We start from the raw sequence: 71,291 nt of genomic DNA, 5'->3' as shown, positions 1-71,291 counted from the left end.
AGTATTGGTCTAGAGTGTAGTGTCAAAAGATCCCAAAAGCTGTTTGAAGACCTAGGAAAAAAATCCATTAGCTTCTTAGTCTTGGTCACAAATAAATTGTAGACAAGAGAATGGTAGGGGGGTAGGAATAAGATCAAAAGTAGAGAGAAATTTCTGGATAAGTAGAGGAATTATGATTTCATTGTTATTTTCATCATTGTCCTCATCAAGAGTATGAGTCTTACAGGGTTAAAATGCTTATTATTTCATTGGTGGAGGTTATGAAAATCCATGCATTATAATAATTTAAAATGATGGTTTCTGAGCCTGAAAGGCACAAATTTTCTTTTTGGCTTTCAAAGTTATATGATATGCCTTTTTATGCTTCTGAGGTGTAAGGTTCCACAGCAAAGATGTCAGCCATCAATTAAACAAACAAACCATTGGTCTGGGGACAGAAATGCTCCTGTCTGGCACAGATCTGTCAATTTAGGAACATTGTTATTGAAGAAACTTTTGCTTTATCGTTGTGTTAATGTTACTTTAGAGAAATTTGAAAAATAAGATGATAGCAACAGCAAGAGCCTCACTCTGATCTAAGCGTTCTATTTGTGTTAACTCATTTAAGCCTCACAACAACTCTTATGAGACGTGTGCTCTCATTCCCATTTTTATAGGTTAAGTATAGGGAAACTTGCCCAGGGGCCCATGACTTGTAAGTAGAGGAGCTGAGATTTGAACCAAGGCAATGTAGTCTTATAGCTCATTCCCTTATCCTCTAGGCTAGCTGGGGGTAAGGTCAGTGTGGCAATTTAAGGGGTTTGGGGCCTGCACAGTCTGGGTAATTGTGGTTGTATAGAACTGGCTTGGGGATACCACTGTCCGTATTTGTTCCCCTCTTTTCCCCTCCCACTCCCACTCCCCGTGTGGCCTTTTCCATCAGGCTGTCTGCTTCAGTAGTCTTTCTCCCTTCCCAGTATGAAGACCACGTGTTTGCCCATGTTTGGCTACAAGCACGTGCTGGCGCTGACTGACCAGGTGAACCGCTTCAATGAGGAGGTGAAGAGGCAGAGTGTGTCACGGAACCGAGACGGCCCAGAGGGTGGCTTTGATGCTATCATGCAGGCTACAGTCTGTGATGTGAGTTTGGAGGGCATGGAGTGCCAGGCGTGGTTAGTGCAGATCAGATGGGGAGGAAGTGGCTCAACTGTGGGGATTTCTGTGTGAAATAAGAGATAGGAACCAAACAGAGCTTCATAGAGTATGAGCAATAAATTGCTCTTGATAAGCAACCTCTGCTTGTATCTGCTCCCTGGCCAGAGCTGGCAGTTTTTTGAGCCACATGGTACCAGATGTTCTCTGGGGAGAGCATCTTCTCATCTCTGGAAGACGTCAAACTGGGTTAACTTAACCTCAGCAAAGCAGAAGGTGTTCAAAAAGGATTTCTTCTAGCCCACCCCAGCTTTGCAGATGCAGGTGGGTTTCTAGATGGGCCATGTGATTATCACTGGAAAAGTTATATTTGGAATTGAATCAAGAGTCTCTCAGCTGCTTGAACTAATCAGCTATGAGGCTGTTTTCCTAAGAGAACCGAAACCCCTAAGTTGGAAAGTTTCAGCTTGTTTTCCAAGGATGGAGACTGAGGCCCTTCATCAAGACAATTTGTTCAGACCTTCAGGTCCTTGGGTCTTTGTTTTCGGCCAGTGACATGGTTAAAGTTGCTTTCTCTCTTTTGCCTTTTTTAAAAAAAACAGGAGAAGATTGGCTGGAGGAATGATGCATCCCACTTGCTGGTGTTTACCACTGATGCCAAGACCCATATAGCACTGGATGGGAGGCTGGCAGGCATTGTCCAGCCCAATGATGGGCAGTGTCACATTAACAGTGACAACCATTACTCTGCCTCCACTACCATGGTGAGGTTCTTGACCCCCTTTGGTCTCTGTTCATTATGGCCCAGGCAGAGTCTTTGTGTGAATATGAAAATGGCAGCATTTCCTCTGGGCAGGGGTCAGAGCTTGTTTCAGCCAGCCCTCACCCCCAATTGGATATCCTCATTCAGGGTACAACATGTACAATCACTAGAAATGGTCCTGTCTGTGATCAGTATCCCCACTGTCTCCACTGCCTCCAGCACCAGCAGTAGCCTCGTAGCATCCAGAATGGCCCCGGAGGACTTTTGCAGGTCCAGCTGGAAAGCAGGCGTTCTCATCGACTGTGCACGGTTACCCCTTCTTGGGATACCATGCTCACTTGTGGTTATTGGAAGGAGATAGAGGAAAAAGAGACAAAAATCATAATGCATGGAGAGCTGGTCCTATGAGGAAAGGTTAAAGGGCTCAGAATCATTTAGCTTGAAAGAAAGAAGGCTAAAGGATGATTTAGCTGAGACGTGAGAAGACTTCTTATAAGTTGTTGTCTATGATCATAGAAGGTTAAATAAGAGGAAAGGCATTTAAATTGAAACAGGAGAAATTGATGTATGCCATAGAGAAAATGTACAGACCTCAGAATGCCGATACTCTGGGTGTCTTGGGGAAAGTGTGAACTCTTTAACTCTTAAAGACAGTATAGCAACTACCTTGTCTAGGTGGCTTAAAGGTACATCTGTGTTAAGGCAGAAACCTGAGCTGGATGATCTCATGAGTTCCCTGCAAAGTCTAGGATCCCAGGGACATGTTCACAATTCACCAGCATACCCACTGTGGCTTGAATTCCTTGGTGTCAGCCATATCCAAGTAGAGTACTACCCAGCAATGGGTGAGTCAGTAACCATTGACATCTAATCTAGGTAAGGTTCCTTACGAGGGGCTGAAGGAGATAAAGAGACTATGTGGAGGTCCTGCCCTTAGGGAGTTTTTGGTTTAGTTGAGGAGATGTGTTCCCAATAACACCAGATGCATGTTTAGTGTTAAATGGGCAGCACAGTCAATAAGGTCTCTAGGTATTCAAAGAAGGAAAGCTCATCATGAGCTGGGATGGTCAAGGAAGGCCTCCTGGAGAAGGTAGGACCTGAACTAGGTCCCTAGGCAGGAGCAGGATTACCAAAAAGGAGGCCAGTTCAGGTGGGAGAAGGAGAATGTGCCAGGTCAGTGGTAAGTGGAAGAGGGAGAGAGGTGAGTGATGATTGGAAAGGAAGGTTGGAAGGACCACATGGTGGAGTATTGCAAATGCCAAGCCAAGGCATTTGCCAGTAGTTGCAAAACAGGAGGAAGCTTCAAAACAACAAGGTCTAACAGTACCTGGCCCGTGGAAGCTGCTCCTTAGTACGAATGCATCATATCTGAGTGGGAAGAAAGAGGTGCTTGGTTTTGACACCACCAGCCTGTACCTTTTCATCTATCCCTGGAGTTCCCAACTGGGTTTGTGCTGCTACTTAACCCAATGCCTCACATTGATCACAGCGTGGAAAGGTTGAAGTACCTCCACGGTCTGGGCCATGGCTCAAGTCAGCCCAGTTCTGATGCTTAGGGTCCATGGACGGATGTGAACAGGCTTCTTAACTAACCTACACATCCTTTCATTTTATAGGATTATCCCTCTCTGGGGCTGATGACCGAGAAGCTATCCCAGAAAAACATTAATCTGATCTTTGCAGTGACTGAAGAGGTGGTTAAGCTCTACAAGGTAACTACACTGTCAGGGCTTCCTGGAATGGGAGTGGGAGTGGGGCCTGTGATGGGTGGGCCTATCTCAGGGAACCAGCATTGACCATGGTCCCCAATCAGGAAAGATCCTCCTACAACCTGTTCCCAGGAGCTAATGATTCCTCTCCAACCTTGAGCCTAGCAGGATGGGTGTGTTGATGTTTGCAGTGGGGTAAGTGGTGTGAGAGGTGTTCTCTAATTTCGCTCAGCTCTGAAATACTGCTGGATTTGTTCCTGGGAGTGACAAGACAAATATCCATTTTTTCCCTTCAATCTTCATTTCAAGACCCTTCATCTGACGAGGGGAGGGCTTTTGGAGACCACCACCTTCATTCAGTCAGCCCTGGATATATTTGTCTTCCTTTCTAGAACTACAGTGAGCTCATCCCAGGGACCACAGTGGGAGTTCTGTCTGCTGATTCCAGCAATGTCCTCCAGCTCATTGTTGATGCTTATGGGGTAAGTGTCTTGCTCTGGGAAAGGGCCTGCTAAGAGTTCACCTCATTTGGCATTTATTCAGGAGGGCTCAGATTTGGGAGTCCTGGCTACTAGGTTACCCTGCAGCCTTCACTGCCTTCCCCTGTTCTTCCTGGGGCCAGGGGATGGCCAATACTGGGAGGAGTTCAGCCCTCTGAGAAAGAAATGGCTCAGAATGAATGCCAGGAGCTTGGGAACAATGAGTGAAGAGCTTAGAGGAGATGGAAGGGAAAAAGAGGATGGGTGTGGGGATGAGAAAGAAGCAGAGCCCTGAAATTAGAGGCAGAGGGAGAGGGAGGGAGAGCTGAGCTCCAATAGAGAGAAAAGAGGAGCTGAGCCACAGGGAAGGTGAGGTTGATTAAAAATTAGGCAGAAATTGCTACTGCCGCGGTGACCAGTATTAGCACTTCCCATTGCACATCCATGAGGTTTAGATTTTATCCAGACTTACCTAGACACAAGTGGGGAAAGAGAGGGGGAACAGGGCCTGGGCTGGAAATACAGTAGGTAACAGGCTCCTCGGAGGGCGCTCTGGTAGCTTCCCGGTGAGCCTCAGCATCTGGCACTGCAGGGTCAGTCTAGGGCCACCTGGTAGATTTTGCTTGGGATGGAACTGGCACCTACCCATTGCCTCTCAGTCCATTTCCTTACCTTCTTTTCCTCAGAAAATCCGCTCTAAAGTGGAGCTGGAGGTGCGTGACCTTCCTGAGGAGTTGTCTCTATCCTTCAACGCCACTTGTCTTAACAACGAGGTCATCCCAGGCCTCAAGTCTTGTGTTGGACTCAAGATTGGAGACACAGTAAGATGGGCTGGGCAGGGACTCACCCTGGCCTGTGCCCTGGAGTGTCTGTGGGCACCCCACCCCTTCCTCCCTGGGCCTTCTCTCTGAGGGTCATTACAGTTTAGGTGCAGTGGAGCTACCAGCTGTTTCCTCTGAGGCTTCTGTTGCCTAAACTTTCTCCGTCTGTTAAGTGAACTTCATTGTCAGGATTTTTTAAAGCTTGAATTTAGGTCACCTGTGTCTGTTTATGCACAGCTGATGGACAATGGAAATATTTCTTACCTTCAGCCCCTAACCAGTCTTCAGCCTCCCCCAAAGCACAGCCTTTCTTTCCTCCACAGTGTAAAATGGCTGTGTCTTCTATAAACATTTGCTGAGCACTGACTTTGTGCCAGGCATTGTCCTAGTTGCTGAAGATTCAATAGCAAACCGAACGGGCAACAATACCCGCCGAGATGGAATTTCAGAATGCAAACGTCCACTTTGCCCCCAGTCCCTCCATGGCTTTCCCTCCATAATGGTTGGTTCTTCTCTGTTTCTGCCTGAGGGGGGAAGGGTTGGTGAAGGGGGTGGAGGAAGGAGAGGGATCTCTCTCTCTCTATATCCAAATTTATATTATTTATATTATCTATATCTGTCTCCACCCATCTGTCCATCTGTCTGTCTATTCTTGGACATGCACATACCTCATTTGGTAGTGGGAAGGCACCCAGCTTGGGTATTTCTGGGCAGGGCAGAGAACAGCTTACTTCCAGGGCTGGAGTGTTAAGAGAGCCCACCTGTGTCTGAGTGTGACCTTTTCCATCCAGGTGAGCTTCAGCATTGAGGCCAAGGTGCGAGGCTGCCCCCAGGAGAAGGAAAAGTCTTTTACCATCAAGCCTGTGGGCTTCAAGGACAGCCTCACCGTCCAAGTCACCTTCAACTGTGACTGTGCCTGCCAGGCCTATGCCGAGCCTTACAGTCGCCACTGCAACAATGGCAACGGGACCTTCGAGTGTGGGGTGTGCCGCTGTGGGCCTGGCTGGCTGGGGTCCCAGTGTGAGTGCTCAGAGGAGGACTACCGCCCCTCCCAGCAGGACGAGTGCAGCCCCCAGGAGGGCCAGCCTGTCTGCAGCCAGCGGGGCGAGTGTCTCTGTGGTCAGTGTGTCTGCCACAGCAGTGACTTTGGCAAGATCACGGGCAAGTACTGCGAGTGCGATGACTTCTCCTGTGTCCGCTACAAGGGGGAGATGTGCTCAGGTGAGTAGAACTGCACACCCCTCCCACCCTGGTACTCACACACGCTCACATGTCGGGGCTCGAGGTGGGCACAGGAAGGCCTGCAGGGCAGGGCCGAGTAGATGGTGTTCCGCTCCAGTGGGGGAAGACAGAAATGGGGCTCTCTTTAGCTCCTCGCAGCTCCCCGTGTCCTTGTTCATGGGGTACAGGGACGTGTGGGAAGGAGTGGGGAAACTTGCAGGCAAAGGTAGGTTTTTCTTTTCTTTCACCTGCCCTTCCCCTAATATTTTAAGTCACTGGTTCCTATTCTTTTTGAGGATATGGGTCAGCTCTTTTTTGAGGAAACAAAAGAAAAAGAAAAATCAGTGACTGATGGTAATTAAATTTTAAGTACTTATAGATTTGGAAAATACCCGATGTTAGAATATATAGTAAAATAAGTAATTGTCTTACATGAATTTGGCTTTTCATCACAAAAAGAGTTGGAAAATAGTAATAAATAGGCAAGACATTGGAGCACATTTAATGAGCATATTTAATTGTACACTTGGAACAATGACTGGAAAATTGTAAGCTCTTATTAAATGTTGGCACTATTTGGTTATCACTATTGGTATTGCTGTTCCTCTTTGGATTCTAGATCTGTGTTGATCAAATGGTAGCCATTAGCCACATGTGGCTATTTAAAAGCAAATTAATCAATTTTAATTAAATTTAATTTAAAATTAGAAATTCAGTTCATCTCTTGCTCAGGAGCCACATGTGGCTGGTGGCTGCCGTGTTGGACAGCACAGATGTATATTGAATAGACTGCCGTAGAGAGTCCCAGCCTACTGATTAGGGATTACGATTTTGAGTCCCTCTACAGGAGACTGAGTTGTTTGTCGTCCTTCTCATTACAAAAATTCAGTATAATCTTGAGGCCCACTAATCATCTCAAACTGGCTTCTCCTGTCCCAAAGACCACTCCTCAGGTGCTTCCCAGCTAGAAGTTGAACTGATGTTAACATAGTCTTTATCTGCACTGACAGCACTCTAGGAGGCAAATCGGCCATCTGAATTGTTCCTGGGGCGCTGGGGATAGGCTTTTACTGGGCTATAACCACTGTGGATTAATCCCTCTTGTGAAAGACAGTTTGAAGACGTTTGCAAATTGATTGGGACTGGTTTATGGGTGTGTTGTGTGGCCAGTCGAACAGAGATAATTGGCTTTTACGGTGATCAAATCCCTGACCCAAGTTGGCTTCGTTTGCATTGGGGTTCTAACCAGCTGAGCTAATCCACCAGATGTTCACTTCAGCATCAGCCTTTAAAGAGGCTTGATTAGGAAGGTAAATTTTGTCATTCTAAAGCCTGTCCAAGTAATATAAAAATGGCTTCTTTTTATTATCAACATTGTTTCCTTTACTCGTGCCAACAAACTATGAGAGAGACATTGGAGAAAGAGGTTGTCAGAGTGATTAGGGGAGAGAGAGATCAGGGACACACACACACGCACACACACGCACGCACACACAGCAGTCTGAATTAAGGGATGAGGCAGGAGTTTAAGTTCATTTTAATATTTAATGCTATTTATATCATATTCAAAGTACCAAAAGGAATAGGAAAGTTGGACATGGGAACTCCTTGTGGGGGAAGGTTGGGGCTGAAGGGGAGGGAGTTGCCGGAGGAGGGGCCTGCAGAGAGCCCACTGTGGGCACTAGGGACAGAGGGAGGTGCCCTAGGCCTCCGTGGGCTGATTGTTCCTGGTCTGGTGTGAGGTGGTGTGGGAGGGATGCCGGCAGAGTGTTTCCTTTGGCTGCCGGCCCACTGAAGCCACGGCACATAGCTGTGAGGGTCAGCAGCCCCGGTCCCTGCCTCCCACCAGCGCAAGAACAGCTTGTCCTCTATCTGCTGCAGCTAGTTCGTGAGCGAACCACAGCGGCCACTGCAGCCTCTCAAGGCTTCCCTCCCCCACTTCCTGCCAGGGCGCTGGGTGCCCACTGGTCTCAGGGCTGCACCCTGTGGTGCCATGATCACATTCCCCAGTGACAGATACTCGGATGGACACAATCATTGAGCGCCTGCCCTGTGCCGGGCACCCAGTCCATAGGGGTGAGCAGGGGTCATGCATGATTCCTGACCTCTCAGAGCTTATAGCCCAGCTCGCCATTGCCCCTCCCCGGAGCTGGTGGCCTGCGGTCTGTTGGTTGCTGCAAGCAGGGGCTCCTGAGGCAGGAGGGCTATGACTTGGCCATTCCTCTAGCCCGGGCCTTCCCTCTGCTCTCATTCCCAAAGGAGGCACTCATGGTCTTCACGGTTGGGAGTGTGTCCTTGACCTCGAGAGACTCTTACACCTGCCACATCCATGAACACAGATTGATCAGGCACCCTCGAGAGCCAGCTTCTGTGCTGTGTGCTGTAGCGATGTGGGAGAGAGAGACATGAAAAAGATGGTTTTGCCCTTCATTAACGTACCTAAAGGTAATTCACAACACGAGGCACAACCTGCCAGATCCCAGAAGAGAGGTGTCCTCAGGGAGTGTTATAGAAGTCCACTGGATAGAGACTCACGGTGGACAGGGGAAGCCTGGGTGGCTTCATGAAGGAGGTGGGATGTCAAAGGAAGGGCTGGCTCATAAAGGAGAGGAGCAGAGTGATAGTGGAGTGAGGCATCAGCTCAGAAGGTCAAGTTGTGTAGAAAGTGATTGGTTTCCTCTGGCCTGAAACACGGGCTCCTCCTTTCCTCTCCTCCTCCCCCAACCCCCCTCGTTGCTTTCCTCTCTACTTTCCTCCTCTTTCTTACACTTTCTCTTATTCCCACCCCCCTCTGACTTTCCAGTGAACCCAGACTCAGCTGCCCGGTTGCTGGAGGGGTGCCAGTCCTGTGACATTACTACACTGTGGCTTCCTTTTACGGGTCGGCCCTGCCAGGGCTTGGGGTCAGCCTGCTGGCTCTGGCCAACCACTTCCACTCCCAAGCTCCCGCCCTGGCTGGCCCAGCAGACCGTCTTCTGAAAGATCACTCTGTTTAGCTTCACAAAGGAAACGCTATGGGACAAGGGTTTCTGAGGAGGCCGAGGCCTCTGAGTGCTGTCGGCCTTCCCGTCTGGGGGTCGTGGCCGAAAGCTGGGTGTAGTGGGCACTGCGGGCCCCGCTCTGCTGGCTGGCACACCCCTCCCCCAGCTGCTGCTGGGCCGCTGGTAGTTGCTCAGAGCTGCCTTTTCTCGGGAGAATTGCCGTCTGCTGACAGGAGCTGTTTCGCCTTTGCCGTTGGTCATTGGCCATCAGACCTGGGCCAGTGACTGATGGATACGGGGTTACACAGGGGCAGATCCTTTGCCTCAAAGGTGGGGCTAGCTCTGGGGAGCCATTCATGCTCCGGGCCCACCGTGGGATCAGGCTGCAGGGAGTCTCCAGCTGAAACCACATTCCTGCCACCCTTTGACTCCTGCCCTGACCTGCTGCCCTCCCTCCCTCCTACTAAGTCACTTGAACGAGAGTTCTCACCACAAGCTGTTCTTGTAGGGACCCCAATCTCTTTCTTCTTTCTCCACCCTCTGCCAGCCCAGCGTCTCTACTCTGCATCTCTATTGGGCAGCTGTGGCAGATGAGCTCGTGTTTCCTATCCTTCCTGGGAAACAGACGTTTCTTTCCAAGGCAGCGAAGGTGTGTGCCCTGCGTGTTGAATGCCTGTGTGGTTACTAAAGGGTGGTGCAAGGGTCACTGGCAGAGGGACCTGTAGTGGCCAAGAGGCATTAGTCAGACCCACTGGGGAGCAGGAGGTGCCAGCTCGCTGCTGTTTGAGCCTGGCCATGCACACGCTCCCCTCCAGCATCACGAGGCCCATCTGTTCTCACAGTGGCATGGTTTGCAGACCCATTCAGGTGACTTCCCCCTTGCTCCCTGCCTTTCCTCTGATTAACAATCAGATTTTTATTATTTATCCACTTCTTTCTGACTCAGAGTCCTAGGGAATGAGTCACCTTTACGCAGGTTTAGGGGCCAAGTTCTAAAGCCTTGTTAAGTGAATATTAGGGGAATATAGCGTTGAGAGTTACTGTCAGCATTCAAGCAGTATAAGCCCCACCCCAGTCTCCGATTCCTACACGCATGTAGTAAAGAGAATAGGTCTTTTCTGCTAGGGCCGATGGCTCTGTATAGTAATAGGATAAGACAACACAGAGCGCACGTTGGTGGTGAATGTGTGTGTGTGTTCCCAAGAATTTAACTAGGATATAACCTCCGTGAGAGGAGGGACCCTGCCTGTCTTACTCACTGCTGAATGTCCAGTGCCCACTAGGTGGTGTGAGCTCAGTAAATATTTGTTGAATGAATGGATAAATTAGCATTAATTGCACGCCTATTCTGTATCAGATATTATGCTAATCATTATTGATGAAAAATTAATATTTGGTGCCAGTTGGGGGAACACTTTGTAAAGTGTACTAACCATTACGCTGTACATCTGACACTAATACAAAATAATATTGAATATAAACTGTAATTGAAGAAAATTAATATATGTGCTCTCCCATCAAGGAGCTCACAATCTAGAAGGAGAAACAGACAGGCAAGCAAAAGGGTTGAATTTAAGGGTTATATATAAGTGCTGGCAGAACACATGGCTGACAGTTGATTTGACCTGGGGAGGTCAGAAAGAGTCACTGAGAGGGAGGAACATCTGAGTTGAGCCTTAAAGGGTGAGTGGGAGTTTAACAGTGGTCACAGGAGGAAAAGGCATCTAGACCAAGGGAACAGCATGAACATAAGCATGGGGATAGCACAGAGGGTGGTGAGTTCAGTGGGGTGGCTGATGTGTGGCCGTGCAGGGTGGGTGCTGAGAGACGAAGCTGGAAAGCAGGCTGGGCCGCCGTCATGGAGTCAGGCCCTGTCCAGCGGCTCTGCCCCCGTGGGCTGTGTGTTTTCAGGCCATGGCCAGTGCAGCTGTGGGGACTGCCTGTGTGACTCCGACTGGACCGGCTACTACTGTAACTGTACCACGCGCACGGACACCTGCATGTCCACGAACGGGCTGCTGTGCAGCGGCCGGGGCAAGTGCGAATGCGGGAGCTGCGTCTGCATCCAGCCGGGCTCCTACGGGAACAACTGTGAGAAGTGTCCCACCTGCCCGGATGCCTGCACCTTTAAGAAGTGAGTGGGCAGAGAAGTGAATTGGCTGCCAGATTTGGGTGGGGGAGGTGGAGAGGGTCCCCCAGACTAGAAGCCCCAACTCTCCAGGTTCAGCCTCTTGCTCGCCAAAGCTTTACGGGGAGGAGCCTGCTCCAGCCACATGGCTAGCTTTCCTCTTTCCCTGAAAACTTTGGGGGAAGTTGGAGGTGGAGCCAACCATGAAGGAGACAAAGTAGTACCAGCTCTACTGCAGTTGGAGAAACCCCTCTTCTAGGGTTCCTCCCTGAGTTGGGAGGAAGCTAAACCAGATAACTCCTGGGGAACGTTCCAGTGCTGACGTTCTGATTCTGTGGGAGATGTGGGGCTGGAGTTATGAAAGACACTATGGAAACCGACATTCACCAGTACAGATGCCACTCATTTGGGGGTCAGACGAAGCTTCTGGCAGCTCAAGCCCGTGGCACTACCATTTCTCCTTCCGCTTAAGAGTGGTAAGAGAAATAGCATCTGTATGGAGTCCCATGCTTAGAAGGGTCCCCTCAGCCCCCCAACTTGGTTTAATGCTCTACTGTCACTGTCTTGAAATTCTTAGTAATTTTTTAAACACAGGATTTGACATTTTCATTTTGCACTGGGTTCCTAAACTATGTGACTGGTTCTGACTTTAAGGCTCCCAGAAGTGGCATAGGATTCACTCTCCTGTCACAGTCTTGGATGGAGAAACTTAATGATGGCCCTCGCCATTGTGGCTCATTTGGTTGAGTGTTGTTCTATGCGCCTAAATGTTACACGTTCAATTCCTGGTCAGGGCACATGCCCAGGTTGTGGGCTCAGTTCCCCAGTCAGGATGCATGCAGGAGGCAGCCGATCGATGTTTCTTTCTCACATTGATGTCTCTCTCTCCCTCTCTCTCTCCCCCCTTCCCTTCCCCTCTCTCTAAAATCAATAAAAACATATTTTGGAGGGGAAAAAAAGAAATTTAATGACATTACCTGGAGGCCTCTGCCCTCCAGACCCTGAACTCCAGACTTGATTTTCTGGGCCCCAGAATTGTCTTACAGATGTTTCTGTTTGTGTATTTTCTGAGCTGGAGCAGCTTCCTGGGTGTGTGGAGGTCAGAGCGAAACTGAAACACTCTCAAGGTTGCTCCTCCCTTGCCTTAATCTTGGTGTCCTCTTTCCTTAGGGAGTGTGTAGAGTGCAAGAAGTTTGACCGGGGAACCCTACACACAGAAAACACCTGCAACCGTTACTGTCGTGATGAGATTGAGTCTGTGAAGGAGCTTAGTAAGTTCAGCACGTTAGTTTTTCTGATATAATCTCAGAAACTTTCCAACTCTTATCTGTAAAATGGGAGAGTAATTTTGACCGCCAAATCCATGTCGTGCAGGCCTGATGCACAGCAGGCACATAATAAAAGCTGACTTGAGAGTCCCCCTCACTTTTACTAATTTGTTCAGCAGACCCTCCCCTTTCAGCTTCCTGGAACCCACAGACTTAGCAAGGTCCTACAAATAACTTTCAAAGTGTTTACAAATCAGGCAATCCTAACTATACCTCCTCAAGGAAAAGGAGAGAAGGCACCCCATTTTAGATGAAGAAACTGAGGCACAGAGCAAAAAAGTAGTTACCCATGACAGTCTTAGCTTAGTAGGCTAGTAAGCATTTGCTAAGAATGCCAAGGCATTCAGCTTTGCTGGTTTGGAGGGGAACCTTCACCCTTATGGATATGTATCCAAAATCATCACCCTGAAGCCTTTTTGGTTCTCTGGAGCCCCTAATGGAATAAACAGATAGAAATACAGTGGGGAGCAATTCTTGCCTGCAGTTATTCTGGTTTATACTTCATCTTAACTTAAAGATCATCTTTGCTTCTGTCAGCACATCTGATATGTTTTTCTGGGCCAGGTAGTATTGGGTGGTGCCGGGGAGATGGAAATCTCTCTGGAGATAGTAATCTCCCACAAAAGCAGGAAACATGTTTTCAGTGAGAGCTACAGAAAGACACAGCCAGCCAGTCAGCTTCTGGGTGGGCGGGTTACGGAAAAGAGATCTCTGGACCCTTTGGCAAATATCAGAAGCAGGGCTGGGTGAGGGTAGTGATTTGGGGACTGAGTTTAAAGAAACAAGTTTTCCTCTGGAGGAGACTGACTGTACTTGCTATGATTAGTTCAAGGAGGAGAGGCTGTTCAGGTGTGAGGTATTTTTATTATCTACACCAGATGAGTATTACAGGTTAGTTGATAAGTATTTCTATGCCCTGCCCCACCATGATAATCATAAAAATAAATGCTTATTTGTATGGAATTTTATAACTTATAAAAGTTATAAAAGTATATTTCCATGCACAATATCTTATGCTTCTCCCAACAACCTAATAAAGTAGAACTTACCTCCATTTTGAGGATGAGGAAACTGAGTCTCAGGAAAGTTAAGTAACTTGCCCAAGCAAATTAGTAGTGAGTTAAGATTAGAACTAAATCCTGAAATATTTACTCTTTCCATGGTACTAGAATACCACTGGTTTACTAAATTAAAGGCTTATTGAGTTAAAGTTTGTAGTCTGTGCTTTGAGACTCACGCTAGTCCTACTACCTCACTTACTTGCTGTGTGACCTTGGCACATTTGCTTAATCTCATCGTGTGTCAGCTTTACCCATCAGTTTCATCAGTGTAGGCCATGGTGCAGCTGGTGGAGGGTAACCCATAGTTTCACTGTCAGAATCACAAGTTTTAGAATGAGAAGGGGTGAAGTCTACAAAATGTGATGGAGTCAGAGAAGAGAGGATGGCTCTGGAAAGCAACAGTGAGTCAGAAGCAGAAATGGAGGAACGCTAAGGGCTGAGTGAACTGTTGAGAATCATTGAGCAAGCAGAGAAGGGAACGAGAGGGAACACCCACTCTTTATGCCATTTAATTCTCACTGCTTGGTAAGGGTATAATTTCCCTTTTATAGATGAAGAAAGAGGGACTCATGGGGTCAAGTAACTTCCTGAAGATCACACAGCTGGAAGGTAGTAGAGCCAAACTTTGAATCATGATTGTGTAATACTATTATATCATGTCTCTTCCAGAGGAAGGAATAAAAACAAAAAAAGGCCTATGAGGGACAAAGTACATCAGTTAGGGTCATTTGGAGGCAAATTGCCAGGCACGACAACCATCTCAAATCTAGGCACCTTGCCTAATGTCAAACATGGGACTTTCTGTTGTATACTTTCACAGAAATTTCATGACTGGGGTTTTGAGGTAGCCCCATCTTCTAGGAATTGACCCTTTTTTTTCATTGGCCCATCTTTCCCCCTCTCCCAGAGGACACTGGCAAAGATGCAGTGAATTGTACCTACAAGAATGAGGATGACTGTGTCATCAGATTCCAGTACTATGAAGACTCCAGTGGAAAGTCCATCCTGTATGTGGTAGAAGAGCCAGGTGAGTGGACCCTGAGGGCCCCTGGCCCTGCCCCCAGGGAGAGGGAGAACCATATTAGGCAGTTATTTCACCTATCATGCTTCTTAAAAGGAACAGCCAGGTTAAGCCTGACCTTATAAGCAGTAAGTTAGGGCCTGCCATCTGGGTGTGGGGAATATTGAAATACAAATATTAGCAAGAAAATTATTTGCTAATTGAGGAGATAGAAAATAAGGTGGGTAAGAAGAGGAAGGTAAATATGGATCCCATGAAGGAATAAAATATATCATAGCATTTTTTTGAGTTGATAATGTTAAGAAGTAAGGAATTTAGGTTCTAGGACTTTTCAGCACAAGGCATCTGCTCTACTGTAAGTTAAATGGTTGCCAAGAGCAACCTGCTTGCTTTAAAAGAAAAAGTCAGAGTCCTGAGCCCTGCGCTATTTCCACAAAACTTTGCCTCTGTGCTCGTTAGTAATGCTCTTAGTAATTATGATGTACCCCAATATTTTGAGGTGATAATGCTTTAGATGCATCACTTCCCCCAATGAGCCTTCTCAGACTCCTCCAGCCTCATTCCACTGATGAGGTTTGGTGTTCCCGTTTGATTCTCATAGCAGCCCTGCTTTCCTTAAGGGACCTTGATCACACTATTAAATTGCTTCTCAATCACCTGTCTTCCTCAGTAGACCATAAGCTCCATGAACACAGGAAAGGTCTGTCTTATTAATTGGTATATCCCCATACTTGGCTCAGTCATCTATACAGAAGATACTTAATAAATGGCTTGTGAATGAATTAATAGGGCTGATTATTCCTAGGAGACAGGCAGGCTTGTATACATCTTGGTATCTATTAGGACAGTTTTGTTTTTGTTTTTTGTTTGTTTGTTTTTTAATCTTCACCCAAGGATATTTTTTCCATTGTTTTTCGGGGGGTGAGAGGTAGAAACAGAAACATCGATGTGAAAGAGACACATTGATTGGTTGCCTCCTGCATATGCCCCGACCGGGGCCGGGGATTGAGCCTGCAACCGAGGTAGATGCCCTTGGCCAGAATTGAATCCGGGACCCGTCAGTACACAGGCTGTCACTCTAACCACTGAGCCAAACCAGCTAGAGCAGGACAATTTGGGCTGCTTGGAGAAGGAAGTAGATGAAGGTGGGCAAAGGGCTGCTACATTAATGTCACCCAGCTTGTTGCTGTCGCTGTGGGTAGGGGAGAGCACGGTAGCCCATATGTGATATTGTTCATCTGCCTCTCCCAGAGCTCTCACCCTTCATAAGGGAAAAGGAAGCGAAAGAAAGGGCATCACTTTAGTTTTATTTAGCAACTCAAGGGAAAGCTGACCCGGGGAAGGGGAGAGGGAAGTCTGGGTGTGTATCTGTGGAGAGCAGATGTGAATTATTTGGACATGACTTTCTCACACTTTTCCATCCACCCGTGTTAACACACTTCACAGATTTTCCACACCCACCTTATCGGTACCTTTGCCCCTTCTCATTTCAGAAGGGTGGGCTGTGCTTGCTTTTGTTCCCAGCTGTTTTCACTAATTTATTTACGTAGCTCCAGGTATATAGTCTTGCAGATCACTTCATCTCTTTGCTACCGTAATCCTTGACGGTACTCCTGCTGTATCAGTTACCAAAATCTTTTGGATGGGTGTTCTGAGACTGGAACCTTCTACTTGGAGTCATGGGGAACAAAGATGATGATAACCTGGGGCGGTACGAATAACCCCTGGCAGGGGGTAACTTTTCTGGCTTACTGACAGTAGGCCCCTCCCTCCACATTAGGAGATGGGACCCAGGCCCGCATTTCCTGTCTTTTATTGCACTGAAATTCCAAGTTCTGCCTCTCTCTCCTCTCACCCCCACCCCAAACCATTTTCAGGGGCTCTGGCTTTGAGTAAGATGTAGCATCTGGGATCCTGGAGTACTGGAGGAGATTATTTCCATTCTCTTCCCTAACATGCCCTTGCAGAGGCTCTCTTTGAAGGGCTGAGCCCCTGCAGGGTAGTCAGGAGAGCACTGCCAAAGGGTTTGGTATTGACTGCCAAAGGGTTTGGTATTGACTCCCTCAGCTGGGTCCTCATGGCTCCTGGATAGGATTACCTAATAAAATACAGTATGTCCATGCAATACTTGGTACATACTTATGCTAAAAAGTTACTCACTGTTATTAATTAAAATTTAATTGGACTTCCTGTACTTTTGTCAAATCTGCTAACCCTACCCAGTCTTCCCGTGGCTTCTCATCCCTGTGGCTGGGAGGGCTCTCCAGAAACTCCCTGCAGAAGCCTGCCATTCACTCATTTTAGGACAGATGTTTAACATATCTACCCCCCTAACCCCACAAAGACCTCCTGGCATTCTACCTGTCCTGCCCATACTGACATGCACAATTGAAGAGATTTCACTTTGGGTTTGGAGGGCCCACCCTACTCAGTCTTCCAGAGAATTCATAATTGCTTTTCCCAGAAGAACTGGGGCCCTTCACTCCTGGGAACTCAGACATTGGAACTTACAGCTTCTCTCCAGGCGCTCCTTTAATTACAGACAGGCTGTAATTTGGTGGCTTTGGAAATTGCCAGCTTGGGTTTGTGGTGGTGGTTGTTTTGGGGTAGTATGTGGTGAGCATAGGGTGTATGTTTAGAGAAGAAGGTGGGAGACAGTGTGGAAAGTGGGTGTGACCTCCTCTCCAGACCCATCAACAGGCATATATACAAACACTTAATTACATAACACCTGAGAAGTTACTGGGGTGAGGTCACCCATCAGACACCTGTGGTTTATGCAAAGCAGAGCTCTGCTGAGCATACTTATCCTGACCCTCAGGAGGATGACTCACCTCTGTCTGTGTTGATTGTTGACTGGAGTTGAAGAGGAAGTCAGCTCTCAATAGGGTTAGGATTTTAGATGACTAAATATTTTGGGAAGGAACCCAAAATATTGTCTTGGTTGGCAGGCCGCCTGGTCTCTAAGTATGCCAAAAAGGTCATTAGATTCCCAGCCCTCAGGGATGTAAATATCTGAACCAGGGTAGCAAACTCAGGTACCTACAAGAGCTAAGTAAATAAATTAGTGAAAACAGCCAGGTATAACAAGAGCACCAGTGATAATGGTAGCTGATATTTATTGTGCACCAACGCGATGCCAGACACTGTTCTGAAGTTCTTTAAATTCCTTAATTATTCCTCATAGCAAGTTTTCAAAGTCTGTGCTGCTAGTTTCTCCATTTTAAAGATGGTAAAACAGGAAACAGACACCCAGAGAGGTTACAAAATTTATCAAAGGTCACATAGCAAAGTAAGTGGTAAACCAGGATTCAAACCCATGCAGTCTGGCTCCAGAGCCCACAGTGGCACAGACTCAGTGACAAGCCACACTTTGCTAGTGGAGAAAAGAGAGAGTGGTGAGGACTGTGGCCAACATGTCCCATCTAAAAGGACAGCTGCTCCTCAGCTCTCGCCAGTTGCTGCCTTGTAAGAATATAGGCTATGTTTCTAGGTCTTTTGATTTTTTTAAAGAATAATAATCTGGTACTTCAAGGGGAGACTCCTGAGTATTCAATATTGCCAATAAAATCACAGTTTTAGTAAGTACTGTGTGAACCCACATCGAGTAGACTAGATTCTGCCTGATTTAAACTGCTCAGGACAGATTATTGCTGTCCTAAAAGTTGCCCCCTCTCCTTTTAAAGAGTAATTGATTTTTTTTTTTTTTATAAGTCCTGTTTCCTTCAGGGAATTTTCCTTCAGATAATTTTTTAGTACTTCATTACTTTGTCAAGAAGATCTAATTTGGCCCTGGCCGTTTAGCTCAGTTGGTTAGAGCATCGTCCCGATACACTAAGGTTTCGGGCTTGATCTCCGGTCAGGGCACATACGAGAAACAATCAATGAATGCATAAATAAGTGGAGCAACAAGTCAATGTTTCTCTCTCTCTCCCCTCCTCTCTCTAAGATCAATAGAAAAAATTAAAAAAAAAAAAATTCTTATTTGTAGCCGGTTCAAGTGATTCCTGCTCCAATCACAACCACCCTGCTCTGTGCTCTCTCCTGACAGAGTGTCCCAAGGGCCCTGACATCCTAGTGGTCCTGCTTTCAGTGATGGGGGCCATTCTGCTCATTGGCCTCGCTACTCTGCTCATCTGGAAGCTCCTCATCACCATCCATGATCGGAAGGAGTTTGCGAAATTTGAGGAAGAGCGAGCCAGAGCAAAATGGGACACGGTGAGAGGCTAGGCTGGGTGGGCCTGGGCGTTTCCCTAAGTCGTTGGTTTGGAGCCCTAAGTGGGCGCAGCAGATGCTTACAGTGTCCAGGTGCAGCCAGCAGTTTTGCAGTTAGCCTCTGATCTGGAAACTGGGAGATGGTCTACCTGTCCCGCTGTCCTTACACTCCTGGAAGCCACCTGATTCTCTCTCTACCGCCAGTGACCAGGGGCCACGTCAGTGAGCACTGACTGAGGACAGATTGGGCCTGACTCTGCTCTGAACACTGTGAAGAGATGAAAAGGAAACAATCTCTAATTGAGGGAGACAAGATAAACTTGAGAATCCTACATGAAGAATATATATACTAACATACTTCATATACTAATGGGGTTTAAAGCGTTAAACACAAACAGAAAAAATGTAGCAATAGCTGACATTTACTGAGGAGTTACCATGTACCAGGAACTGCTCTAAATGCTTTTTACGAATGAACTTATTTCATCCCCATAACAACCCTATGTGACAGGCGACATTATTATACCAATCTATAGCTAAGGCAACTGAGCACAGAGAAGTGGGAGGGTGTTAGGTTATCCCTTTATGGGCCAGCCGCTTAGAAATAGCAGCAGAAAGTCATCCCATCTTACTCTTTTTTCTCAAATGACGAAAGCTTCCAAATCAGACTCCACTTTTGTGCTTCCTGCTGTTTATCTTGATTGAACCCAAACAAGCACTTTTGGGAGAAACTTCTATATACTTAATTTTACTCTATTCTCCTTTGGCTCATCTACATTTCAGCTTTTTTTCCGGATCTTCCAAATGGCCATTTGACTCCTTGACTCTCCAAGTTTAGGCTGTAAGTTTGTTCCCATTTGATGGTGACCTCAGGCCTTTGGTGACCAAGGGTTCCAAGAAACTCAGATGTTTCTGTTCAGACAATGTAGAAATCCCGAGCCTTACACTTCTGGAAACCACCCGATTCTCTCTCTACCACCAGTGACCATGGGCCACAGTGTTCAGAGCAGAGTCGGGCCCACTCTGTGCTCAGTCAGTGCTCACTGACATGGCCCGTGGTCACTGGTGGTAGAGAGAGAATTGGGTGGTTTCCAGGAAGTGTAAGGACTCAGGATTTCTACATTGTCTAAACAGGAGGCACATGAGAATGTGTTGTTTCTTGAAACTACCACTAAGGAGCACCAGACCTTATGGGATTTGTCTCTTTTTATTAAGAAATAATTTGGGAAAGCCGGTAAGGGTCTTTTTCCTGATAACATGACAGCTTGTGGGTAGTGCTCGAAGGGATGAGATGAGAACATATTCGGAATTATTTGAGCAAAAGCTGTCCTCTGTGTTCCAAACACCACCTTGTACATTTCTCTCCCTTGCCCATGTCCCCCAGCACGGTCACAATTAGGGAAGAAATGGGAAAGAGCAAAAGGAAGCGTGTTGGAGAGAGGGAGGAACTGCCCGTTAAAAGCTCTTCTGAAATGCTTGGAATCCAAAAAGGGATGGGATGAATGTAACCCTTGGAAATAGTGGCAGGATGGCATTCCATCTCCTCCTGCCCATTCCCATTTACGAGTGAACGCGCGAGTACGATCAGCATTAAGCTGCTCACTGTCCGCCTGTCCCAGAGCAGGGTGTCATGGCAGTTTTCTCGGATGAAACTAAGCCTGAGGGTAGGGCAGAACTGATTCACGGTCAGACCCTTTTCTGTTCTCTCCGCAGGCCAACAACCCACTGTATAAACAGGCCACGTCCACCTTCACCAACATCACCTACCGGGGCACTTAATCACCGGCAGCCGTCCTCAGATCACTATCAGACTGTCCCGGGATCGGGATCGTGGGCGTCTCTGCCATCGTGTTTACAGGGGACAATGTCTGTGGGGCGGGATCGGGGACTTGGAGTGGGGTGGGGAGGGAGAAGGTCCGTGCGTGGAAGCGTGGGTCTCTGTGCGTGCGTGCGTGCTGTGAATGGGGGAGCGTGTAATTTAAAACTCGAGATGTGTCCCAGATAAGCGGAGCTCCTCGGCCTTTGTCCTCAGAACGCCGCCTTCAGGGATTCTTCCTGCTTAACCCGAGGGTGACCTGTGTAGCTGAGCAGATGTTCTTCGTTACCTCAGAGAGAAGCCAGCTTTCCTTCTCCGGCCATTCACCCTGGAGAGCAGAGCAGGGCCCAGGCCTCTCGTTCCCGAGAAAGGGTCCTGGACTCCATCCGGAGTTTATGGCTCTTGGGCCTGCGTCTCAGCGGCCGTGGCGGGAACTGCGGGGCCTCTGTCTCCCTTTCCCTCCCTCAGGCTGAAGGAGAAATCGGGGGAGCTGAATAATCGGAGCTGCCTATGCCTTCTGCCATCGCCTCGACCCAGCGTGGTTCTCTCGTAAGGGGCGTCCTTGCTACTGAATTCTTCCGTCTGTTGGGAGAGAGGATGGCAGGGCCACGACGGATCATGCATGGCCTGGGGGAATGTGCCAGGGTCCCCCCGTTCAAAATGATGACCTTTCAGATTGGCAGCTCTACCCTAGAGGTTCATTTAGAAGTGTTTCACCCTTGGGCCAGCACTGCCTCTTACCTCCTACTTCCACATTCTCACTGCTGTGGATGTTGGCTACATACTGGGACTTCCATGGCCAAGAGCAGTTTTCCTCCTAGGGAGGGTGCTATGGTTAGAGCCAGAGGTCTGGCCCACCCTTCAGGCCTTCTGCCCCTCGTCCAGGCACCTCCATACACCTACCCTGGGCTTTTATGTGCTACGTCCGTCCACAGGGCTGATTGCATTTATCTACCTCTGGGGTGTCTTGTGAAGGAACATTCCCACGGGTCTCTGAGTCTGCTGGGCGAAAGTGCCAGGGATGGAATGATGGGCCAGTTGTATCAGCGTGTGTGGCCCATTCTCCTGCGGGCTGGGCAACCTCATTTTAACTCAGTCGTTAATCCGAGAGGCCACAAGTGCAATTTTCTTTTCTTTTTCTCATTGGGGCACCTGAAACCACAATGAGGCTTAAACTATAGGAACATGTATATAAACACACTTGTATTATATTTGTAATTTTATTTGATGACAAGGAAGGAGAATTTAAAAAAGCCACAAAGTCTTGGGCTGGATACAGATAGCCCCACGTGGCATCATTCAAAGCAAGTGACTGCCCAGTTGCTAGATCCTGGAAGCCCATGGGGATGGACTCATGGACACGCTGGACCTTTCTTGAGAAGGAGGGAAATGGGCAATAGTAATAGCAGTTGCTCCACTGGTGTTTACATTAACAGCCACCCTCAACCCCCAAGAAAAAGGGGAGGACCTGTAAACAAATGGGCTGATGATCAGAAAATCTGAGTCCTGGCCTCAGCGTTGCAGCTAAAGAATCCTTAACCTTAATTAAGGCCAGTCACTTTCCTCTCCCTGAGGCTCAGTTTTCTAGTTTGAAAAATGTTGGGTTTGGACCAGCCAGTCTAGAAGATCTCGTTCAGTGTCAGCATTCCAAGATGTTGAGATTTACTGTGGACATCAAACACACCGTGAAGATTCTGTGGAATGTGGGTATTGTTTTTTTAGTTGGGAGATCTGAAAGACCTGGCTTTGACAAGAGCAGATGTCATTCCATATCACTTTATTCATTCTATCCTGTCTTAGAGCCCTTTCTTCAACTTTTGTTAGCAGTTACATCTCCTGATGTAGTCCTTAAGCTCCACTTAGTTCCTATTTCTTAGTTCACTGCACACATATGCATCACGTATTAGGGTAGAAGAATCCATAAGAAGTAGCTGAAATGTGTGTTTTGTAGCCAGGTGTTAACCTTGAGAATAAGCCTTGGAATTAGAAATGGGGCAAATGACTGAGCCCTGTCTCCATGGATTACACTTTACTGTAGGGCAGGGGTGGGGAACCTTTTTTTTTTGCCAAGGACCATTTGGATATTGATAACATCATTTGCGGGCCATACAAAATTATCAACTTAAAAATTAGCCTGCTATATTTGGTCAAACATTGAATTAACTCACCCATAATATGATGGCCGGAACTGCTTCTCTTTGGTGAGGTGTTGGCAAGGCCAGGTCAAATTATTTTGAGGGCCATATCATTCCTCACCCCTGCTGTAGGGGATGGTAATGTAGTGAGGGATAAATGGGGGAGCGGGAGGGATGATAAGGAATCCAAGAAGTTTAGAACCTAACTAATCTTCAGCTATGGAGACAAGAGTCCATTAGAGCAGTGGTTGGACATTTTCTTTAGATAAGATGGCTTATATAAAAAAATTATATCAAAGGAGAAAGAATATGTATCCAATGGACTAAAACATCAGTAGGAATCTTGTGTGGGCTTCTGGAATGAGGTTCATAGGCCTTGAAGACCAGCCCTGTTTGTCTACATGTGGGGAGAACCTGTAGCATGTTCAGGAGAGAGCATATAGCAGTGAGTCTGGGCATCATGTAGGGTGAACATCTAAATAGTATTTTGGTATCAGATGACACAGCACACAAAGGTCATTTGTCCTCTGCTCTTTGGAGATAGTTTATGTCCAGTCTCAGGGGCTGTGGACAGTAATGGGAAACTTTAAACATTCCTGACAAGTTGACACATAAGGAGTCAGTTCTTTATCATTCAGATATTCCTACACCATCCATGATTTCAAGATACTTCTTTCTCTTCCATAAGTATTCAAGGTCGAAATGATTTATGTGCTTTCCTGACTTCCTAACCACCTTCTCAGTTTGAGTTGTGCAATAGTGAATTAAATGTTTTCAAAAAAAGAAGTGGCCTAAGGCTGCCCAGTGCTTCCTGTGTTGTTATTTCTGTTTCATTTGGGTGAAAATAATGATTATTTTAGAACAAGCATGTTTCCAAATGCAGCAGAATGATGACTGCTACCGAAACTAAAGTCAGCTTCCGAACCTAGAGCTTTTCTCCAGACTTGAATAACATTTTCAAAATGAGTAGGTTTTTACTGTTCTAAGAATTAGAGCTTTTCCCCCCCTAATTGAGGATTTTTAGGAACTTGTGTAGCCTCAACAGAAAAGTCTGTCAATTTAGTCTAGGTTCTGTTTATAGGAAGCATAAGTTGGTAAAGGCTTAATGGCAAGTTATTTACAGGACCATTTAAATGCCCTTTTATTTTATTTTAAAAAATATATCTTTGTTGATTTCAGAGAGAGAAAGGGAGAGGGAGAGAGAGAGATGGAAACATCAATGATGAGAGAGTCATTGATCAGCTGCCTCCTGCAACCCCCTACTGGGGATCAAGCCCACAACCCGGCCATGTGCCCTGACCAGGAATTGAACTGGGATCTCCTGGAGCATAGGTTGATTCTCAACTGCTGAGCCACGCCTGCCTGGGCTTAAATGCCCTTTTATTGAAGGCAGTGGGTCTCAAAGTGTGGTCCAAGGACCATCAGATCAGTATTACCTGGGAACTTGTTAGGAATGAAAATTGACAGGCCTCACCCCAGAACTACTGAATCAGAAAATCTGGGAGTGGGCCCAGCAGTTTGGGTTTTGATAAGCCCTCCTGGTGACTCTGTTGCATGCTCAAGTTCGAGAATCACTGATTTAAGGGTTCACATACCTATTGTCCTGGCCTAGAAAGAAGTTTCCAATAAGTCAGCTCAGTTACTAAAAGATTAAGAACATACCTTGGCTGCTAGGTTATGAAAACCAAATACCTACTCACAAAATGAAAATCTACTTTCTATCCATTTTCCAAGTTAAATCATCAGAGGCTCTTGGGTTCACTCACAACCACAAATTCCCCAGAAAAACTAAAGGAAGTAATAGATCAGAATCAGAGGGCGGGGAAAACAGCTAATAAGATACTTGGTAGGCATCTAAGAAAACCTTTTATGTGTACCAAGCTGAAGCAAGAAAATACTCTTACAACAAGTACTCACGGGAGATGGGACTAAAATCTTAATTGTTAACATTGTCATCCAATAGGATGCCAGAATAAGACATTAGACTATGTAAATTCACTTTTTGCAATTTAAAATGTATTGAGCGCCAGCAGAGTGGGATTGAAGTATTTTACAGAACACTCATAATCGTTGCCTTTGAGTCTTACATTCCTTACTAATACACATTTTTTGGAACACAATAGTGTGCGTGACTTAAAAAGATTATGTGAACATAGACTGAATCCTTTTATGGTGAAATTTTGTAACACCTATTGTTTTATTTACATTATGGTAACTGATGACTAAATGTCTGGATGAAAATGGAGGGCCTTATGTGGAAACAAAATGTAACCCCTTAACTCTTGGCCTCTGTAGTCTGAACTCTATAGAGTAACAGCCATCTAATAACCACTGAGACCAATCACAAGAAGGTTGTCTTGGCACTTCAGTGCACTCATTTTTCATACTGATGTAAGGAACAAATATCAAGCCATTTAGGCCCTGGCGGGTGTGATCAGTGGTTAGGGGGTCAGCCTGCGCACAGAAGGGTCTTGGGTTTGATTCTGGTCAAGGGTTGCAGGTTTGATCCCTGGCCCCAATCAGGGCTCATGCAGGAGGCCACCAATTGATATGTCCCTCACATCAATGCTTCTCTCTCCCTTTCCCTCCCTTCCACACTCTCTAAAATTCAATGGAAAAAATATCCTTGGGTGAGGATTTACAAACAAACAAAAAAAGCCATTTAGTACTTGTTGAAAAATAATTTCTACTTGGTTTTATAACATATTTCTGGAAATATATATTTCTAACTTTAGTTTGACTAAAGCACATAAGGAGGCAGTTTTTAAATGCTTGTGATCAAGGTTAACCATACTGATAAAAAAAAATTTTTTAAATCCATTTAATGAGGCTACCCAAGAATGGTTTCTATGTGAAAGAAAAATTATAGGCCAGGAAACATTGTGTTTGGTGAAGATGCTGTCATAATGATGTCTCTCCAACCTCTTGCATAGAAGAAACATTTTCATCAGTTGTGTATTTTCTGAGAATACACCAAAGAATGCACACAATGTAAATATCTAGAAAGCAACATTTAGGATATTTAAGAGCCTTTAAAAGGCAAAACCTCCAGTGCAGATTATTCTTGATAGGTATCCCAGAAAAGAACTTTATAAGGAAAATGTTTCACAATTCATTGTGTTTTGCCTAACATATTAGTTGGGTTTTCCCATGACTCATATACAATTCACATTATTCTTTGGAGAGGTCAGGGTGATGGGTGGAAATTCTTTGTTGAGAAAGGAAAAATATTGCCCTGGCCTGTTTGCTCAGTGGTTAGAACATCGGCCTACGGACTGAAGGGTCTGGGTTTGATTCTGGAAGGGCACATACCTCGGTTGCAGGCTCGATCCCCGGCTTTATGAATAATGGAAAATGGGCTGAATCCATTAATAGAGGTGACTGTAAATAGGATGGGGGTGGGGAAGTAGGGGAAAGAGGGTATTTACAAAAATAAAAGACTTGGTCTCAGCACTTAGATTACTTATAGACTATTTAGGGAGATACACCCATATACATTTTAAAAGCACTAAAGAATGCCTACATAGAGTTTAAGGTACAAAGTAGTGTCACTGAAGGAATTAACTACTGTAACATTTATTGAGCATGTTTACAATTTTTAATGATCACAATCCTGGAAGAAGGAGAAAATTGAGACGGAGAGAGCATAAGTACTTTGCCCCACTGCATTCAGTAAACAGATAAGACCTGAACTTGGATAGATCTGTCTCTAAAGCCCATGCGGTTCACCACAATGTAAACAATGGAGAGCTCAGGTTGGATGCATCAATGTGAACAAATTTCCTATATGTTTGCAAAGAAAAAATACTTCAAATTGTGGGCTTTTGGAGGAAAATATTTTCAAAACGCTCTTTGCTTGACCGAGCATATACAACTTTAGCAAATCTTACAAGTTATTAACTTCAATGAATTGGATTTAGACAACCTTGTAGCGACGTAATAGCTGGGGAAAGGCAGGAAAAACCGCTTTGTCCTTTCTTTTACTTGTATCATTTCATTTGCAGGATGCACGAGAAGAGAAAAGATTAAAACAAAAAACAAAACCCCGTCTTCCAAAAGTAAGGGTTAGTTCTCTGAAGCTTTTAACAAATTTCAGCAAAGCAGTGGGACAAACGGCTTCGAGCGGCTATTCGTTATTGAGAAGAACCAAGGAGGGTGGACCGTTTCAGAAGAAAGGGAGGGCGGGAGGTATTCCAACGGTGGACGGAAAGGAATGTCGGACCGGGTCAGACGAGGCCGAAACAGCGCCCGAGAACGAACAGGGCTGTCGGCAGAGGGAGCGCGGGACGGCGGGCGAAGCGGAGGCCCGGCGCGCGGGCGGGAAAGCAGCAGAGGGAAGCCCCGCCACCGGGTCGCGGAGCCCGGGCCAGGTGAGGTCACAGGCCCTCGTGCAGGGGGCAAACCCCCGCCCCCCGACACTGTGCGGTCCGCGCCGAGGAGGCGCGCGCTCCGCCATCCTCCGCGGCCCCGGAGCCCCGGCGCCCTGGCTGCTCAGTGGGCGGGGCGTCGGGCTCGGTCAGGTGACCTGGGGGCGGAGCGTCGCTGCGCCGAAGCCCGGGAACGCGGCCGAGCGGGCGATCGATCGTCGTGCAGCGCGACGGCCCGAGGGGCAGCGGCGAGGACCGCAGACCGCGGAGGAACAGGATTTCGGGTGGTGGTAGGTGGGACGCCGGGAGTCGGGGGGACCAGAGGGGGGTCCACGGTGGGGCTTTTAGAGGACGGGGTGGGGAGGCGAGACGTGCTGAGGCGATGCGAAGGAAGAGCCTCTGAGGCTGAGGGAGGAGCGTGCACCAGGGTGCGAGGAGCTAGTAGAACAGTTACGGAGAAGGGGGAAGGTTCCAGAAAGGGCCGCGAGGTGACTTAGAGACGAGCTGACCTTTCGAGGGGCCGGATCCAGCGGTCCCTCCCCAGGGGCGGTAGTTCTAGAAGGGTGGGGGTCCGGTGCTTGGGCAGCGTCCCTGCCCCTTGGGCGTGCACTCAGGCCTGGGGGAGAGCGCTTGTTCTCACCCGGCAGCGGCGTGCGAGCTGACGGCCCCCTGCGCCTGCGCCTGCGCCTGCTGAGGGCGGCCTGCGGGAGTCCACAGCGCAGGCTCCTGGCTGAAGGGGGCGCTCGCGCGGTCTTCCTTAAACAGGCGATAATTGGGGGTGATAAGTGGATTATATAATATAACTGTCTCATAATTTTGCTACTTTCACCTTCCCCATAATATTTTGCAACGTAAAGTCAACTATTTTTTAAAAATTTTTATTGAATTTATGGGGGTGACAGTGGTTAAAATAAAATTATATAGGTTTTAAGTATACAGTTCTATAATACATCATCTATATATTGTATCATGTGTTCACCACCCCAAGAAGTCTTCCATCACCGTTTATCCCCCCTTTGCCCTCTTCTCCCTCCCCCCCCTTTCCCCTCTGGTAGTCAGCATACTGTAGTCTGTGTATGAATTTTGCTTTTTTCTTCTTTTCTTAATCCCTTCACCTTTTTCACCCAGCCCGCGGACTCACCCCTCCCCTTTGACAGCTGTCAGTCTGTTCTCTGGATCTATGAGTCTGTTTCTACTTTGTTTGTTAGTTTATTTTGTTCATTAGATTCCACATGTAAGTGAAATCATGTGGTATTTGTCTTTCTCTGACTGGATTATTTCACTTAGCATAATGCTCTCCAGGTCTACCCATGCTGTTATAAAAGGTAGGATTTCCTTTTTTTTTTTTTTTTTTTTTTTACCACTGAGTGGGATTCCATTGCAAATAAACTGCAGCTTTTTCTACTCATCTACTGATGGGCACTTGGGCTGCTTCCAAATCTTGGCTATTATAAATAATGCTGGAATCAACATAGGGGTAAAGTCAACTTTAAAATAAAATAGTAACACTTTAAAAAGGTAATATTTAATTTGCAATTTGTGGGTCATTCTGATATCTTGACATTGACCATTTAAAAAAATTTAGTATGTTCTTTGCTATCATTCATTATTTAGTTTAGTTTTTCTTCATTAAGTAGATTGCTTCTTATCTCTTCCTATTGTACATCATGCATCTCATGTTCTGAAATTTAGAGCAGTGTAACTTTGGATAGCTTTGGATAGATGTATTTAAATATATTAAAACCCCACCAGGGCCCGGCTGGGTGTGGCTCAGCGGTTGAGCATCGACCTGGGATCCAGGCAGTCGGGGTTCGATTCCCGGTCAGGGCACATGCCCAGGTTGTGGGTTCGATCAATGACTCTCTCATCATTGATGTTTCTATCTCTGTCTCTCCCTCTCCTTTCCTCTCTCTGAAATCAATAAAGATATATTAAAAAAATAAAAACTCACCAGGTTATATTTAACCTAGTTAATAGTTTAACCTTTTGATCTTTAGCTCTGTTAGGTTTTTTTAAACTTAACTTTGTTGTATGTATTTAAGCAGCTGATAATTTATTGAATAGCTTTCATGAGGACTTAGTTATTATTTTTTAAACATTAGAAATTGTACAGGTAAATGAAATAATTGAATATGTTTCTTTTGTTTAGCATTTATAGATTGGTCAGACTTGGATGAAGCTACTTCACCTATGTATCCTACTGAATTGTTGCAAGGCTACAACAAAATAATGTAAGTTAAAAGTTAAAAATGCTGTACACTTGTGAGTAAAGGACTTTGATTAATTTTTTTGGTGTTTTTCAGTGTTTACTTTTTGCCTGTAAGTTGAATTGCTTTTTCCACTATACCCATATATTTTTAGTAGTATTAGCTGATGAATATAATTATGTTATCTCCTTGAATATATAACTTATTTTACACAATTCAATATTTTTAATAATTACTTGAAGATACAATACAAAATGTGTTCTTTTTCCTTTAGGAACAAAAGTAGTGAATTTTAAAGACTTCATTGATACTATGATGAGCAACATGGAACATGTCTCTGAAAAATTATGTATGTAAGAATATCATATCTTGTGCTTTTTGTGGGCCAAGTGGTTTGACAGATTTTAGAATAGTGTAATATACTATAAGAACTAGTCATCCTATAGGTCATCAGGCAAATAAATGCCTGGCTTACTGCTGATATGTTTGACCTTAATCTCTCCATTACTGACCCTAAGTCTAGAACAACTTTCACATGCAAATGAGTTGAAAGCTATCTTAATCTTTTTATTCTTATTACAGAGAGCTAGAACCATGTATATGAAATTCATTTTGGTGAAGATTTAAAATGTTTTCCCACTTTGGGAAACTGATGCCATCTAGTGACTAAACCTGAGTATGAATATGCAGAATTTCTGGTTTCAGCTGTTTGTATTTTTCCCCCATCTTCCAATTTATTCAATAACATTTATTGAGCCATGGCTGTGTACCAGGCTTTATGTTCGTTTGTGTGCTAAGATAGCAAAAGACAGTCTTTGCCACTAAGCAGCTCACCATAAAGAAATGTAAGGGTCATAGGTATACACTATATTGACTCTTTGTAAATCCTCATATTTTATAATGATTTGATACAAACTACACCAATAATTTTCTGTTATTCTGCTTCATTAACTAGAGTTTTTCTTTATGTATAATAACATATAGAAGGTAATTTATTGTTACTGTAACAAGTTTCAAATCTTTCTCTAATCATCAGAGAGATGCAAATAAAAACTACAATGAGGTATCACCTCACACTGGTCAGAATGGCAGCTATCAATAAATCAGCAAACAACAAGTGCTGGTGAGAATGTGGAGAAAAGGGAACCCAAGCGCACTGTTGGTGGGAATGCAGACGAGTGCAGCCACTGTGGAAAACAGTATGGAGTTTCCTCAAAAAATTAAAAATGGAACTGCCTTTTGAACCAGCAATCCACTTCTGGGAATATATGGTAAGAATCCCAAAACCAATCAGAAAGAATATATGCACCCCTATGTTCATAGCAGTGTTATTGACAATAGCCAAGATCTGGAAATAGCCCAAATGCCTACCAGTAGATAAGTGGATAAAAAAGCTGTGATACATTTACAAAATGCAGCTTTAAAAAAGAAGGAACTCTTACTCTTTGGAACAGCATGGATGGACCTGGAGATTATTATGCTCACTTAATAAGCCAGTCAGAAAGACAAAATAGGACCAGAGCCATGGACTGACAGATCTCAGAGGGGAGGAGTATGGGGAGGACAGGAAGAGAGCAACCAAAGAATATATATGCATATATGCATAGCCCATGGACACAGACAACAATGTGGTGAAGCCCTGGGGAGGTGGGTCAGGGTGGAGGGTGGCAAAGGGGGGCAAAATGGGGGACCCCTGTAATAGAGTCAACAATAAAAAAAAAAATCTTACTTTTTGACCAGAATAACATGAGTTATTTTTTTGTCTTTGCCTCTTTCTTTACTTTTTCTCCCCAGCATAAAATCCCAATTAAATTATGGAATCATGTTCTGTTCTGACTCCCACACAACTTGATGTAAATAGCTTTCATTTCTAGATAGGGGTTGATGGCCTACATTTTTCATTTTGTGATATCCTTATCTACTTTTTCTTGTTTTTATTAAGGAGGTAAGGTTAGTGTCAGTGACCTAAGAAATGCTCTACAAAACACTGGGTTTAGACTCAAAGCAAATGAAATCCAGGACCTGCAGACCCACCTACCAGTTACAGGTGAGTAGTTAAGACACCTTTGTCCTGTAGACAGTGAGTAGTCTACTCTGAAAGCTGTGCAGAAACACACATTGGGGAGAGAAAAACTGGGAGCAGAGATACAACTTAGAGGCTGTTGCTGACGTCCAGATGATAGAGCTGTATAAGATCCAGATGATAAATTGATACTAGGAAAATTTTCTGACATCTTGGATTGATTCTCAAGAATGAATCAATGAGGATAAGCAGGTGGTTGTGACACTTTTCTTTATAATGTCCTCTTATTGCCTATATGTGTTGATTTTTGTAATTCCCTTCACATCCTTGCACTTTATGACTTGCTTGGGTGGTATGGGTATAAGGGCTTATTGCTGTGCATTTTCACTGTTGCTGCTCCGAAAAAACCACCCATGTTGGTGCACACTAAATTTTAAAATTACAACTAGTTGGTTTGCATGAGTAATAACTAAAATGACATTGTTTATGTGGGAGTAAGCCTTTTAACCTCTACACATATTTCCAGAGGGAAACTGGGGCTTATCAAGATTAGGCCATCCCAGGTTACCAGGGTTGGGGTAGGAGATAATAGTTCCTTCATGCTGGCACACCCTGATGATGTCTAGGTGATGGAGACTGAGAAAAGTCAAAGAGGAGGGAGAAATAATGAAGCACAATATCTCTGCCCAAACAGGAAGGAACATCTGTCTCTCTCCATTCATTCATTGAACATTTACTATGGACAGAGCCTATGTTGGAGAAATAGAACATTCAGCTTCTGACCTCAAGGTGCTGACACTCAGTAAAAGCAAAATCACCAGGGATAGAAGTGAAGGGAATTTGCCTATAAAGAAATTGATTGACCCACAGGGGCAGTATCTCTAACAGGGAGGTGTAGCTACATCCCTCCCCCCCCCGAAAAATCCAGCTCCCATCAATCTGGTAACTGAAGGAACTGGTGAGATTCTCTTCTCATATATCTTTAACTGCAAGGATGAACTAGACATTACCTAAGATATTGGGTTTTCAGAGTTATCAAATTATAAATCACATTGAGACATAACCTTTTCCCATAGAACTCCTTTTTCTCCTTTACTGAAAAATACTACATAGGGAGAAGCCTAGTACCAGATATTCTGCCCCATATAATATTCACTTCCCTTTTATTCTTCATAAAGTCAGAGCCTAGGCAATTCTTTGATATGGTTGAATTAATTCTTATAGAAAACAGCTATATTCATGCAACATCCCTACTCAAATATTTTCAGGATTCCCCGACACTAATGAAGTCCAGATTCCTTTAGCTTAACAATCAAGATCTACATGTGTCTAAATGCTTGGTATAAGAGACTAGAAAAAAATGGTGGGTACTGTGGCAATCAGGAAATCTTAGGTTCTATTTAAAAGGGTGACAGTTGCTGTTCCCACCACTTATTGCTAAGCAGGAATGTGGGCCCTATGTTTTCTGATCTTTGGATTTTTCATGAGAAGTCATAGACTTAATTTAGGCATGTGCTCATTTATGAAATTTAAAAGTTTTTTCAAAGTTGTGTAAGCCAAATGAAACTTGTGTGGGGACCAAATTTGTAATCTCTGTTCTAATAACCAACCCCAACCCAACATACCTAATCTTTTTTGCTCCCATGGTCTCATTTCATGCAATCCTGTCCTCTAATGTGGCTGAACTGTTCCTTGTCTCCTAATCTTCCATGCTTACTCTACATGCTTTTGCTATTCTTTCCCTCTGGACTACTCCTCCCTTAGTGCTACCTGCTACATATTAAAATTTACTTCTCCCTACACATAAGACCTAAAACTATAAAACTCTTAGAAGAAAACATAGGAGAAAAGCTTTATGACATTGGATTTGTCAATGATTTCTTAGATGTGACACCAAAAGCACAGGCAACAAAAGTAAAAATAGAGCCCAACTGGCGTGGCTCAGTGGTTGAGAATCGACCCATGAGCCAGGAGATCAGGGTTTGATTCCCCGTCAGGGTTGCGGGCTCTATCCTGGTGGGGGGCGTGCAGGAGGCAGCTGATCCCTGACTCTCTTTCATCATTGCTGTTTCTCTCTCCCTCTCCCTCCCCCTTCCCCTCTCTGAAATCAATAAAAACATATATATTTTTAAAAAGATAGAAAAAGTACAAATAGATAAATTGGACTACATAAAGATTTTAAACTGCATCAAAGGACATAGACAACAGAATAAAAAGGCAGCCTATAGAATGGAAGAAAATATTTGCAAATCACATATCTGGTTAGGGGTTAATGTCCAGAATTTATAAAGAACTCCTATAACTCAACAACAACAATAACAAAAAACTGAAAAAGTGGACTAAAGACATGAGTAGACATTTTCCACAGGAGATATACAAATAGCCAACAAACACATGAAAAGATACTCAACATCACTCATCATTAGGGAAATGCAAATCCAAACCACACTGAGGTATCACCTCACCCCCAACAGGGTGGCTACTATAACAAACAAAATGAATCGAAACAGAAAACAACAAGTGCTGAGAGGATGTGGAGAAATTAGAACCCTTGTGCACTGTTGGTGGGAATGTAAAATGGTGGCCACTCAGAAAAACAATATTTTTTCAAAAAGTTAAAATAGAATGACCACGTGATCCAGCAATTCCACTTCTGGGTATACATCCAAAAGATTGACAGCAGGGTAAAAGATATTTGCACATCAGTGTATCATAGCAACATTATTCATAATAGCCATAAAGTAGAAGCAACCTAAGTGTCTACTGACAGATACATGGATAAATAACATGTACATATAATGGAATACCATTCAGCCTTAAAAAGGAAATTCTGACACATGCTATAACATGGATATACCTTGAGAATGTTATTGCTGAGTGAAATAAGCCAGTCACCAAAGTACAAGTACTGTATAATTCCACTTACACGAGATTGCTAGAATAGTAAAATTCATAGAAACAGAAAGAATGGTGGTTGCCAGGAGGGGATGGGTAAGTGGGGAGTTAATGTGACTAAACAACACTAAACTGTATACTTAAAATGGTTAAGGTAGTAAATTTTATGTGTATTTACCACAATTTAAAAAATAATAAAATTCTATTTCCGAATAACCCCACCCAATAGAAACAGTCATTATTCCCATTTTAAATCTTGGTAGTTTCTAATATAGTAGGCCCTTATTAAATATTTTTAAAATTAATTTGTAAGTTAAACCTTCCCTTTCTTCCCTCTGTATCCACAGCCGGAATGGGAGGCATGTACCAAGTTTGGAAAGACTAAGGAAAAGTCAAATTATGCTCATAATAATCAAACCCCCAGTGCAGGAATAGGAAACCTCTAGAACTGAGCCACTAAGTGAAGCCTGAAACAATAGTGGGGGCTCAAGCTAAGCATTGGGTGCCAGAATTATCTGTGCTTAGCCGTCATGAGGACTAAAGACACTCCTAATTCCTGCAGTAGGGGATTTACAATACCATGAGACATATTAGATCTTGAATAATAAGTTTCTGATTAAAACAATCATAATCCTTTCTTTAATGTCTCTTTTAAAAATCACTCTTTCCAGTAATGCTATAGACAACAAACCTGTAAGAATTTGATTTTCTTTTTTGTCCCTCTTTCTAGGCTTAAACAATTAATGAAATTGTTCTTTTCTTTTTCTTTTTTTTTTTTTTAGTATGTTTTATGTATTTTAGAGAGAGAGGAAGGAGGGGATAGAGAGAGAGAAACATTGATGAGCTGCCTCCACACCCCCTACTGGGGATCAAGCCCGCAACCCTGGCATGTGCTCTGACTAGAAACTGAATCAGTGACTTCATGGTTCATGGGTTGACAGTCAACCACTGAGCAACACCAGCTGGGCATGAAATTGTTCTGAATCACCATTCGATCAAGGCAGTTGGATAAAATTTTTTACTTGAACAATTTTCAATTCACTAATGTTTAACATGAAAACATATTAATACAGTATTTTTAAAAATTTCACCTTCCCTGAAATCGCAACAGTGTTAAACATTCTGATTCTGTAATTCATACCCACACATACCTCAAGGATGCTGAATGAACCACATTGAAAATACAGTTGCTCTAAAGCTAGAAGGAGCTTGTGGGTCATTCTCACCCTGGGCCTGCGCCTGAGAAGTGAATGAGGTCACAGTTGTATGATGGAACAAACCCTTTATGGGGTTCTTGATCTAATTGAAGCCCAGAAGTGGTAAGTAGCGTGGTCTAAAAGTAGGTAAATATCCTAATTTTGTGGGAATTTACACTGAGTCCTTTTAAAATATATATATCGTTTCTATGAGATGTTGAAGGTAGTTTTTTTAAGTAATGATAATTTTGAGGTATTGAGAATGACCTCACAGCACTTTTTATGTGCGTAAGTTGTTGATCAATTCTGGAGTTCCCCGCTCTGTGGTAGGTTTCCAGATTTCCAGCACGTGTAATTGAGTTGTTTAAAAATGAACTGCCTTCTAGGCTCTGAGATGAAGACCTGGGAAAATTGATTGAACTCTAACCAAACATTCAGAGACATTTTCTTCACTGTTTAATAGTATATGATTGTCTAATATTCCTAAGTCAGCAACCCAGTTTTCTTCTCAGTGAACCACCTAATACACTCTACTTTTTGAAAAGATTGTTGGAGAGATAAAACCAACAATAAAAGTGGGAAGCCCTACCAACCCATAGGCCCCAATTCTCTAACTATGCAGAAGTGGAAAAGAAGGATTAGGGAGGCCATAGTGATTGTGTCTATTCAGCAGGGTCTAGGGTAGCAAAACAGCATTGTATCCCACCCCTGTGGGCTTGTAATAAATCACATGGCACAGGTGGACTCGCCAGAAGGAAACCCAGGAGAAATCCACTTATTACTAAGCAGGAATCCAAGATATAAACAATTAGGTAAATATTTTGGAAGTGTTGTAATGTTTTATTTTGTCAATTATGACAAGAAATGTTCCACTGATTTCAAAAATAAATTTTGTCCTTAAATAACTTTTTTCATATATTCCCAGGATGCTGTATCTGGGTCACATGGTTCCATTTGTCTTAATACAGGATCAGAATGACATTATTTGAAGGGGGAACAATGGCAAGAAATTTTGTTTAGAGATCTTGGAATAGAAAAAGGGGTCCTTCCACATGCCTTCCAACTTTGTACAAACCTCTAACTTGAACTTATACATATTACCATTCCCTGAGGTCCTGGACTTCAAACTTCAGGTCTTGAGCTGGGAAAGTTACAAAAGAAAGTTGTACTATAGATAAATTAATCTGTGATCCTTAATTGTACCTTCTGAATTCCAGACAGAGTTACTGGCCACATGGCAGTTTCTGACATTAAGTCAAAATTTAAGCTGAATCCTCTAACAAAAGTACCCAACTCCCATAACAAGAGGTAAGTAATGAACATATTAAGATGATAAATATATCAAGATAAAGAATTATTAAGGTGATGAATATATTAAATACCTATAAAGGCTGTGATGAAATAAGTTAGAATGCTTTTCAAATATTCTGTGATAAATTTAGTTATAAAACATATGAATTGAAGATAAAGATTTTTATTATTGGAGAGACAAAGAGTTATCCTTCCTGTTCTCCCAAATAAGACGCTATTTTTTTTTTTTTAATGGTGGATTTCTTTTTTTTTTTTTTTTAAATATATCTTTATTGATTTCAGAGAGAGGAAAGGAGAGGGAGAGAGAGAGAGATAGAAACATCAATGATGAGAGAAGCATTGATTGAGCCCGCAACCCGGGCATGTGCCCTGACCGGGAACCGAACCCCGATTGCCTGGATCCCAGGTCGACGCTCAACCGCTGAGCCACGCCCGGCCGGGCAATAAGACGCTATTTTTGTGTGAGGGGACAGAATACCCTAGAGGGCTTAAGAAGTTTTCAGTTATACATTAAGATATTTTGAGTGCCAGTTTACAAGAGAATAAATTTAGAGGATCATAAAGAAGACCTAAACCCTTAAGCAAGTCAGAATATAGAGAAAAGGTCTGTAGCTCAAAATGGCCAGTAAAATGAAATCTAGTTTAAGATGGCAGCACGGGGAGCCACGGGCCTGCAGAAAGAGCAGCACTATGGGCTGTCATGTGGGCAGTTGCGCAGGACATCAAAAAAAAAAAAAAAAATCTGGTAAATTATCGATGACCTAAGCTTGTACTAAAATTAGGAAGGGAGGTTTGCCTGTGACAATGCCAATAGCTTTTTCTTAGTCTGATAACAAATTCCAGTAAATAGTAGCCACTAATAACTGAAAGTGAAAGCCTGATCTATACTTTATCAAATCATAAGAAAAGCCTCTCTCCTCTCTCGTAATTACCCATTTTCTCTGCCACTTTGACAGTATTTCTCCTAGTATCCTTAACTATGCCATTGCTACAGGAATATATTACTTTTCTAGGGGGGTGTGGGTAAGACAACCTTATAGTAGCCAAATCCCTTGATCTTGTCACCCTGCATTGAAGTAGTGACTTCCTTGTCACTGAAAGTAGTCAAGCAAAGACTAGATATTACCACACGTAGACTGAATTCCTACATGAGATGAGAGGCTAGACTGGGTTTGTTCCAAATTTAAGGTTCTCCAAATCTTTAAAACATTATAAAATAGTAACACTATTTCTCATATTTGATCCAAATATGAAATAAGGTTTAAATTCTGCCAAGACTATCTTTTTTTTAAAGATAGTAGCTAAAAAAACCTTTACACTGCCTGGCCTTCTATTTTCCTCTTGCTTCTTGAGAACTTCATATTTTTCTATCAACTGTATCTTTTATATAATGCAAAAATTTTTATTTATATTTAGAAATACAACAAATATAGAATAACCTATCCAAATAAAGGCAAACTTGAGTTTTCAGAAGTTCAGGTAGGTAATAAAAAGGAAACACCAGAAGAAGAAATTGATGTTAGCAAAAGTTGAGATAATAAGACTAATTTGGTAAAATTCCATGTCAAAAAAGTTGAGAATGATGCTTTATGAGACCTTATTGCCTCCTCCCCTGGTTGTCTCTTTGAAAAGAAATTGAATCTACTAGATACTATAGAGGATACTAAATTCATAAACCATAATTTTAAAAATTTAACTACCATGTTTAGTATCTTCTAGTTTCATTTTTAAAACTGCTTCTTTAAAAAAAAAACCTGACATTCCATATTTTAAAAACTTTTAGTTCTACTCATATCAAAGCTAAATGTATTTTAAATAAAATTAATTTATAAAATTATGATTATTATTATAAATTTACCATATAAGCAAACCCATTTTTTCATAATGCATCTTTATGTCCCTAAACTAATAACTACAAATTTATACATATATATGTATAAATATATGTATGTATATATAGGGGGGGATGATCTACCTCTAGTGTCTTATATGCTAGTAAAAATATAATTTGGCAATTAAAGTCATAAAATAATCATGGATACAAAATTTTGCTATAAGGATATTCACCATAAGATTATTTAAACTAGTTGAAAATTTGAATCAACTTATATTTCTAACAATAGAAACAGTGTAAGGCTTAGATTCTTGAGCTTTGGAGTCAGATAAACCTGGGTTTGAATCCCAGGACTTCCACTTATTATCTGTGTGACTTGGGACAAGTTATTTAATCCCTCTGAGCCTCAGTTTCCTCTTTTATAAAATGGGAGAAATCAGATTTTTTAAGGGGGTGTGATGGGCAAGTATAGGACAAGAGGGAGTTGGACCTCAGTGGCCCACATTTTCTCACTGTCCACCCTGTAGCTACATGCAAGTGACAGTAACAGGTCCCTTAGGTGGTATGACTCTAGATATATTGTGATGCTTACAGTCATTCCAGTAGGCAAAAACTGATGAATGGAACTAATATTCCCTGGTTTCAAATATGTATTAAATCTTTTCATGTGTTTTTTTCTCAGGGATAAAGATTTACCAGGATCTCTCCCATGGCAATTAGAGCACAAAGAAAGGAAGTTGAGTGCTTCACAAATGCAAGGTAATAAGAATCATCCCCCAAATGAAAGCATAAACAAAAGCCCCTTAATATATCCAAATCATTTTTTTCTCTGAGAGAGATTAGGGTTTTCAAGGTTTGTCTACAGAACTCTGTTATTTAAGAGGGGGAAAAATAATAATAATAATAATAATTCAGTGTCTAATTTGGGGGAAGCAAGGGGGGTTACTTTCAAATCAACATCTGCTGCAGCCAGGTGGCTCAGTTGGTTGCAGCATTGTCATGTACAAGGTTACAGGTTCAATCCCTGGTGAGGGTACATACCTAAGTTGCGGGTTTGATCCCTGGTGCGGGTGTGTAAAGGAGGCAACCATTGATCAATGTGTCTCTCTCACATCAGTGTTTCTCTTTCTCTCTCTCTCCCTCTCCCTCTCCCTCTCTCTCTCTCTCTTTCTCCCTGCCTCCCTCCTCCTCTCCTTTCCTCCCTTTCTAGAACTCAATAAATATATATTTACATATCAATAAAAATATATATATTATGACCTCATTTCCCCCTCCAGCTACCACAGAATTTTTTTGCTTTTCTTTGCAGGAAAATTCCTCAAAAGAGATGTCAATACTCATTGTCTCCAAAACGACTTCTCCCATTTCTAGATATTTACACTCATGTTTTCTTCCTACCTCACTGGTTACGCCTTCTCCATCTGTCTTGCTAGTTCTCCCCTTCTGCTGATTCCTCTTAATGCTAGAGTACCCCAGGGCTCAGCCCTGATCCTGACCCTCTTTTTTATCCCAATCACACATTTAGTGACCTCATCCAGCCTCAGGCTTTAAATATCATCTATATGCTGACAATTCCCAAATGTAGGTGTTCAGCCCAGGGTTCTCTCCCCAACTCCGGATTCATATCTAACTACCTACCCAACATTTCCAACAGTATGTCTAATAGACACCTCAAGCTCAACATGTCATTTTTTATTGTGGTAAAATATATATAACATAAAAATTACAATCTTAACCATTTTTAAGTGTACATACAGGTGAGTGGCATTAAATATATTTATTTTGTTCTATAACCATCACCACCATCCACCTCCAGAATTTTTTCATCTTCCCAAACTCAACCTCCATCCCCTTTAAACAATAACTCCCCATACTCCCCTCCCCTCAGCCTCTTACTCCTGAAACCTGCTCTACCACAGCCTTCCCCCTCTCAGATGACATTTCAGCCTTCTACTTGTTCTGGAAAAAAACTTTGGTGTCACCCTGCACTCTTTTCTCTTATCCTACTTCTAAATACATCAGGAATTCTCATTGGCTCTACCTTTAAAATATATCTAGATGTCACTCACTTTTCACCACCTCCACTGCTACAACCCTGGTCTGAAGTACTATTATTGCTCACCCGAAATAGCGTCCTACCTGATACTAATCTCTCTACTTCTACATAAACCCTTGCAAAAGTCTGTTTTTCTAGCAGCAGCCACAGTGATGTCAAAACATGTCAGGTGTGGGATGGGGAGGAGCTGACCTAAGTAACTGAAAAGGGCGTTTTGACTGGAAACTGTAAAACTAAACACAGAAGAAATTGTACATAAACAATGTATTCTAGTCAGTGAAGTTGTTTCTCATGGGGGTATAGATGAACAATTCTGAAACTGTCGTACATGTATATTAGGATTAAGTCAATAAGTAAATGGATGATGGATGGTGAGAGCCAGGTTTCTCACTGTTGGAGTGGAAAGTTACAGATAAACAAGGGTCCAAGAAGGCTAAAGTAAACCAGTGGAACTGGATTATTGGTCTGAGACATCAGTGTGAATGCATGTTTAACATAACATGGATACAGGTGGATAGATCAAGAAATAAAGATATATGTGTATACATGGGTTAGTATATGTGCATCTATTTTCTAGCTCTGTCTGCTAAGAGGACTTAGAAGCATTGACATCCCCATAGCAACAAGTATATCCAGCACATCTTGACTTCTATTGTCAGTCTCCTATAGAAGAACCAGAGTTCCTTGGATAAATGGCTGATTCTAGGGCTTGGACATAGAGTATACAAGATGAACTCCCAATCCCCCGACCCTGCATGACCTTTCCATTTTTCTATAGCACTTACCACCTTCTAACATGTTATCTAATTTACCTATTTATTACATTTATAAAAGAGCAGAGATCTTTTTCCATTTAGTGCACTAATGTATCCTAGGCATCTAGAGCAGCACCTGGCACATAGAAGGAACAGCATTAATGCATGAATGCCTACTAACATGCTCAAAATACTGGGGGGAAAATAGAAACAAGTCAGAGATGGTTCCAGCCCCCTAGAGAGACCTTCCTTTTAACAAGGAAGAAAGATGTTAACTTTGCTCACAATTATAAGACAGGTATCATTATCTCTATAGGATTAATCACTCTCATACATGGAGATGGTATCACTTGAATGTGATATGAAAAAGTTTTATTTTGGTGCTATTTGGGATATACTTTGTTCTGGGTTTATTTCTTCACTTGCTAATTTTAGAAAATGCATTCTAATTTTGGCTTCAGTTAATTAATGCCTTGAGTATTTCCTTGAGAAAACTTTGAGTCTGTACAATGTATACAGACCTCAGAGTTCTCTAAATTTAAAGTCAGGTGGGCTGCCTGGTTCTTCTTGTCCAGGCCTGAAGGCTGAAATGAAGGTATTGGCCAGCCTGGCCTCTTATCTGGAGGCTCTGGAGAAAAATCTGCCTCTGAGCTCATTCAGGTTTTTGGCAGAATTCGGTTCCTGTGGTTGTAGGGCCGAGGTCCCCATTTCCTTGCTGGCTGTGAGCCAGGGGCCTTTCTCAACCCCTTAAGTCTGTGCATTCCACATCATATTGCCCTCTACATTTTCAAACCAGCAACAGTGGGTCAAGTCCTTACTCAGATAATCCAGGATAATCATTTTAATTACATCTGCAAAATCCCTTTTGTCATGTAAAGTAATATGTTCACAGGTTCCAATAATTAGAGGGTGTGGACATCTTTCAAAAGTCATTTCATTTGTGTATTTGGTTTTTCACGGATTAGTTGATTCCAGTTCAAATCTCATGGAAAGACACTGTCCTTCTTAAGAAATGTCTATTAAGTACCCATATTTCTCTCAGTATATTTTCAGAACATGATCTTCAACCAACTGTATTGTCTGGCCTAGTTCCATTAGAATATGTGTTTATTCTTGAGTAACTGTCCTGACTGACTTAATTTCACTTCCCCAGCCTTCCATGATGCCTACAACTTCTTTAGCAAGGATAAAACTGGCTGTATTGATTTACATGGAATGATGTACACTTTAGCTAAGTTGGGAATGAATCTAACCAAGCATGATGTCTATAATGAATTAAAATATGCTGATATTGATGGTGAGTACTTTGACTTATTATTTTCCTCATAAAAGCTTTTTATGAATATATATTTTTCTCTCAGGGACTATATGAACATGAGAAATAAACCTCAATTATTTGCCAAAAGCACATATGTATGTGTTTCTCTTTAAGGATATTAGTGAGGTATGTGTACAAGTTATGAAATCAGTTTAATGCTTTCAAAAATCTTGTGTGGAAACTAAAAGTGGTTGTCATGTTTCATTATCAAATTCAGATTACCTGTCATGATGTACATTTTGAAGGGTGCCTTAAAATAACAGATAAAAAGGCATGGACAATCTCAAAATGCCATGTTGCCAAGCCCTTTGTTTCTGTATGAATCATATTAGTGCAAATTTTCCTTCCATCATTACCACCCACCTATATTGAATTTCAAATGCCACAGCATGTTTGTTGATATTTTTATAGCATATAGATAATGTTTTCTTTGAATATACTGACCTAGTGATTAGCAGCCCAAACTGATATGTTGTGTGGAAAAAATATTCAGTATATTATCTCCTTTTACTTCTCCCCACCCAGCTGTTAGTGCCTTATTCTAGTTGCGTTAGTTCCACAGGTGAGTCATTGTTACCAATTAATTATAGCTTCGCTTGTTTCCACCAACTGCTCAATTTTTCTATTCTTTTATATGAAACATACACACACAACTCTAATAGCACGTAGTTTTAGAGGAAATGAGATACAACTTGGGGATGTTATAATAATAGAGATATTAGAGGTATGGAGTGGAAGACGGTGGATTCCTTGCAGAAAATGGCAAGACTCTAGGAAAGGAGTAATGGATAGGACTGTAGCGGCTAGGAGCTCCTGGTTTGATGTTTACACCCCACCGTTGCTTCTGTGGACTGTAACAGGTGACTGGTATAATAGGGCTAAGACCACTTCAAGAAGACCAGTGCTTACCTGAGTATATCTCCAGCCCTAAAATGTGCTGATTTTAAGTATTGGATGGTCCATGATGTTTTAATTTTTATATATAATATATAATTAGATAATTAAAATACATCTTATACCCTTTTTCTGAGCCTTAGATTTCTGTTGCAGGAGATGGGAAAGTTAATTTCTCAGACTTTATAAAGGTGCTAACAGATAAGAACCGCTTCCTTAAGGCTGTGGGTAAGTAGAGACATTACTGAATGGATAGCAGTTGGGTAGTTGCAATTCCCTGCATAGTAAATATTGTTCATTTCAGCCTCCAATCAGGAGACAAATCAAGAATGTGTACTCTAGAATGTGATTTACTTTTGTACTGCTTCTCCAAAACAGTATTTGCTAAGCAGATTGATACGGTTTTAGAATTTTAACTTGAATGCATCAAGTCCTTATGCAGGAGGTACTACTTTTTGATCTCTAATGAGAGCACTCGGGCAGTGGTGTAGAAAAATTTGGTTACCTTTTATAGCATTTTAATTCTTTATCAAACACATGTGCTGCTTTAGAAGGCACTCCTTTTACAAAAGAAAAAAAAATTAGAAAAAGAAAAATGCTCTCTGTCTCATGCAAATTTGGGTGTAGATAATTGTTCCTAAAAAATATCCTCCTCACCCTGATGAAGCCTCTGTCCTCAGTGCAAGAGCTTAAAAGTCTACTAGAGGTTAGAGAGCATGTTCTCACATAAGGTTGTGAATGATGTGAAGGTAAACTTGAAATATTTTCATTAGTCCTCTAATGCTTTGTTTATGAGTTTAACAGGCACGTTGGAAAATCTAATCCTGGTCATATCATGTTTTCTAGGATAAATACATTCCAAATTCCAGACATTATATATTGTTTTGAAAATATACCCATTCATAGGCTATGAACTGTCATTAGGACAAATAGAAATTACTACTTCAAGTACCACTGTAGTAACAAGGATTTGCCTGCACACCAGAGATATATTTACCAACAACTTATTTACCTAGAAAAGTACAATTGTCCTTAACATATAATTCATGTTTATGTTAAATGTATTAATCACTATATTTACTTAGAAGCCATTGAACTAAAAGTATTTTTTCAAGTCCATGATTATTTTGTCTGTTCAGTAATAAAAATGGCCTTTCTACCTTTTTACAGTAGAACAGAAGTTGAATATTTTTCTATAATTCTCAATCCTTGATTTGTTATTAATTTTGCAAATACAATAAAAAGACTGTCATTTTAGTACGTTTATTGATAGATGATTTTTCGAGAAGGCATTTTGAATCTTTTTTTTTCTTCATAGTTCCAGAAAAAGAGAAGAGTTTAGATTTTGCTGGCAACCCAGGGATCTTGTTGTTTGAAATTCTGTCAAAGCTTGTAGAGACTTCAGCCTTACCCAGAAAGGCTATAATGGAATTAGTAAGGTTAGTAACAAAATGAATGCATATACAAATTAAATTAAAAATAAATGTATTCAGCATATATAACTTGCAACTTGACTATTTTTTCCTGTTTGTCTAACACTCAGGTACTTTTTCAGTAGAACTATAGCATTTTTTATCCATTTCTGGTTACTTTATTAATTAATTAATTAATTTATTTATCTTATAGCTATTTCCAAAGAAAATTCCAAGAAACCACCTCAGGAATATTGTGGAGTCCCTACGCTATGTATTATGGAAAAAGGAGATTTAAGCCAGACATATGCACACCTCTGACCTCAAGCACAGCTGCCTTTGCTAATGCTGCCAGGGTTGCAATAATGACAGAAAAGGATTTATGTAAATATCTTGAGGAGCTCAAAAGTAAGACCCACTTGTCCTTTTCCCACTGCTGTAAAGGATTTATTTGTATATTACTGGTGAGAAATTAAAATACTAAAGGCCAAATGCTGTAAGAGCAGGACCGCAGCCTATTTTGAGTGACTGGTCTCTCTTACTCAGCTATCACTTGAAAGCAAATGTATATATTACCTGAATCCTCAGATGCCTGGATGAAGCTGAGAGTCTGGGGCGGGGGGTGGGGGGGGTGGGGGCACAGGAGAGTGAAGAAGATGGGTCATGGCACAGAGAAGAGCAGACAAAGCAAAATAGATGCCACATGTATGTCTTTCATGTGAATTTCTTCTTATATTATTTGTGATAACATTTTTTATCTTTTTAGGATACAATCCTCCTTCAGAAAACCCATATGCAAAAATACCCATCTTCCCTTTGTTTACTAATGTGGATGGGATGGTAATGGGAAAACCATTCAAAGACTTACAGAAATTAGAAATGCTAAAGAGAAAGGAGCCTCTGAATTTCTTTGAGAACTATTTTTTCCATAAAAGAGAATGGAAAACACAGGTGAGATTTAGATTATGTCACATCAATTAATTTAAATACTTGGGTTTTTAAGTTCTAACTTAACAGAACTAGTAACATGCCTTTTAATGACAAATATTTTTAGTCATTATATTTCAAACCAGATTCCACAGACATATTCCTAAATTTAAGTATTTCATTTAATTTCAACAAATAGTTAAACTTACTGAAATATACAGTCCTAGGCTTGGGGTTGGGGAGTGGGGAGTGGGGAATATAAGAATAATAACAAAAAGGCGCTCAGGCTCTGCATCCAACTGCTCTCCCATCAACTCCGGGACCAGAAACTGCATTTTGGTCTCCCTCAACTGGCTCTAGATTGTTGTTGGGCCAGACACAACCCAATGAAGCAATGTTGTGGTGGAGGGGCCATCCTGCCCTTGGACTAGAACCCCATTTATATGCCCAGCACAACCTTCTGGCCCTGCTTCAATCTCTGTTGCCTCTAATCTACTTGCCCCTCCCCCCTTCAAGGTATACTTTATTATCATGAGTTTTAAGGTCTCAGGCAGATACTTCGTAGTTTCTGGATATTATTTCAGGAAGCTCTGGCCTTACTCCCCCGTTTGTCACAGGCCTGAGAAATAAGATCAAGATTTGACTGGAGACCAGCCCACACTGTGGAGCATCTCTGGGTTCTAGAGATCCATGTGTTGTTCACATCACTATGAAATTTCTAAAAGGTCCCTCCATGCATAGCTTTAAGAGTCCCAGAAGCTGGAGGAGAGAGAAAAAAATAGGGAGTTGTTAATCAAAGGTCATGAAGTCAAAATTATGCAAGATGAATAAGTTCTAGAGATCTGCTCTACAACATTGTGCACATAGTTAATGCTGTACTGTACACTAAAAATTGGGTTGAGGATAGCTCTCATGTTAAGAGTTATTAATACAATAAAATAAAATAAAAATTTTTTAAAGAGTTCCATGATGATCACAAATGACCTGAAGTTAAGACTTTGTCTTTATCTCTCCAAATTAAGTCACACCCACAGGCAAATATCACTGACAAGATGGAAATAGAGCACATTTATTTCCCTTTAAGCTTATTTCCCAACATTGAACCCTCCACCTGAGGTGCCTGTTATTTTATTGTCAGTCTCTCCAACTAGAATATAAGAATTCTGACTTTTAAAATAATTTTCAGATAGGTGTTTTTATGGGAGACACCTAAAATATGGCACTGAGAGCTTAAAAGTAAAGGGACAGCAAAAATATGTGAGGAAAATACAAATCAAAATAAGCTGTCATTGATAGTAAATTAAATTGACAGTAAAGTAAATTTTAAGGAAAACATAGCTAAAAGTAAAGATGCTATTTAAAGATTCTTAAAAAGCATCAGGAAGATATTACTATCCTGAACCTATATGCACCTAGCAGATTGACAGATGATAATTAACAGAATTATAAGAATTAACTTTAGGCTTTTTAAGGTATTATGCATGACTTAAAATTTCTCACTTTTATACAATGTAAGGATAAGTGCTAAACAAATGGGCAAATCCATAATTACAATGGTAGATTTTTTAAATTGATCTTAGAGAGAGGAAGGGGGGGAGAGAGAGAAAGAAAGAGAAATGTCTATCGGTTGCCTCTCGCACTTGTATCCAACCTGAAACTTGGGTATGTGCCCTGACCAGGAATCAAACCCAGTGTACAGGATGACACTCCAACTAACTGAGCCATACCAGCCAGGGCTCAATGGGAGATTTTTATCATGCATCTCTAGAAACTAATAACCCCTCCAAAAATGAAATCAACTCCTCTTTAAAAAATTTAACTGCTCAGGAAGAGAGATGCAGAATTATAGCTTGATGTAGAATCAGAGTCTAGAAAAAAATGTTTCAGCACGTGAGAGACTTGAGCACATTTGTAGCCAGGAGAAAGGACCCTTAGAACTGTGGTGCTCAATGTTGGCTTCACCATGAGAGCACTTTAAAAAACAACCTCATGCCCAGGCCACAACCCTGTCCAATTAAACCAGATTTCTGGGAATGGGTCCCTGGCCTCAGTATTTTTTTATTTTTTTATAGAGGCAAATGAAGGGTCCTTGGAGCTTAGGAGAAAGAAAGGCAAACACAACTCACCTTGGGGAAGGAGAAGGGGAAAGAAGTGGGTGGGGAAAGTCTAACGAAAGGAAGAACGAAAGAAGGGGGAGGGGAATCAGTATTTTAAAAAAATATGTTTTTATTTATTTCAGAGAGAGAGGAAGGGAGAGAGAGATAGAAACATTTAGAGAGACATTGATGGGCTGCCTTTTACACGCTCCCTACTGGGGATCAAGCCTGCAACTTGGGCAGGTGCCCTGAACCAGGTATCAACCTCATGGGCCAATGCTCAACCACTGAGCCACTCTGGCCAGGCTATTTTTTTAAAGTTCCAACGTGCAGCCAATGCTGAAAACCATTGCTCAATGAAAAGAGAAACTAAGTAGAAGAGGGGAAGGGGCAGGGCTGTCTACATAATTTGCAAGGCCTAGTGCAAAATGAAAATGTAGGCCCCTTGTCCAGAAATAATTAAGAATATAAAAACAGCAACAGCAGAACATTAAGCCGAAATCAGGGCCCTTCTAAGTTTGAGGTCCTGTGTAATTGCATAGGTCAAACACCCATGAAGTTGGCCCTGGAAAGAGGACAATTGAAGAGATAATGGTCCAGGAGGCAAATAAAGACACAGAGATTTTGGCCTTGGAAATTAAGAAACATTCACATATGAGAGGGAAGGAGGAAAAAACAGGTTCAAGGATGGAGAAATCCTAAGGCGGAAAGAAGAGTAAAAAGAAATCATAGTAGATAGCCTTGAAAAGACAAACTGAGGGAGTCTGAAGGTCTGGTTTTCCAATGATTACTATGAAGACTGTAAGAGAGTTAACACTGAATGAAGAAAAGTAATGTCAAAAGGTACTGTGGGTCTGGATGAAATTAGGTAATATACATTTTCAAAGAAAGCAATCAACATATTCACAAGATTTCTACTGCATTGTTCAGCAGCCCAGGAACAGGGAAAACAGATGGCTGGTTCCCATGAGAAGTCTGGAAGTAATATAGGTTGTACTCTGTGGAGGGCACGTTCATTTTCATGCTTTGTGATGGCTTGGAAAGTTGGGGTGAGGATGGATTTGGCTCCTCTACCCTCCATATCCATTCCACACAAAAATCATCTTCTGGTCAATACCTCTCTTATGAATAGGCTTCATTGTTATGAAAGAGAATTTGTTAAATGCCCATCTACATATGGGACAATACCAGGTACCCCAAAACACCTGACAGGTGCTATAGCAATAACCTTATAAATCATATACAAACCCTTTCATAATACAATATACTTCTGTTTATTATGTCTTTATTGTATAATTCAAACTAAAATACATTACTAATTTCCTTTTCTAAATGTGCATCAAGGCAGCAAATATAAAGCCTGTCGGCCCTACCTCAGGCTACCCAGCTGACATCCTTGCCATTGACCAAATATTCAAGAAAAAGCAGAAATGGACAGTGACTGATGCAGCTGCTATTAAACCGCATGTGAGTACTCATTGTTGAATGACTTCCCAGAAAGCACTGACAAAAATATTTTCCGTTTCAATACTCTTAACTATAGAACCAAGAGGTTTTTTTCCTCCTTTATGTCTTTAAAGTAAGGCAAGGTCATTTCTTATTTTTACCCATTGTAATGATGTTTCTTGCTCTATAATCAAATGGATTCAAATTTTAACTGTTATAATTCATCCTGCTCATCTCCTATGGAGCTATACCCAGCGTCATTTCTGGGACATTAATTTGTTTCATGCTGGAAATAGCGACTAGGTAAGATACTAAACCAACAGTTAGAGTGAGTGGTATAATCAGGGAATCAGGATAAGTTAAAGCATCTTTATTACAGCAGCTAAAAGAATAAGAGTAATAATAGTTTAAGTGAGCTTCATAGGTGCCAGCCACTGTGTTCTTCAAGTGCTCTAATTTACATATAATAATTCACTTATTTATCACTAGGACCCTTTGAGGTAGGCACCTTTATCATTCCTTATCATTTTACAGATATGCACAGAGAGGTTAAGTGACTTGCCCAAAGGCACACAGCTATCAATAATAGAGCCAGAATTATAAGCACGGGTAGCTTGGCTCCAGAATCCACATTTAACCACAACTCTATGCTGCCTGTCTACTTTTGTGTCCTGACTTCTTAGCTACTTTTGTACTCCACAGAGACTGACTGGGATGTATTTATTTTATGCCACCTCCCTTCTGTATTTGACACTAATGAGGAAGCTCTCCTTGACACTTTCTACTTCCTTGGCCTTTATAATACTGGATCTTCAATTCTCCTTGTAGCTCTGTGTCCTTTCCTCTCTTTCCTGAATGTTCTTGATATTTCCTTGTTTTCTAGTCTCACCCTGCTGCTCTTCTCATTATATATACTCATCCACTCATTTGTTCAGTAAATATTTATCCATTGTTAACAAAGTTGTGGGATTAGGAGATACCACAGATTAAAAAAAACAGTTCCTACCCTCAGTGAGCTGAGTAAAGGAGGAAGACATGGAGAGGGAAATGAGCTGCAGTAATTCGTTGTGACGAATGGAACTACAGGTGGTCTGTGCTGCATGCCACAAGAATGCAAAGGAGTAGGCTCCCATCCTCTGTCTCATCATGGCACACATCACACTGGATAAAATGAAGGCTACTGATAGCCCGAGGCCTCCAGCCTGGCACACCAGCTGCCCCAAGGGCTGAGATGCTTGGGAAGATCAATAATTTGGCATACCTGTAACCCAGTCACAGCAGAACATTGGGGATCTCTGTGTTAACTGAAGGAAAAGCTAAAATGAGTATTATTTGGACTATCAATCTACCCTCCTTATTTCAACGACCACCTATATACTGATAACTTACAAATCTTTCACTAGCCTAGACTTCTTTCCAGTACTCTGTGTGCCTGACATTTCTATCTCAGTGTCTCATAGCATATCAAACTCAATATGTCCAAAACCAAACTCATCATCTGCATCAAACCTGCTGTCCCTTGGGGGAATCTGTGTCTCAGTTATTGTATCACCACTGACCCAGCCACTGAAACTAGAAAGCCAGAAGCTACCCTTAACTTACTCATTTTCCTCACTCCTCACATCCACCAGCCACCAAACCCAGCTACTCTCGTTCCCCTGACAGTTTTCATCTGTCCCTTTCACTCCATCCTGTCACCGCTGCCTTAACTGAGGCCTTCATTAGGTTCAACCTGGACAACAGCCTCCAACCCTGTATCCCTACTTCATAGCTGCTCCCCTCTGCCCATCCTCCACACAGCACCTAATGATCTAACATGAAGATCCAACTATGTCACTTTCCTGCTTAAAAATGAATGCTTCCCTCTCACTGGTGACAGTGTTTTCAACTATATTTTCTGCTCCAAACAAATGAGGAATTTATCTTACTTCCATCAGAAAGAGTGGCTCACTACAGCATGATTGTCACTGAAGAGAGGATTCTCCCCAGCCTAACTGAGACCAAGTCAAGGGCCCGGTTAGAGCAGGCCTTGCCTGCCTTGCCATCATCACTCCCTCCTGCTTTAAACGTTGACACTTTAGCAGTAGCGAAGTGCTTTACCCCTCTTCCCCAGCTCCTGGGTGTTTATTGCCTATGAGCCTTTGCTTATACTGTCCCCTCCCCCTGGAACACTTTCCCATCATCACTCCCTCAATTTGACCAAATCCTTGAGGATCTCCTCAGCTTAGCATCTTCCCCCTCCCTGGCCTAGGGTGGCCTGAGAGCCATCCTTGGCACTCCTATTATATACAGAGCCTATCTCCATCCCACACTTCCTCCTTGTTTTAGTCTATTGTGTTTTTAATATTCTTATAAAATTTCTTATCATCTAATTCCAAAGTAATTTATTTTCATTGTTCATCAACTCCTAACTCCTCAAGAGACACTACCCAATATATAAACTCAGTGACTTTCAAGTAGCCTGGGAACATAACTCTTGGGATATCTAGAATTGTGATCCACAAATTAAAGATATTTTAAGGTAACAACTGTAAACTTCTGCTTTCTCACTGCAGGTGAAGAGAGCTGTAGATAACTATAACTTAGGAATTGCTCTCCATCAGCGGAAAGAAATGCTAAACCTCTGGCAGAAGATCCGAGGGGACTTGATTGGAATAGAGACTAAAAATGAGTCCTTTTATGACACCTTTTCTACTTATACATGGTCCTGGAATGTTTGCCAAGAATTGCTTTCCCCGAAGGACTTAAGGTTGTATGATGCCTGTGTACATAGAAATTCCTTCAACAGTTCTTCATCTTCTTCCTCTCGGATGTCAGTGAACGTGACATAGAGACAGGAAGAAAAAGAAAGCGGAAAGGTTTCAGAGGCTTGCAACAATGAAATTTCTACATTTTTTAAGCAGCTCATTGCAAACTACTTTTTCATAAATATCAAAATTATGGTTTCTTGCTTTTGTCTGGTACATTCTTAGCAGCTGGAAATGTTGAAATCTTTTAAATTCTGACCAGTAAAAAAGTTTAAGTCATAATATGTTTTCCCTTTTCTAATTTTTACTGGTAAACAGATGCCATTCTGTTATTTCCCTAGCAACCAGCTGCACTCTGCTGCCCCCACCTGGCTCAACACTGCCTGGGCAGAAGGAGCCAAGCTGGAAGCAGGCACTTACCTGGACACAGAGCTACCCTAATGAGTTCCTAAGGGCTCTCCCAGCAATAAGTATCTGAATTTATGTGACTATAAATGGCATTAGTTTTTTTATTATTTGCCAAAGTGGCCAGAGATAGCAGATGACAGTGACCTTTCCATTCAGGGAATAATATCACCCTCCCACCCCAGGGAATCTTGATTAAATTTGGGTGTTCCTAAGGCCTTGGTCACAAATCTTCAGACCAGTTTCTTGGAATACTCTTAAAAATAGCTGACCTCATCCATTACACTTCTTGTTGATGTCATTCATTGCATTTAATAAAGCAGCACACAACTATATTATAAGTTGGGGGTTGTAATTATTTTATTGTAGAAAATATACGTAACATTTGCTATTTTGATCATGTTTAAGTGTATGTCATCTATTACACTTTTCCCCTTATAGAAACAGGAAAAAAGAAAATAAAAAAATAGAAAAAGGAAAGGATATGTTCCATATTGATGGTGCCAGTGGCTTATAATGTAAAATTACAACATTCCAGGAAAAAGCAATGAAGAGAGTGAAGGCTCCCAAAACTGTTTAATGAAATAGCCTTGAATATTCAAAACCATCTAAATATACTTGCCATTATTCAGAATATTATGATGGTGGGGGGAAAACCTAACTTTATAGATAAGTGACCATGTTTTCTAACCAAAAAAACCCAAGACTTATGGTTTGACAAGAGATTTTTTTGGTCTGGCTGTGAGTGTATCAGGTAATCTAAGAGATATAATTTGGATGCCAAAATATTAGAATTCTTGGAATACTTCCTTGGACAAAGGGGATAATATAATATTTTTAAGTAGATCTGTCCTGGAAAATCAAAGATGTACACTAATACATTTTTTATATTAAATTGCCACATAGTGTTGGTGACAGTATAATATGGCACCTCTCTGATAGAACACAGTATAGCAATGGGTGCTCAGCCATTCACTCACCAATTACTTATTGAGTTGCATACTGTGTGCTGGACCCTGATCTAAGATCTAGATATACAACAGTAAACAGATAAAATACTCTGACCTCACAGAGCTTAGTAATGGAGCTAATTATAACTATTTACTCAGTACTCCCACTTCTAGAAATTATTCCTAAATAAATAATCAAGAATGTACAAAATGATTTCATTATAAGGATGTTTATCATTTTGAATTTTTAGGTAAGAAACTTAAAGAAGCCTAAATGTCCAATAAATGATGATACAACTACATAAACAATATCAGAATAACTAAAATGATGTTGTAAAAGAATATTTAAAACAAAAGAATGATATTCATGAGCTATTAAGTTTAAAAGCAGGCTGCAACTGCCAAGAGGCATGAGAGCTTTATGAGTTATTCTAAAAATTATGATGGTGGTTGCACCAATACAGATTTTTACAAAAACTCATCGAACCATACGCTTAAAATGGATAAATTTAATTGTATGTAAATTATACCTCTATGAAGCAGTAAAAACAAACAAACGGGGGCACAAAGCAGTTTGTTCTGAAAATAACTTAAAAGTTATTTCTATAAATAAGTTAGAAAAAAAACCAGGAAGGACATAAACCAAAATGTTTAATGGGTTAAATTAAGGATGGGATGGGATATTTCCTTTTTCTCTTTTGCCTTGCCTATATTTTCTAAATGTTCAAACACATTCTTATTTTGCAATAAGAAAAATAAAACAAAAAAATCTGTTTTAAAATTAAAGTTTTGAAATGAGCTTATTCAAGGATCTAGGGCTCCTACAAATGCTGCCCAGGTCTGTGAAGCCTTAAGGAGAGCAAATTAGGACATGAGGGTGCCTTCCCTGGCCCTTCAGTTCCAGAGCTCATACTTACACCAACCAGAATTCCCACTGATTGAAACTGAAAGAAAAGCATGAAACAACCAACTACCCTTGTCCCAGGTTGACACCCAAGGCAATAATCCAAGCTGGAGTTCTTAACCTTTACACCTTTGGAACCCATGCCACCCACTGAGCTAGAAGAGTTCTCACTGCTCATCAGCAGAGGGACCCTTAGCGCCTCTGAAACGTAATGTGATATGAAGTCTGATAACCACAGAGGACTCAGCCATGTCTTCCAAATTTCTTCGAAAAAAAATATTTTAGGTGCTTCGGAAGATGAAGAAAAACAAGTTGTGCAGGTCAACCAAAGATAATTGGATAAAAGTTAAGTTTTAGGATACTTTAACATTTAATTTGGGGGTGGGGGGGGGGAAAGGGTAAGGGGGCGGATAAAATGGTGATGGGGGAAAAATAAAAATTTAAAAAACACATTTCATCAATAGGGCCCACGTTGTTTGACATTTTAAATGACTCTAATTCTTGGAATTAGTAAGTAACTTCAAGAGTGAGCTCTCTGCAAGAAATTATGAAGTGGGACTGTTGGTGAGGAGCCCTAATAGCTTTTGGTGTGGAGAGAAAAAAAACCTGTAGGAGACAGAGCAAGATGCCAACGGTAACTATAAACCAGCCATCACATCTGCAAGCAGCTATCCTTGAGAGAAGATAGAAATCCTTGTATTTTTTTGGACAGAAGGTTTTGTTCAAAATGTTTCAGAAGGCCATGGCAATGGCAAGAGTATTTTGTCTTCAAATAAAGTACAGGTTCTTTACTATCTTATCTTTTTTATTCACTCCTGTATTTTTCTTTGTGATTAGAGAGGGTTTGGGACTTGTTCCCATTTCTCTGGTGGGAGAGGTATAGAAGAATCTCTAATGGCTCCCCTTAGTTTTGACTATGGAAAGAATCTGCAATGGAGTAAATGATCACTGGCTGTCAGTGTGCTAAGCCTAGTACTGCACTACTCAGATAACTAACTAACCCTTTTCTTCTCTTCTTCCAAATGGCAGTCACCACTGTTCTGGAAGTCTTCCCAACTAACCTCATCTTGTATTGACAGCCTACTTTCTTCTAGGCTCTTGTGAGAATCAGTTTGCAGTAATTATCGAAACAGAAATGTAAGGCTGCAATGTATTAATATAACAAAACTACATCTGTGTATGAATTACAATCTTGATTGTGCAAATAAGCTTGGGTATGATCATTCAAACAGGTTAAAATTTTTTTTTTTAAGTTCTCCTTGGTTATTTCATATCCTTCCCTGAGAAAAATAGTGTGGAGATATTTCATAGCTTTTCACACAATGAAAAGCTGATTCTAGAGGCTAGAAAATTGCCCTGTTTCCTCACCCTGCGAGCTACCATCCTCAGTTCTTTCGGACATCAGCCCTACAGTGGACTTAGGTGCCCTTAATTCTTAAAGTGATTGAGAATTTTTGCTAACAACTTGAGTCAAAGGGGGAATCTGCATTAGAGGGTCCCAGCACTGGAAGAAGGCTCGGGTGGAACGGTTCCCACTTTCTTGCCACCCTGCCGGGCCACCGGGGAGCCCTTCCACAACGGGGGCCAGCCCCTCCCGGAGGAGCCGCAGCGCCTTCCGCTCCCGGGCCCGGGGGCCGCCCCGCCCCGCCTCCGGCCCTTCCCGCGCAGACCCCGCGCCCTCCGGAAGGGGGCGTGGCCCCGCCGGAAGTTCTCGCGTTGCGGAGACAGGTATTTCCGGCTCCGGTGTCATGGCGGGCTCCTGCCCGGGAGGCGCGCCGGCCGAGGCCGGCGGGAAGAGGCAGCAGTTCGGGAGCCGGCTGCTGAGTGATCCGGCGCGTGTTTTCCACCACAATGCCTGGTAACCGCCCTTCCCTTGTCGGGCCTGCGACCCGCCCTCTGTCCCTCCGCCCTGGAGCGCTCCGAGAAGCCCCTGACCGCCGCTACGAGTTCCATTGCCTTATTCCAGGCGCTGTGCTCCCACAAGCCAGCTACTCACCCTGCCCGCAGCTGGAACGCGAGGCCCCTAAGCAGCCTGTTTGATTTTCCCAGGGACAATGTGGAGTGGTCGGAAGAGCAGGCCGCGGCGGCGGAGAGGAAAGTCCAGGAGAACAGTACCCAGCGGGTTTGCCAGGAGAAGCAAGGTGCGCCCAAGGGGTCCTCAGTGGTCTCCACAGCCAGTGTACTGCTCCCGTGCTCCCGGGGAGGCCAGAGAACCGAGGCTGCCAAGGGCCTTTGTTACTGGACTCGGGGCGGTAGAACGGGAGAGGGAGGGGATGTGCAGGGATGGAAAAGGGTTACACCGGTAAAGTCTTCTTAGGGCATAGAGGATGTTTTATTTGGGGTTGATATTATTTTGTATTGTTTAAGTTTTTAGTTATGTTTACTAGACCCATATTAATATGGCTAGCCTGTGGCAACTGCCACACGATTGTCTTAGAGGGTGTATTTTCCACATGATTGCACTTTGAGGAAATGTTACCATTGAAGCTAGAACCAAGTTGTTGGATTCTAAATGTTGTTGAAGGAGGGAACTAATGACTGGTGAGTTATGTGTCTTTTCCTTGTGTACTGGCTGTGAGGATTTAGGGCTTCTGCCAAGGAAAGATGGATGAAATAGAGTGGAGATAAGTCTCACCAAAGAAAAAGAGACAGCTTCTGGAGAGTTGGATGATTTCACCGCAAAATATCCCTAGATACTAAAACTAGGACTGGTTGGACCTGTGTCCTAAGAGAAGATTGAAGGTAGGACTAGAAATTGGAGAGTAGTACCCACTGAGAGTTCTGTACAACAATTAGAAGATTCCAGTTGCAAAATATTTACCCTACATAGTTTGACAGAGTCTAGATCAAAGCAAGTTAAAGTTGAAAGGGATTTTTAAAGTCATGTGGTCCAATATCCTCTTTTACAGTTAAAGAAACTTGGACCACAGGACATTAAGTGCCTTGCCCAGAGGTAAGCAGTTAGTAGAAGCAGTGGTGGAACTAAAATACAATTTCTTTGATTTTCATTCTACTACAGTAGTCATGGTCCTGTATTGGCAAAGAGCAGAAAACTGAAATCTAGGGCAACCTTGATCACCTTCAACAACAGCTTTCTTTTTAAACAGTCCACACTTCTTTAGTATATCCTGTCCTCCATCATCAAAACTGTTCTCAATGGAAGACATTTTTTCCTTGTCAGCATTCTCTATTTCCCTTTTAGCCTTCTTTCCATTTTTAGTATCTATTAGTAGTGAAATTCATTTCTGGGCTCCATGCTCTAAAGAACCACAGACAAAGGGACATAGTTAAAGAAGAGCTGCCTGTATCAGAACCATTAAGTTCACATGGGGAACAACTGAAGAACCTGGGATATTTAGCTTGTAAAAGGAGATCTAGATGGGAAAATAACTGCCCTCAAACACAAAAGAGTTGTTCTGTATGGCCCTGAGAAATGATAGGACCTTTTGACCAGAAGTGATTAGACAGGTTTTTTTGTTTAACATTAGAATTTTCTAATAGTTAAGAGCCACCAAAAGATGTGGGAGAATTGATAGGTAGTAAGTGCCTTGGCAGAAGTTGAACTCCATGGAAGGACACATATGGAGTGAATTCATGTATGATAGGTCGTAAGACTAAAAGATCTCCATCTCTGAGGCTATGGCTCTAATTGAGGATACTTTTCGTATAAAATGACATTTGATGAAGCAAGGTGATAATTGACATAAGATACAAATAAAATACTGAGAAATGGTCCTTAAAATTTTTTCTTAAAACATTTACAGTTGATTATGAGATCAATGCCCACAAATATTGGAATGATTTCTACAAAATCCATGAAAATGGGTTTTTCAAGGACAGGCATTGGCTTTTCACTGAATTCCCAGAGCTGGCACCTACTCAAAACCAAAATCACTTGACGGATTTGCTCTCAGAGAATAAGAGGAGTGAAGTGCCTGAATGTAGGAGCAGTGATGATGGACCTGATTTAATAACCGAAGAACAGCACAAGTGTCCTTCAGACAGCCTAGGGCATAAAACACGGACTCTTCCTGAGGAAGAGACTGTAACTCAGAAACTCAGTCACTTGGAAATCTGTGCTGATGAGTTTCCTGGATCCTCAGCCACCTACCGAATACTCGAGGTAACCTTTTTTATTGTTCTGGTAGTGGGGTTATAAAGTTGTAATGTTGTGCACATGGTCAGCATAGAGAGGCTGACCACAAAGTCATATTAGACTGATGAAGCCTTGACCCTTATGTTGGCCAGGAATTGCCTCCATTTTATCTGGTGGTTGTGGCAAACAAAGATAGATCACCTGAGGTGCTACCTGGGAACATGATATTGCATCTGAAAGTTGTAGGTTGTGTTGCACCTGCCATCTGGAAAAGAGTCCCAGGTCCCAAGACAACTTTTGTTACTTCTCTTATGATACAATTATAAAATGGAGAGGTTAGTTGAGTTGGCACCTGCTTCTCAGGTGTGGGAGAATTCTTGTCTTCTGAGTTTGCATGGTGTTGCAGAGGCAGCGGTAGACCTGGAAAAGTGTCTAGGTGGGTACTGTAATGTAAACTCACAAATGGTGACTACATACTCCACTTGTAACCTCTTACCCTCCCCAAGCAGAATGGGACTTCTGGCTCTCTTAGCTTTCTCTCTGCCTCATAGTTTTATGAAGATTAATTGAAATCAGGTATGTAAAATAGCTAAGAATAGTGCCTGGCACATAGTAAATGATTACTGTTTTATTGTTACCACACCCAGCACTGTATTGAGGACAGTGTAATCATGGTTCTCTTTTCATGAATTTTTCAGCCCAGTCTATTTATTAGAAACGTTTTTCTGTGTTATAGTGGAGCTCACTAAGAAAATAATTCATCTACAGGACCATTCACTAGAATTCAGAAAGTAAAAGCAACCCATGCCCTTTTTTCTAGACCAGCTCCCATCTGCTAATGAAAGCCCATGCTACCTCTTTAAGGGTTCCTGAGGTCAAGGTCAGGGAATGTCATGGGTACTGTTATCTCTGGTCACTACATTATCCCTAATATAATTGGGCAAGATTATCTGTTGTTGATTATTTATCTAGCTTTGGGCAATTAATTTGGAAAGTTCTGTGATTAACAGTTCATTTCTGTCTGCAGGTTGGTTGTGGTGTGGGAAACACAGTCTTTCCGATTTTACAAACCAACAAGTAAGTGTATTATAAAGTTTAACTGTATGTCAGCAAAGAAGAGGAGAGTGGAGGGGGTATCAGAAGTCTTACTGCATTAAATGGAACAGTAGTTATTGGAAACCGTGGGTTATAGGAGATTTGGATTTCTACATCATCCACTTATGGGTTGATTTGATTTAATCTGATTTATAAGTTGCCTTTGTCATCAGGGAAATTAGTGAGATTTAAACCTGTTGCACTGTTAATATTTGGTTATTTTGTACTTGAACCCTGTTACTCAGGAAAGAGAATAGACATAATCCAGTTTGTAATGTAATTGTTCTGCTGTTTTTTCTGCCCATTTCAGTGACCCAAGACTCTTTGTTTACTGTTGTGATTTTTCTTCCACAGCTATACAACTGGTCCAGGTAAGTGTAGTGGCTCCTATCAGTAATTTTCACTGATTAAAGGGAAAGGATCTGCTAAAAATCATGATTTCTAGCTGTTTTCTTATTGTAGTGTGGTCTGAAATTCAAAGATTTACTGAAACAGCCTGGAGTAGAGGAAAGGGTTGAACATAAATACAGAATCTGGCACTTGCCAGCTGTGGAACTTTGGGGAGGTCTTTTGACCTTTCCAAACTTTTTTTTTTTTTTCTTTTAATTTAATTTTTAACATATGTTTTTGTTGACTTCAGAGAGAGGAAGGGAGAGAGAGATAGAAACATTGTTCCACTGCCTCCTGCATGCCCCCTACTGGGGATCGAGCCTGCAGCTAGGGCATGTGCCCTGACTGGGAATTGAACTGATGACCTCCTGGTTCATGGGTCAACATTCAACCAACAGCCACACTGGCTTATTTTTTAAGAACTGAAATGAAGTGATTATTCAGTCAAGGTTTTTTGAGTTATAAGTCACAGAAACATGTAGACAAACTCAACCAATAAAGGGAATGTCATAGAACCTAAGAGCATCAGGTGTAGCCAGGATTGAAACTCAGCCCTGAAAAGGTGTCAGATACCAAAGCAAGTTGGCTGGCCAGTGAGATATTGCCACCCTTCCTTGTGTCACCTCCCTCAAGTTCATAGTGTCTTATCTCACTGCCCAGTGCTCACTTGCCTTTTTAAATTTGTTTTCTCTTTGCAGACTAGCTTTCTGTAGTATGTTTTCTCTGGTTTTGAGCATGGCCCCAACATGCTTGCCCCTCCCAGTCCATTACAAGCCCACCTGCTCAGGTGTTCTCAGAGCCTCACCAGAATGACTGTGTCCTTACTCCAAAGTCTCCAGAGTTTGCTTGACCCAGCCCAGCTGATAATCTGCTTCCTCCTTTTTAATTAGCTGTGACCAATGAGGAATAAAGTCACATTTTTGGAGATAAGAGATGTGAAAGAAAGTTACCCTGAAATGTGTTTGTTATAATAAGTTAAATTTTCCACATTTAGAGAAATAGATTTTCCTGGGACTTCTATAATTTATGCTATGGTTGGATTGGGAGTTATTTTAAAATCATGCTTTTTCAATATGTTTTGTCTCTCTCCTTATGAGTTGTTTTCTTTTCCCTCTTGGTCACTTACCTTTTTGATCATTTTCCAATCCTCACTTCTAAGTCTCATCAGAATAAAGGAGAAGAATTGGGAACATTCCATTTTAAAATCACCGCTTAGAACCCACTGGCTCTTCACTAGAGTTTTTCTTGGCTTTTAGCCTTTGAGTTCAGAACGTGTGCCTTAATGATCAGAGCTCCAGCCCTCAGAGGGAAGTAACTACAATTACACTTAAACAAGATTAGCTTGCCTTGAGGCTCTGAACATTTTCTAACCCATGTATTGTCTCTCTTCCAACTGTCTGCAGACAAATTCAGCATATGATTCTTCTCGGTGTTTTGCCTTTGTTCACGATTTGTGTGATGAAGATCAGAGTTACCCAGTTCCCAGGGATAGTCTTGATATCATCATCCTCATATTTGTTCTTTCATCAGTTGTTCCAGACAAGTAAGTTGTAGGTTCCGTAACCACAGTAGCGTAGTGTAACAAAAACAAAGCTTTAGTCAGGGGCCTTGCTATCAGAGTTGGGCCCTAAATAAGATTGTGCTGATAGAAAGAAGCCACTCCATCTAAACTGATAGAAGCATCTCAGTCATTTTCCTAAGTTTGTCTTGAAGTCCAGCTTCTGTTTCAGCCTCTAAACCTCTGCTTATTGACCTCAGTGGTTGATTCTTCTTTCAATTTTTATGGAGTAATATCCCCCAAAGAATGGGGAGCCATCTTTAGTGGATGTGTGGAGAAATTTCCTATTGACCATCTCATAACGTTGTTTTAGAACTGTGAATGCCACCACTGGTAGATAACATCTCATTATTGGACTTTTTCCCCCCCATCAATAAGAAATTTACTTGTTTTTAAAAAATCCAAATGCTGGCATTGTCCAGAAAAATTTAACAGGTTTATTTATATTGTTATAAAGTTGAACTGCTGAAACTTGTTCACCGAAACATTTTTACTTGCATTAATGCTTTATGTCCCCACATTTATATTTTAAAAAATTCATACACAAATGAAAATGGAAAAACTGCCAATACCTGATTTCTGTACTCTATTTTCAACTTGCAACTGTATACTTAGGTACCTTTTGACCCCATGGAAAAAATATCTAACATTCAGAACTACCAATGACAGGAAGAAGAGAACTTTTTTTTAAAAGAATGAAATGTTTCCCATCATAGTGGATTGCACGTTTTCCATGTATGCAGCGTGCTAGCTGGATGTCTTGGGCATAATTGTTACACATTTGGCGTGGATAGCACACAGGTTGGTGTCTTCAAAAAGGCCAACCAGATAGGCCTCACTTGCCTCCTGCAAAGCACCAATAGCTGCACTATGGAAGCGCAGATCTGTTTTGAAGTCCTGAGTGATTTCTTGCACCAAACACTGGGAGGAGAGTTTGTGAATCAGAAATTCAGTGGACTTCTAATATCTAATTTCACGAAGTGCCGTGGTTCCAGGCCTGTAATGATGAGGTTTCTTTACCCCTCCAGTAGAGGGCGCACTCTTGTGAGCAGCTTTGGTAGCCAGTTGCTTCCTCGGTGCTTTACCACCAGTCCATTTGCGGGAAGGCTGCTTTGTAGGAGCCATGGTATGGAGACCTCTTTACTTATCCCCCTTCTCCTCCGGCTGGAGCTTGGCAAGCTGGAGGCAGCTCAGGCGTTAGTGATGGCGGCTGCGAACACCTCATTATTGGACTTTTAAAATGTTTTAAATAAACCAAGCTTCTTTTTCTAAAAATTTTTTTTTATTGATTTGAGAGAGAGAAAAACATAAATTTGTTGTTCCACTTATTTATGTGTTCATTGGTTGCTTCTTGTATGTGACATGACCGGGGATGGAACCCGCAACCTTGGCATATCAGTGATGCTCTAACCAGCTGAGCTACCCAGCCAGGGCATAAACCAACCTTATTAACAGCATAGAATTTATAGTGAAGCTTAACTCAGCTGTTCACTGATGCTTAAGTTCTGTGGAAAACTGAAGTACAGTAGAATTTCATAAAATTGATTTAAATAAAAGACAATTGCTATAGCTTAAAAGATACTGCTAAAGCCTCATAGACATAGGCAACTTGTCTTCCTAGTAAAAATACTGTCTCAAGAAAGCAGGGTTGGTTGGACACTCAGGGGAGCGATTGATTTTCTCCAGCCCATGTTTCCTCTAGAATAGCATTGAGTCATTTACCCTGACAGGGATATTGTGAGTATGCAGCAAAGGCAGATGGAGGACAGCCCAAAGTGCCTAGCATGGCTCAAACCATTAGTAACTGCAGAAGTTGAAATGCTACAAACTTTTAAAAACTGATGTGGACTTAAAGGAAGCATTAAAGTTAAAAATAAGTTATTCGGTAGTTAAGTAAACTTTCAAATGTTTTTGTGTAAGTTTGTAGCGTTTATACTTCTGCAGTTAGAAAAGCAGAAACTTGCACCAAGACTTGATATGGAAAATGTGGTAGGAAATGTGAAGCACTGCCCATAGTTACTTATTTGCATACTGACTGTCACTGTGTAAATGGTAAGTTCTTGAGGTTCAGTGTTTATTTAACAAATGGAAAGATCCGGTCTCTGCATTCAAAGAGCTTGGACCTAGTGGGGCAGGCAGATGAGTCCACCGGGTGGTCAGGACTTCATGAGAGGTTAGCCTCAGTTGTGAGAAGGCCCCAGAAAGCACATCAGAAGTTTGGCTGTGTTCTCCCATTCTAACTAAAGCAGGGGCAGAGGATCTAAGATTTCAGAGTTAGGAAGTCCACTGGTTTTTCAGGATATTCAACAAGGAAAAGAAACCCTGTCCTTAAATAGACCTGATCTTCAGTCCCTGTTACCCCACAGGATGCAGAAGGCCATCAACAGGCTGAGCAGGCTTCTCAAGCCCGGAGGAATGATGCTTCTGCGAGATTATGGCCGCCACGACATGGCTCAGCTTCGGTTTAAAAAAGGTATTTTGCTCCTATATCAAAACAATGGTTTTCCATCAGAATAGATACACAAATCAGTGGAACAGATTAGAGACTCTAGAATTCTAGCTCCATATTTAAAGCCACTTAATACATGACAAGGGTGGTCTGTTTTTGAAGACTTGTATAATCTAGTTATGAGGGAGGACTTTTTAACTAAGACAGCTACTTTTAAAAGCTATTTTTAGAAAAAGACATTTGATCACATAAATAATTTTCAATGTGGTATGGCAAACAATGCCATTAAAAAGTGAAAACAAATATTTCCGGTGCATAAAACAGTTAAAGACTTAATATCTGTGCTCTTCAAGGGACTCTTGGCAAGTTGATAAGGAAAAGATCAGTGACCCACCCCAAAAATGAAAGGAATATTTTTGAGTTGATACGTTTCTCCATTACTGGTGAAACATGAATTGTTATCGCCTTTTTAAATGCACCCTGTATAATCTATTCAATCCAACAATTCTTTTGGGAATTTTTCAAGAACCAACCCATAATATATACATAAGCAAAATCTTGGAAACAAAGTGAATGCCTCTGTATAGGGGAATGTAGTGCTTGTCACTTGAAGTAGACCCCATACCTCTGGTCTTCGGTGTGGCAGGGGGTTCCATTGTATTACCAAGTGAGAAAAGCAGTGCGCAGATGAGCATTTCAGACTTGATTCCACATGTAACAGTAGCTGGGGAGAAATATGTAAGTAAGTAAAGCAAGTAAGATTATGTTGACTTTCAAAAGGTGAAGGATTACACACCAGGGTGTTAAGTTGGCATAAAGTCAGGGGGTTTGGCAGCAGAAGGGAGAGCATGTCCAAGATAAACAACAGTATATGCGTTATCATTTTTATGAATGTGTGTGTGTAGATACATGAAGAGATGTGAAATGACAGTCACCAAAATGGGATTGGTGGCTGTTTTAAGTTTCCTTTTCTTAAACTTAGTTTTATTTATTTTATTTTTATTTATTTATTTTTTTACAAAGAGGAAATGGTATTTATTTAGTCAGGGAAAGGAAGAAAACAATCTGTTTCAGCAGGAAACAGAACTCTAGAAGGGGAGGGGTTGAGAATCACATGTGTAAATTACTTAGCCTATAGTTTGAATATTCCCTCGGGCTGCTCTTCTCCAAAGCACCTTCCTTTGTGGGAGAGAAATTGGAGTCCTGCAAAGTAGCAAGTATAAGCAAGAAAGAATTCTGTTCTCTGCCCAGGAAGGTGGTCTGTGATGTACATTTGATTGACAGTGAAATTCAAGGAAGTGCTTTAAATTGGAAGTTTCTCTAATTTTTGCCACATTGCTCTGCAGGTCAGTGTCTATCTGAGAATTTCTACGTGAGAGGTGATGGCACCAGAGTTTACTTTTTCACACAAGGTATGAAAACAACACTCATTTTAATGCTAACACTCCCAAAGTACCATATTTACAGCCTTTTCCTGCCCTTCCCCATCCCTTGCAGCCAACCTGAACTGCTCATGCTTCTCCAGATAGGCTCAGGTTGTCCAACGTCAGTCCTCCACCTTGTTCTGCTGTCTGCCCCTCCTCTCTGTCATTTTGTTCAAAATGGGAAACCAGCTGTTCCTCCGAGGTCTAAGCCAGGTTGTGCCTTAGGTGTACCTGAGTTAGGGTGAACTTACCATTCACTGGGTTTATCACCCTGAGCTGCTCTCCTCTGCCACTTGCCCAGCTGCAGGTTTCCTCCACCACCAGTGCCTTAAGAACTCTCCATCGCTGGGCCCTTGGTCAGGGCACATACTTTTCTGAGCCTTCGGTTAAAGTAATGGAACCTCTCCCCTATAAAAAACCAAAAAACAGCTTTCACATACACATGTGTAGATTTTTTCATATAATATTAAGGTGTTCATAGAGCCCTTCGTTAAAATGCCTCCCCATCAGCTGACTCTTAGAGAAGCTCTCCCATGGGTTCCAGGCTGCCCTTCCCAGATGGTTTGGCTTCCCCAACCTCAACATGAACTTGCTATTTCTAAACCACTACTACATTTATAACTAAAGAGCCCCACCGAAGCCACTTAAAATATATAAATAATGACAGCAATCTCAAGGAGCTCCATTTAACATAGAAAGTAGGGGACACTGTGCTTTTTCTTCTGGGGAAAATATATAAACATCTCTTTTCCAAACTAGATGAACTGCACACACTTTTCACGACTGCCGGACTGGAAAAGGTTCAGAACCTGGTGGATCGCCGATTGCAAGTGAACCGAGGGAAACAGCTGACAATGTACCGAGTTTGGATTCAGTGCAAATATCGCAAGCCGCTTCTGGCCAACACTGGCTCCTGACAGGATGGGAGCTCCTTGACTTTTTTAAAAGAATGTCCACAAACGGTGTCTTGATGTTGGACCATTCAAGGAATCAAACAAACTTGAACTTTGAACCTAGGAAAAGTTACTTTTTATCAAGATTCTAACAATTGCCCAGCCAGCGTGGCTCAGTGGTTAAGCATCAACCTATGACCCAGGAGATCAAAGTTTGATTCCCAGTCATGGCACAGGCCCGGGTTGCTGGCTCGATCCCCAGGAGGGGGCATGCAGGAGGCAGCCTACCAATGACTCTCATCATTGATGTTTCTCTCTCTCTCTCCCTCTCCCTTCCTCTCTCTCAAATCAATGACATATTTAAAAAAAAAAGATTCTAACAATCATGCTTTATATTTGTGAAGCCCTTTAATTTCTCCAGCTTTTTCTATGAGTTCTCAAGAATCTTTTTTGCCATTTTATACTATCTTAATAACTGAAGTATTCATGGAAATTCAGAATTTTAAAGGCATCAAGAATTTATTTCCATGTGAAAGTATCATGTATGATAAAGTGTTATTTTACTGTAAGTTTCATTAAATTATTTGGGAATTCAAATACTGGTTCCAAAATAGTTTAAGTACTTTTCCCCTTCTAAGTAACCTGTAAAATTAAAAACGTCACTTTTAGCAAAATTACCTTATTTGTGTGTGCGTGCCCTTAAATGCTTGACACAAAAGGAATTGAGAGGACTTTCTTTTAGTCACATCACTTCACTTCTGAATGTGATCATCATCAGTTACTTTTTTATGACCTACATTTTTTTCAGTTATTTTGCATGTTTCTCTCTGTGGTCATAAGTTATATGATCTTAATTTTACCAAATAAGAAATTTCAATTCTTCATTCCTACATTTTGGAGTTGCAACTTAAACTTAGATATTCTCATAATTGTTTTATTATTTTAGTTACATATGTGAAAAGACAAGCAATTTTTAAAAATAACTCCAAACTTACAGAAAAGTATAGTACCAGGAATATTACAAGAATAGTTAGTTTTTTTCTGAATTATTTTAAAGAGCAAGTTGGAAGGTGATGTGCCAACACTACTGTGTATTTTAATATGTAATTCCTGTTACGAGACATTCTCCTATGTCACCAAATAAGTCCATGAGAAATAGAAATTTTCATGGAAACACTACCATCCACAGATAACCAAGTTTTCCCAATGGTCCCAATATATCTTTTATCACTTAAAAAAGCCATTTTGTTGCATTTAGTAGCCTTGTCTCAGCCTCCTTCAAGCTTGATTTCATGACCTTGATATTCAAAGATTACAGGCTATTTTGCAGACTGCCCCTCAAGTTGGGTTTGTTGATACATCCTCATGATGTGGTTCAAGTACTACTCTTTTAGCAGGAATATCACGTGATGCTGTGCTTCTCCCATTGCTTCCTATTGGGATATATGTTTTTTAATTACGCTGTTGGTAATATTCCCCTTGATCACTTAATTGAGTGGTGTCTGCTGAGATTCTTCACTGAAAAGTTACTAGTAAGCATTTTGTAGGATAGTGCTTTGAGACTATAACTATACCGTTCCTCACCAAACTTTACCCCCTGGTTTCAACATCTTGCTGTTTCTTGCCTGAACACTATTCTAATGGTGGTCACATAGTGTTTTCTAATCCCATTATCTCTACATTTATTGGTGTTCTATAAGGTAGGCTTTCTTTTCTCATCTTTTTACTTAATATGGACTCGGGTTGTTTTTTTATTCAATATTATATACTGTCATTATTTTAATGCTCATATTATCTCAGGTTTGGCCAGCAGAAGCCCCTTCATATGCTTCCGTAACTTTTTGATGTGTCCCCATTAGTCTTTGAGCACTTAAATCACAAGTTGTGCCAGGCTCATCTTGTACTTTTTCTGTTCCTGTCTGAATCAGCCATTTCCCCCAAGGAGTTCAGTATTTAGAAACCAAGCTAAGTGTGCTCATTGCTATTGGGGTGTTCCTGTTCCCAGACTACCTAAGTGGATGGAGCTGAGGGATATATGTATGTACGTATACATACACTTGCATCTATGTTTCTATACTTACATATATTGAAAACCATCACTTCAGATAATATCCTTTAACTCCAATTCAACACCACAGGATTCATTCTAGTTTTGATTCTCCCTCTCTGTACTTGTAGTTCCCTTTTCCAATAATTCCAAACTCCCATGATCCTCATTGTATTGGGCCAATCCCCTCATATATAACAATTATTTTACCACCACCCACACATTGATGCTCTTCTTACCCCTCTTGGGCTCTGACACCGGACTCCAAGCCACTGTTGCCACCACTTCCTTATAGACCCCCTCCTCACCCTGCCCAGCGTCCAGTACCCCCCTGGGGCCACCACCCCTCTGCCCCTGTGCTGATATCTACCTTGGTTGGCTTCACCTAATGAATTTTAAAAGGGGAGGGAAGGGAGCTCCCATCTTTTCTGTTGCAATGAATTTATTTAAAAGGAAAAGACTGCCTGGCCGGGCATGGCTCAGCGGTTGAGCGTCAACCTAGGATCCAGGCAATCAGGGTTCGATTCCTGGTCAGGGCACATGCCCAGGTTGTGGGCTCGATCCCCAGTTGGGGGTGTGCAGGAGGCAGCCGATCAATGACTCTCTCATCATTGATGTTTCTCTCTCCCTCTCCTTTCCTCTCTCTGAAATCAATAAAGATATTTAAAAAAACAAAACAAAAAGGAAAAGACTGAGTCACTGGAATGGTACTTCATTTATCTTTTGAAAGGAACAGATACATTAACTCAATTTTCACTAAAGACCCTCTGAAGCGTTTCAAAGCAGCAGCAACAGGTTTTTGTGTTTGTTTTAATTTTTTTAAATTGATTTTTAGAGAGAGAGAGAGAGACATCAATGTGACAGCGGAACATCATCACCTGTCTCTTGCCAGGACAATGCCCAATCAACAGCCACACTGGCCAGGGCAATGGGAACAATTTTTATTCCATCTTCCTGGCACCTGACTTAGCCTTCGGCTTAGGTAAAACAGATGAAACTTTTCCTGCCCCCTGGCTCCCTTCTCTTCTCTGCCATGTGCTAAACTCTTCCTTTGCTCTCTGACTTTTTATGTCAGGCTAATTTGAACTCCCAAGGGACTTTGCATAATTTTTCAGCTTTGGAATTGCTAATGAGCAAAGGAAAATTAAACATGGCCAGGGTAGATTAAAGTATGCCCCATGCCACTCAAACAGACCGAACTACCAGGCTGACTCCAAATGACATCTTTCAATATTTTTAATGCAAGAATCAAAAGTGTTGCATTGGCTGGGAAGGTAGCTCCATGTGTGAAACTGCTCAGGAAGTTGTGTGGTTTAGATTCACGTCTAATAGAGAAGTGTTTTTGAAACTGACTGATCTTCCTAAGTAGTGTTAATTTGGCTGAGGAGATAAAACTCAATGTTTTTTGAAAAATGAGGAGCAATTTAATTTGAAACAGGTGCATTGGAGCCATTGGAGTGAAGCCATGGTCCTGAAGGCCGTGCCCAGGGTCAGGGTGTAACCTGATCATCTGGAGAACATGGGTCCTTGCACTACAAAAGTGATTCATCTCCGATTTTGTGTACTTTATTTTGAGCCTGGCCTCTGCTAATGTGGTCAAACCTATGCTTTGTAATAGGGTCTGCTACCTACCTTCATACTCTCTTGGGCTCTGGTTGGAAAATTAGGACCTTGGAACCTTAGTAGGAAAGGAAAATGTAATGGACTGAGATATCCTACTTTCCTCTAGTTGATTCCTCTCTTTGCTTAAAGATGTTGCTTTAGTAATAGTGGGGAGTTCCCTTTGCGGCTTACAAGAGAGCTCAGGACAAACTACTTCTTTCACTCTTCACAAAGGCCCGTTCTTTGGTTTGTGGCTGCAGCTGTTATTTTCAGAGCCCGGCTGCATCAATGCATAACAGATTTTTGTATGTTTCTTAACTTTGTGTGCAGGTTATTATTTGAGAGGTGAGAGAAATCCTGATGGTGAATTTCCCAGGTAAAAACACTGACATGGTAGATCACATCATGGCCACCTCACTTCGTTTCAGTAAATTTCTAGGTTCGAGATTGGACACTGTCTCTTGACTATGGTCAGTGAACTGCACTGTGTTACCAAGTTACAGGACAAAAAGCCACAATCTGATCCTATGCTCCAGTGGGAAACCCTAAGACATAACAGCAGGGAAGCCTTGACCAAAAGCTCAAACTTGCCTCTTCTCCCTGGGGTGAGCACCAAATTGCATTCATTCATTCATTCCCCACCTTTCTCTGAGTTTGGATTTCTTCATTAAAACTTAAAATATCCTTAGAAAGAGTCATATTTTAAACATTAATCAGCAACAGCATGTTAGAGAAACACCTCCAAGGGGACGGGCAGCACTGGAGGAAGCCCTGTACCCTGCTCTCGGTACCCCCCCCATCAACCCTGCTTCCCATTGCTCTGCTTATTGCAAGGTCAAGGCTCCCCATCCGGTCCTCCAATTCCGGAAGGAACCGGAGCGGCGCCTGGCAGTCGCGTTTCTGCCCAGCACCCTGCTCTCTGTCCACAATGATTGGACAGCGTTGTGCATGTGACACCGGCTAAGCCAATCAGAGCCCTTCCCGGGACATCGCTGAGAGGGCAGCCATGATGGCCGAGGAGCCTGCAGCCGCGGAGACCCCAGGTAAGCGCGTTGCAGGCCGAGGCTGAGCCAGTACAGCGGCAGCCGGAGCGGGGAAAGCCTCAGCGTGCCAGGAGCTCACCAAGGCGAGGCCGGTGTCGGGCCACCAGAAAGAATGGTGGCCCAAGGCCTCATAAGCCCTCCC

General features: G+C 42.1%; 3 protein-coding genes, 1 long non-coding RNA gene and 1 pseudogene across 5 annotated transcripts in view; 4 read left to right on the top strand and 1 right to left on the bottom strand.

Annotated features, from left to right (window-relative positions):
* ITGB3 (integrin subunit beta 3) overlaps positions 1–23,585 on the top strand; it is a 42,522-nt gene extending 18,937 nt beyond the window's left edge. The window contains exons 5-15 of the mRNA XM_081161058.1: positions 957–1,119; positions 1,734–1,895; positions 3,511–3,606; positions 3,996–4,085; positions 4,769–4,903; positions 5,695–6,124; positions 11,017–11,239; positions 12,404–12,504; positions 14,530–14,649; positions 18,695–18,861; positions 20,572–23,585. Coding sequence (XP_081017184.1) covers positions 957–1,119; positions 1,734–1,895; positions 3,511–3,606; positions 3,996–4,085; positions 4,769–4,903; positions 5,695–6,124; positions 11,017–11,239; positions 12,404–12,504; positions 14,530–14,649; positions 18,695–18,861; positions 20,572–20,637 — 1,753 coding nt within the window. The 3' untranslated portion in view covers positions 20,638–23,585. The remainder of the gene's footprint in view (positions 1–956; positions 1,120–1,733; positions 1,896–3,510; positions 3,607–3,995; positions 4,086–4,768; positions 4,904–5,694; positions 6,125–11,016; positions 11,240–12,403; positions 12,505–14,529; positions 14,650–18,694; positions 18,862–20,571) is intronic.
* A 3,765-nt stretch (positions 23,586–27,350) lies between these two features.
* LOC308568470 lies at positions 27,351–31,123 on the top strand. Its single transcript, XR_014000489.1, has 4 exons — positions 27,351–27,466; positions 29,326–29,407; positions 29,658–29,732; positions 30,420–31,123. It is a non-coding gene; the product is annotated as an uncharacterized lncRNA (long non-coding RNA).
* Positions 31,124–31,344: 221 nt separating this feature from the next.
* EFCAB3 (EF-hand calcium binding domain 3) lies at positions 31,345–52,512 on the top strand. The gene is given in 11 exon segments (XM_081161456.1): positions 31,345–31,430; positions 36,715–36,805; positions 39,325–39,401; positions 42,607–42,750; positions 43,822–43,893; positions 44,984–45,104; positions 45,292–45,485; positions 45,844–46,028; positions 49,445–49,567; positions 52,102–52,348; positions 52,351–52,512. Coding segments are annotated over 10 exon segments (1,314 nt in total). The 5' UTR covers positions 31,345–31,430; positions 36,715–36,731; the 3' UTR covers positions 52,428–52,512.
* A 3,764-nt stretch (positions 52,513–56,276) lies between these two features.
* METTL2A (methyltransferase 2A, tRNA N3-cytidine) lies at positions 56,277–67,134 on the top strand. Its single transcript, XM_081162417.1, has 9 exons — positions 56,277–56,410; positions 56,602–56,693; positions 58,317–58,675; positions 59,676–59,725; positions 60,054–60,114; positions 61,537–61,676; positions 64,058–64,164; positions 65,487–65,552; positions 66,324–67,134. Exons 1-9 carry the CDS (start codon positions 56,301–56,303, stop codon positions 66,479–66,481), a joined length of 1,143 nt encoding a protein of 380 aa, XP_081018543.1. The 5' UTR covers positions 56,277–56,300; the 3' UTR covers positions 66,482–67,134.
* LOC308569040 (histone H3.3A pseudogene) lies at positions 62,261–62,880 on the bottom strand (annotated as a pseudogene). The gene has a single exon. The product of its transcript is annotated as a histone H3.3A pseudogene (transcript).
* Positions 67,135–71,291: the final 4,157 nt, after the last annotated feature.

The sequence above is a fragment of the Miniopterus schreibersii genome (genome assembly GCF_964146895.1).
Source record: "Miniopterus schreibersii genome assembly, chromosome: 16".
Taxonomy (NCBI): Eukaryota; Metazoa; Chordata; class Mammalia; order Chiroptera; family Miniopteridae; genus Miniopterus; species Miniopterus schreibersii.
This window is presented reverse-complemented; position numbering and strand designations above follow the sequence as displayed.

What these genes read in the sequence shown, in the direction of transcription:
- METTL2A (XM_081162417.1), top strand. Translation starts at nt 56,301, where the DNA reads ATGGCGGGCTCCTGCCCGGGAGGCGCGCCGGCCGAGGCCGGCGGGAAG. An exon ending in GTTTTCCACCACAATGCCTG is followed by an intron (nt 56,411 to 56,601) that starts GTAACCGCCCTT and finishes TGATTTTCCCAG; the next exon opens with GGACAATGTGGAGTGGTCGG. An exon ending in TCATCAGTTGTTCCAGACAA is followed by an intron (nt 61,677 to 64,057) that starts GTAAGTTGTAGG and finishes GTTACCCCACAG; the next exon opens with GATGCAGAAGGCCATCAACA.